At 35.5% G+C, this 72,089-nt stretch overlaps 4 protein-coding genes across 12 annotated transcripts; 3 read left to right on the forward strand and 1 right to left on the reverse strand.

Annotated features, from left to right (window-relative positions):
• Positions 1-870: 870 nt before the first annotated feature.
• On the forward strand, positions 871-2,874 carry LOC111985937 (F-box/FBD/LRR-repeat protein At4g26340). Of its 2 annotated transcripts, XM_065770163.1 has the most exons (4): positions 871-1,273; positions 1,814-1,979; positions 2,082-2,225; positions 2,311-2,874. In XM_065770163.1, exons 1-4 carry the CDS (start codon positions 993-995, stop codon positions 2,602-2,604), a joined length of 885 nt encoding a protein of 294 aa, XP_065626235.1. In that variant the 5' UTR covers positions 871-992; the 3' UTR covers positions 2,605-2,874. The 2 variants fall into 2 exon arrangements, with proteins under 2 accessions (XP_065626235.1, XP_023873350.1); XM_024017582.2 differs by having other exon boundaries at positions 871-1,979.
• A 6,170-nt stretch (positions 2,875-9,044) lies between these two features.
• LOC111985921 (F-box protein CPR1) lies at positions 9,045-21,434 on the forward strand. Its single transcript, XM_024017567.2, has 2 exons — positions 9,045-10,421; positions 21,204-21,434. Exon 1 carries the CDS (start codon positions 9,160-9,162, stop codon positions 10,393-10,395), a length of 1,236 nt encoding a protein of 411 aa, XP_023873335.2. The 5' UTR covers positions 9,045-9,159; the 3' UTR covers positions 10,396-10,421; positions 21,204-21,434.
• Positions 21,435-35,204: 13,770 nt separating this feature from the next.
• Positions 35,205-41,834, forward strand: LOC112040568 (F-box/FBD/LRR-repeat protein At2g04230-like). 8 transcript variants are annotated; one of them, XM_065770139.1, is made up of 6 exons: positions 35,205-35,389; positions 35,509-35,618; positions 36,565-36,662; positions 39,908-41,039; positions 41,136-41,278; positions 41,367-41,834. In XM_065770139.1, exon 4 carries the CDS (start codon positions 40,015-40,017, stop codon positions 40,762-40,764), a length of 750 nt encoding a protein of 249 aa, XP_065626211.1. In that variant the 5' UTR covers positions 35,205-35,389; positions 35,509-35,618; positions 36,565-36,662; positions 39,908-40,014; the 3' UTR covers positions 40,765-41,039; positions 41,136-41,278; positions 41,367-41,834. The 8 variants fall into 8 exon arrangements, with proteins under 8 accessions (XP_065626211.1, XP_065626207.1, XP_065626209.1 ...); XM_065770135.1 differs by having other exon boundaries at positions 35,205-35,618; XM_065770137.1 differs by lacking the exon at positions 35,509-35,618 and having other exon boundaries at positions 35,205-35,433.
• A 12,656-nt stretch (positions 41,835-54,490) lies between these two features.
• LOC112040570 (CBS domain-containing protein CBSX5) lies at positions 54,491-56,618 on the reverse strand. Its single transcript, XM_024073459.2, has 2 exons — positions 56,105-56,618; positions 54,491-55,535 (listed from the first exon to the last, which is right to left on the reverse strand). Exons 1-2 carry the CDS (start codon positions 56,470-56,472, stop codon positions 54,692-54,694), a joined length of 1,212 nt encoding a protein of 403 aa, XP_023929227.2. The 5' UTR covers positions 56,473-56,618; the 3' UTR covers positions 54,491-54,691.
• Positions 56,619-72,089: the final 15,471 nt, after the last annotated feature.

Below are 72,089 nucleotides of genomic sequence, written 5' to 3' on the forward strand. Positions count from 1 at the left end.
TTGGTTTTAGCCAACTCACACGAGTTAAAATCAGATGAGACGATAATGTTGGAGCTAGGTAGGTGTTATTGAAGGGTTGAAGGTAAATGTCATTATTTTTGGTTTGTGTGTATTTGAGATGAGATGGCATAAAGAATTCTGGGTGGTGTATATAAAGAAGTAGAAATGCAAGATGTGAAAATACAAGTCCTTATTTTTTTAATTGAAGAAGTCTTGAAACATTGAACCAAAAAACAAAATGTTCATATTTTTTAATTTTTTCTTATCTCTTATGTGGCTTAAAAGTATTTCAATTATCTGTTCAAAGAGTGAGTCACATGGCAAAATCTCATACTCATCCACATAAAGTCTTTACTTTTATGTATGGAAAAAACTTAGATACAATCCCTTATGAATGTTCCTTAGGTTTCCATTTTAGTTTTCAGCCACCCGTCTAATTGAAATACTTCAACAAACAACATTAAAAAAGACAAAAGCTTTTTCTTTTCTTTTCTTTTTTTCCCTAGCCCAAGATAAAACATCTGCTTCATATCTCTCTTACAGAGCATTGGAGAGCAAAAAAAATTTTTTGGAGAAAAAAACACACAAAAGTGAGATGGAATGAGGCTTTAACACAAAGACATAACACAAAATTCACTCAAAAGTTATGGAAAATTTTAGGGGTTTTTTTGCCCATTAAGCTATATCTACAAACGAATTAATTATGTGACAAATATTGAAACATTTATGTGAATTTCAGATATTTAAATTTTAAAAGTGACCACATAACTGTTTTAATTTTGATCAATCTAATATATTTGCGAAAATAACTTAACGGGCAAATAAAATACCCTAATATATATAAGGGAGGGTGGGGGGCATTAGCAAGATATTAGATATGCCCGTATTCTCTCTTTTGTGTGCGCGCATTTGTGCCGAGCATTTATAGTGGTTTTTGTTTTTCGCAGCTCACTTTCCATTCTAAACTTGTGCCTCGACAAAATCCTAAATGAATGGCTGAATCAACCTCAAAACGCTTGAAACCAACTGACCCAGAAGAAGCAACAGTGGTCGAAGACAGGATAAGCAATCTACCGGACTCTCTCCTCTGCCATATCCTCTCTTTTCTCACAACCAAAGAGGCTGTTGTCACAAGCATTTTGTCGAGCAGGTGGACGACACTCTGGACTCTTGTGCCAAAGCTCGACTTTGACAGCAACGAATTTGGAGAGATTTTTTCTTCAGATGAGGAGGAGCAAAGTCCTAATCATCAAGATCAGTGGAATACTAATAGGTACCATTTTACGTTTGCGCATATCGTGTCCAGGGTCTGGGCTCTTCGCGATCGCAGTCGCAACAATGCGAATCCCATCAAACACTTTCGCCTCTACTGGCGTTCTGATTCTGACCCAATCCATGTCGACACATGGGTTCGCACCGCGATTACGCCTGACTTGGAAGAGCTCGATCTCTTCATTTCTCATCCAAAACCTTTCAACTTCCCCTCTACCTTTTTTAATTACGCTAAATCATTACTAGTTTTGAAATTAAATGGCAAAATTGTTCTTAATCCTCCTTCTTCTTCTTTCGGCTTCCCGAGCCTCAAAACTGTTCATCTTGTCAATGTCCGATTTGCAAACGGCAACACTTTCTCTAAACTCCTCAGTTGCTGCCCGGTCCTCCAAAATTTGTATTTACAAATATATATCAGGGACCGTGATAACTATTTTAAAATCATTGTACCTACACTCAAAACATTACATTTAGTTTTTCTTCGTTTTTGGGACTGCAAACTTGAGATAAATGCCCCAGCTCTCGAGTACCTTTATTGCAGAGGTTGTAGTATTGAAGACATTTTGTTAGGAAATCTGTCTAACTTACTTGAAGCCGACGTTACCGTAGATCATGATGCAAGTAAAGATTATGGAAAAAAGATTAGGGACTTCATCGGAGCACTCTCTAATGTCAAATCCCTTCAGTTGGTCTCAAATTTAACAGAGGTAAAATTTTTATTTTTTTATTTATTTTATAGATGAATAGATAAACACTACTTTTTCTTGGACAATCAGTTATGTTGTTGTGATTATTATGTTGTTGTGCAGTGCCTCTGTTACGCCACTGAAACTGATCTTCCCATGTTTCATAATTTGACTTGCTTAAGCATTCATATTGGTTGTATTTTGTGGGATGTGCTCCTGAATTTGCTTCATCGGGCTCCTAATCTTGCAGTACTAGTCTTTAATACAGTATGTTATGCTCAAGTGATGAATTTTTTTTTTTTCTTTCTTCTCAAATAATCCTGAATTTATCTAAGTAATCTTCTGTTGTCAGGAAAACGTAGAATGGTATAATTTTGATGAGGAATATACTTCCATCATTGTAAGTATGTTCTATGGGGACGTTCCTATGTGTATATCATCGCACCTCCAGACATTTCATTTTAAAGGATTTAAAGGGTCAACGTATGAGCTGGAATTTGTTGAACATATCCTTAAGACTGCAAGATTCTTAAAGACGATGACAGTCTCGTCTGCTCGTATGAATTCAGAGGAGAAGGTTCGTGTTCTCAAGGAGTTATTGATGTTCCCAAGGGAATCCAGGACTTGTCAAGTTGCATTTCTCTGAAGTATATTTTGTTATGATTTCTCTCTCAGTTACTAAAGCACTGTATGTGGTTCATTTGAATCAAGTCAGGTAAAAGTAGGAAGGATAAATCCAACAAGTCTGATTTATTGTGCTTTTAAGTAGTCATGTTGCCTTGTTGTTTTAATTCATTCCCAACTCTTGGGAAAATGTTGTTAGTCTTTCTATTTTAGTAGGAACAATATGACAGAAGTGATGATGCTAAAATCAAAATATCTTGTGAGTGAATTATTGTGGCAGCTTTTCCTGGAAGTCCTCATGTTTATTTTTTATACACTCTCTTTGATTTTTCTTAAGAGTTTCCTTTTTCTTTTTTCTTTTTTGGTGGATAATATACAGAGCCTTTCTAAAGAAGAGTCATATAATTTGCTATTACATTGCCCTTTTGCAACGTAATAGCAAATTATATGGCTCTTCTTTAGAAATATAATTTTGGTTAGTTGGTGTTCTATGTGTAAGTAGGTTGGGGAGAAAGTGAGTAATTTGCTAATACATTGCCCTTTTGCAAGTGAGTAAAGGGATATGATTTTTGGGTTATTCAAAGATCATTGGGTGATGCCTAAGAATGTTGTAGATTTACTAGTTTGCTGGCAAGGTCTGTTGGGATGACATAGACAGTGTAATTTGGAAGGTGGCCATTCCTCATTGTGTGATGCGGTGCATTTAGTGTGAAAGAAATGCTAGAATTTTTTAGGGATGTGAATGGTCTACCTTACAAGTGAAGATGCAATTCTTCCAAACTTTGTTTGAGTGGATAATGGCTACAGGAGTATATCCCTTCCATACTTCATGTTTTAGTTTTCTTTTCAATAAAAATTATTAATTATCAAAAAAAAAAAACTCATTCAATTTATTTTTTAAAAACAATAGCTTTTCTCCCTCGTTCATCCTTTAACCCACTCAAGAAGCAACTAAGCTTGTGTTAGACAGTCATGTGATTTTGTTAGATAGAGCTTCAAATTGGCTTTTGTAAGTTGCCACATTAGAAGTTTGTTTGAGCCTAGATACCATTGGATCATCATATGTTGTTGGGCCAAATCAAATTTCCCAAGTGTTGACAAAAGCCTCCCAGCCAACAAACAATCCAGCATAATAAGCATCCTGAATAGTCACCAATGCTTCCTTATCCATGTGACATGATGGCATCAGGACCATTTGATGCTCAGTTGTATTACATTAAAAGAACTGATTAGCCTTGTATGTCCAGGAGGCTGGATCATCTCCTTGGAATCTGGGGAAGTCAAATTTCGAGGGCTTGATTTGGCATACCAATGCAGACTCTGAAGCTGTTGAATTGCTAGGAATGTGGTAGCCTTGTGACCCTGATTGCTACTTCGTTTCTTCTGATTCAGCAATTTTCTGCATAAACAAATTAGTAGACTATAACTGTTTTTGAATTTCTTGTAATGCCTGTTGTGGTGATCAATGATCTTGGTTAAGGCTGCAATCTTTTCATTGTTTTGAGAAGTTGATCTAGTTTCTGTCATCAGGAGGGTGATAGGATAGAACTGCTATGATACCAAATGTTAAGGTCTAGCTGGCCTCAACTGTTTAAAGGGAATTAGATTTTTCTTAGGGTAGAGTTTAGATGATATTTGGGGTAGGTTACTTCAAGGGAACCTGGCCTCCTAAAGAAAAGAGAGTTTAGAGAAGAGTTTAGAACTTGGAAAGAATCTTATTACTTCAAGGAATATCCCATACAATCTGACCTAGTCCTTTTAACAGGCTATTCAAATCAATCTTCTAACTACCTGATAGTTGGTAGTTAGTTAGTGTAACACTCCCCAACAGCTTAACTAACTCCTAATTTACAACATGCTGAATAGTTGTTTTTCACATTGTTGATTATAGAGCTAGTTAGCTGCATCAAAGCCTAGTACTTTACAAGTGTCCTCCAATTATAGCAAGAATAAGCAGAGTACAAGCAAGCTAACAAAGACTAGTGTAAACTAATTACAGGTAACTAAAAAGCTCAAGTACAGGTATCAATACAATGCAGCAACAACTACACTCATGCAGCGGTGATAAAGAAGCAGCCATGTAACTGGCACACAGTAACTCAACTATCTCAGCTGATGCAGACAGCAGGTGGCAGATTATGCAGTAATGAAACTAGCAAACAGGTTATGCAGCAATAGACAACAGGCATATCAGAAGCATAGTGGGCAGCTAGTTCAATCTTGAGGGTCATAGCATTTTTCTTTTTTGGGCTCAACCCTTAAATTGCCATCCTTCAGCAGTTAGAGTTCAATATCATAAATAGTTACTATCGTCCTTCATTTCTCTCATCTCAAGTCTAACTTTTAAAGCTTACCTAATTTTGGATTTTAATTTATCCATGAATATATTAGTTAGCTTTCGATATTTTGTCTATCAAAAATAATTTATCCATGAATATTTTTCTTTTCTTTTAAAATTCTTCGGTTGTCATCACTTGATTTAAAAACTCATCAATCTGATTTTTTAAACAGTTGCATTTCCTCCTTATTCCAAACCGTATGACATCTTCTTTCTCAATCTCTAATCTCTCTATGACAAATAGAACTAAGGCTTACTCAATACTGGGATCCTATGATTTGGAAACCTATACTTCATAGAGATATGGAGGTACTCTAAATGTCTGTTTCATTTTTGTTCCCTATAGTTTAAGAATTTTTCAACTACATTTTGTTTATTTTATTAAGGAGAGAGTTTTGAATTTGATGTGATTTTTTTTTTTTCATTTTGGATTTGAATTGTGTGTGTGTGTGTGTGTGTGTGTGTGTGTTTTTATTTTTATTTTTATTTTTTTTCAGTTTTGGACCTTAAAAGTGTGTTTTTTTTTTCTTCAATTATAAATATTTTTGAGGTATGCTTTCTTTGTTTTAGATATTAGAGAATGTTGTAGGATACACATACAAAATTACAACAAAGCACCACAATACACCAAAATTAACGAGATTTGGTTTACTCCAAACCTACATTCACAGGCAACGCTAACCAAAAATCACTATTAATAAATTGAATGACAACCGCATAAACTCTCACAAAAAACTCTCAAACATAAATTAACCCAAAACACTCAAATATGTGCTCAAACTAACACACTAAACACTAACAGAACTTAGTCTTTTAAATCTCCCTACACTAAACTTTTCTCATAACTTTCACACACATGCACACATAGTAAAGTCACACCACCATTCTATTTATAGAAATTAATGTATATAATTACTATGACATCTGCCGATCTAGGTACTACTTATCTTCTTTTAGTCATTCCTATCTGCCTATAATTTGTCTTTGTGCATCTCCCATGTACTAGTAGGTAACCGATCGCTTTATGGCTTTGGGTGGATGGGTATTGGTAGCCTTGGGTTCCTAGAATGGGGGAGTCTCTGATAAAGTCATGAGGCTTGGAATCCTTGAATGCTTAGGAGGTCACCATGTTTCTCAAATTAGTACTGGGTTGGACCACACAGTTGTCACTAATCATGGAAAAATCTTTGGGTTTGGAGACAATGAAAGAGCACAGCTTGGGCATGACACCTTGAGAACATGCCTTGAACCTACTCAAATTTTCTTCCATGAAATGAGAGATGACACAAATGTTGTTTCAGATAGCGAACGAAATTCAGGGAGTTACCATCTACTTTGTGTTGGTTATTTATTGTAACTCTATATCAAAAGTGAACACTAGAAGATTTTTATTTTTATTTTTTGAATTGCATTTATATATATATGTGTGTGTGTACCCCACAAAAGATGCTGCTTTTGATAAAGTTGATTTCTAATGATTATGGTTACTTTGTTACTTTTGGCACAAAATGCCAAAATGGTGAAAACTGGTTCTTTGAACTGAAGTTCCAGGCTCCTGCTATCTTGAGTTGAAAAGTGAAAAGTTACTGTTCACTTTTATTAATCACTGTTACTGTTCACTAGTACTGCTCTTGTTATTGTACACTTTTACTGTTCATTATGCTTTTTTTGCCTATATAAGGGGGTATGTCCCTTATGTTAAAACTCATAATTTTCCTCTAGAGTTTTCTTAAGAGAATTCCTTAGGGAGAGTTCCTTTTAGGCATATTTCTCCTCTTTAGGATTTTCCTCTAGAATTTCCTCTACTATTTTCCTACAAATCTTATAACTAGAACTAGTTTCAAGCCTTGTACCTATTGAGATCCTGTATCTACTACTGCTATAAGTACCGTTGTCTATTTTCAATAATAACTACTTTCTGCTTTGTGTTTATTATACTTGCTGCTACTACCTTCTTGACTTATTCTATTTTGATTATTTTAATTTTCAAATTGTTGCTACTGCCTTCTTTGTTGGTTTTACTTTGATTACATATTGTTTACTTTAATTACATATAATATTATTGTGCTTCTGCCTTCAGCGCTGTGTTCTGCCCCCTTTAAAATATAAAAGGAATTGTGAATACATGTTGAATTATTGTTGTATTTAAGATTAATTTTGTAGCACCCAAAACTTCCTTTCTTCTAGTAATTATTTGCTGTGAGATTTTTAATTGCATAGAAAGCTAAAAAGTTCTGCATGGTTATTTTAATAGGCAGAATATGAACCTGGGTTCTTTGAGAGGGATTGGAAGAGAATTCAACTCTCAAGAACAACCTCAGTAACAGTAAGCAGTAACCAAAACTCCTCTACAAGAAAATATGTCGCTTGGGTTTGCCTTGGGCTTCAACCCTCGAGAAGAAGTACCTCAGTAATCAAAACTCACCTAAGAGTTCATAAAAAAAAAAAAATAAAATAAAAACTCACCTAAGAGAAAATCTATCATATAGGCTATGATAAAGCACATGTAGAAAATCTCAGAGCTAGTTTTAGTTTCTGTTTATATGATTAGCATTAGCATTTGGCTTTTCAAAACCACATTTTGCCTAAATTTTCACAAAACTCACGCAAAAGCTTCATGAATCGATAAATTGTCGAAAATTTTGTAACAATGAACAGTGGGCCCAAAACATTTATTGAGCACTATTCACTCAATACATCAAAATATAATTCTTTTAGTTCATTTTCTCACATCTCTCTCTGTGTTTGACTATTTGAGTAGAATAGTGTTTGAAACTTTTGGAGCAAAATCAAATTATTCTAAATCTGATGGATTTAAATTGCAATTTAGTCTATTATTTGCTTTAATCATGTTCCATTATCTAAGACATAGCCTTGCCCTTGTGTGCTAGGGGTTCTGCCATCAACGGCTTATATAGGTAGGTGGATTCGTTAGCAAAATTTCATTTGGCTATGAATCACAACATGCAAAGTAGTCCAAATATTGTTAGGCAAAGTAGCTCACCTATTGGTTTATATCCTATATCTCTATTGAAAATGGTATTGTTCTTGGAATCAAGATTCTCTAGAGTTCTAGAACACTTGACTGTATAGAGTTTTTTTTTTTCATCTTAACCTTCTTTTTATACAGAGTAATAAATAGTCTATTCGCTAAAATAAAAAAAAAAAAAATTGACATGTCAAATTTTGAATTTATTAATTTATTTTGTTTTTTAAAAATTTAGAAACCTAGAAAACCTATAATTTGCAACCTTTGTTGTCCCTCTCCTTAATTACGTGGTTTTAGAGCCTTTGGAATGGTTGATTGACAATTTTGTTTTTGTTTGCACTAGTTGTTATATGCTAGAAATGTGAATAGGATGCGGAGGTGATGATTTGTATAAGATATTTTGAGAGAATAAATATTTAGAAAAAAAAAATGGAGGTTGATGATTCATATAAGATATTTTGAGAGAATAAATATTTACAAAAAAAAATATGGATGCTTCAAGGGAATTAAACCTCAAAATTTGATAAATTAGATTACTTCGAGAGAGTCGAAATCTCCACAACACAAGTGCTTTCATATTAAAAATATTTAGAAATAAAAAAATAATTTTGGTTGCTTTGAGGGAATTATACCTCAAAATTGGATAAATTAGACTACTTCTTGAGAGTTAATTAATCATCAGGAGTGAATGATTAATTAATACATTCTTGACCAACGTTCAAACATATAAATTAGGATCTTAATCCGTAAAGATACACTAAGAACTTTAGAAGATCTCAATCCAAGTTATTAATACTTCTTTTAATAATTTCATGGTGGCTTAATTAGATGTAAAATTAGATTAAAAAAATTTACTGTGTTGTTTTTTTTTTTTTAAATGTATTGAACATCTATCAAGCTCTTGTGCAATGAGTTAGGTATAAACCTCTTTCTTCTGTCAGCTCTCTCTCTCTCTCTCTCTCTCCACCCTTAGCATCTTCTTTGTCAAGGCTGATACTCAATCTTACATTGAAGATTATACTCTAGAAGTGATACAAAGCTGTTGCTTTCCCTATCACTAGAAGTGGGCCTTTGCGGATGGTGGGCTTTCGACTAAGTTTATACCCAATTATATAACTCGGGCTTAGGACTATTGCGTTATCACTATACCATTTCATCACACTCCCTACCCACTCTCTTCAATCTCTCGTTTCTGTAGTCTGAACTCTGAAATCTCTCTCTCTCTCTCTCTCTCTCTCTCTCAAGCAGCGATGTCAGACAAAGAGCCGATGTGGGACTCTCTTCCTTCTGAAATCCTAACCCGTGCTTTCCTACAACTACCTATCAAATCCATCATAACTTGTACCTCTGTCTCCAAAAAATGGAAATCGCTCATCCAAAACCCTTCTTTCATTTCCACCCATCTCCACCGCTCCTCCTCCGACTCCAACAACCACCTCCTTCTCTTCAGGCTTTGTCCAGATGAAGGTACGGTATGGGATAAATGTGAAAGAGAAGTCTACACGTTGTATTGGGACAACAACATCGAAGAAGAAGACTTCAACGAACACACCAGGTTTGACTCCCCTTTTCCTGCTCAAAGCTGTAGCGTGATATTCCGTGTGGTGGGTACTTGTAATGGCCTGGTTTGCCTTGCCAGAGATTTACTCTCTTACGATAACTCTTACATTCTCTGGAACCCTTGTGTTAGAAAGTTCACCAGAACTTCTAAACCCATTGTCAGCTACTCCACTCACGGTGGGTTTGAAGAGACTACTGGGTTTGGATTTGATTCCAGGACTAACGACTACAAGGTGGTGAGAGTTGTGAGGCTTATGGATAGAGAGGACGAAGATGGGTCTTCGCTCAAGGTTGAGGTTTACTCACTTGCCACTGATGAGTGGAGAATGGTTACTGCTGGTTTGCCTTCAGGATGTGTTGTTCGTGGTCGCGAGCCACTGGCTTTTGTGAATGGTGCTCTGCATTGGATTGCTTTCAGGAGAAATATAACCAACAATTGGCAATCCTTTGTTATGGTGTTCGACCTGGGGGACGAGGTCATTAGTGAGATTGCGCTGCCAGAATTTTTGAATGGTTTTGATGGAGATCAATATTGGGTGCGCATGTCTATTTCAGTTTATAGGAATTCCCTTGCCTTGTTTCATCAACAGGATTTTTGTAGTCCCTGTTTAAATACTTGGGTGATGAAAGAATATACTGATGAGTCATCCTGGACCAAACTTTTTACTTTGTCTGATGATCAAGGTTCCCGTGAGTACGTACCAAGGGCATTGGGTTTTAGAAGAAGTGGTGAGGTTATAATTGAAATGCATGATGGGCAGCTCATTTCACTACACTTTGAGAGCCAGAAGTTGAAAGTGCTTGGGATTACAGGATATGGGTATATTTCCGATCATAGTATCAATGGAAATGGGTATACTTTTTTTGATTCCTATCTTGAGAGTCTAGTTTTGCTGGATGAACCCAATCGTGCAGTTACTTACTAGGAAAGAAGAGAGAGGAACAACAACAGGCAAGATTCATTTTATTTTCATGCTTATATTTTTGGTCTTTTTCATTTTGTTCGTCGTATATACTTGGCAAGTTGGCATTGATTATGAGTTATATATGTGTAACACTGCTCTATAAATCCTTATTAAGTGGCTTTATACTTAGAATAGAGAGTTTATCAAGGTTGTGGCGGTTGTTGGTTATATTGAGGAGATAGTTGAGCAGATAGCATGTATTCTCAAAATTCTTTTAGCCTCATTTCAATTTTTCTTTGATAATCATATATTAAGTATTAAAAATCAAAGTGGATTTTGTTGGTTATCAACTTAGCAAGCTTATTTATCAAAAGGATGTGAATTTCATGTTTCTTGACATTTATTATTTAAAATGTATAGATAGATGTACTCAACATTTTATTTATTGATAATGTTATGGTGATATCTTTTAACTTCATGTTTTCACACTTGTACTAAATGTTCATGTATTATTAAAAAATTTCTTAATATGTCAACCAAAGATATTGATTGTACATTTTAAATCTTTTATTTTCTCGAATGCCTATCTTCTTGCTGAAAAAATTCCCATAGAGCCATGCTCATTAAGAAAGCAGCTCATCAGTGGTTATTGCTTGCTTTGGGTGGTTAAGAATGGAAAATGACTTGTTTGTAATCCTCTTCTTGACCTATTTTTGCTGTCTTTTGTTCCTTAGCATAATTTTTTAATTTTTTATATTACAACAAATAGTTATTCTTAGATGTATTGTTTTGTTGACTCCATTTCATTCCATTTTTTTTTTCTTTTCCCTCTCTTAATCTTTTGTGGATGTGTTAGTATTTTCTTTTACATAATTGTACAAAGCAGATGCAAAAGGCTGAACGCTAGTGGAAAAAAGAAAAAAGAAAAACTAGTGGAAGTAGAAGACATCAAATTAAAACTAATTTACATGCAAAGAAATAGAACTTGATCCAATTAAAGCCAAAGTGCAACCCCAATTCTTGCATTAGGGTCTATTCATTGTGGAATGAATGATCTTTGTTTAGGCAGTTACCCAAGGTCCAATGCAAGCCTTAATCTTTTTTTCTTTTTCTTTTTTGAAAGAGGTTGGAGGGGAGACCATTGATAATTTATTTCTTCATTGTCGGGTGGCTAGCGAGTTATGGGGTTTTCTGTGGTGTCTGATGGGAGTAAGTTAGTTGGGTGATGCCTCAAAGGGTCGGGGATCTGTTGTGTTGTTGGGCTGCTATTACAGTTAAAAATGGGCAGGCTGCCTGTGTGGAGTGCAGTTCCTTCCTGCCTTATGTGGATTTGTTGGTGGAAAGGAATTTGCGGGTGTTTGAAGACAAAGAATCCTCAGTTCTCCTTCTTAAGTCTCAGCTGCTGAGCACTATTTTATCGCAGCATAGGACTCATTCTTCTTCCCCTGAGTTTTCCTCAGATTTATTGTCGGTGTTGGATGGTTTCATATTATGCTGATTTTTATTTTCCTTTCATGTCTGCACTGTTCTGTAGTATACTTCCTGTATACTGCACCCCTTTTTTCATCTTTTAAAGAATTTTTATTTCTTACTGATTAAAAAAAGGAAAGAAAGAGAAAAAGCAGTGGGAGGGGGGGTGGGGGGCAATGGCTTCCTTTGTACACAAATAGTGTACCCATACACACCATTCCAGTAACTTTTTTACTAAACTCTTACCTTTGATTTTTTTTTCTTTAACGAATGTTGGGGGAATTCACTGGTCTAACTTCTAGAGAGGTTGCTGCAAGATCTAGATCTGGACAGGTTTCTATTGTTAGAGATTGGGAGGAGAAATTTCTCATCTGTTTGTCAACGCCGTCTTCCTAGAGTTGATGTCGGATCATTTTCCTATCCTTCTTGAGCGTGGAATTTACACAAAGGCAAAAACCTTTTACGTTTGAGAACATGTGGTTAAAGGATGAGGGCTTTTTGGAAGGTGAGTTCATGGTGGTAGTCCTATCATTCCAAGGAACTCTAGTTTTTCTTTGGCTAACAAGCTGAAGATGCTGAAATTGGATTTGAAGAGATGGAATGTGGAGAGTTCGTAATATAGGTCTCAGGTGCAAAACTTGTGGAAGGATTTTATGTGTTGGAAGTTATTGAGGATGTTCGTGTTCTTACAGCGGAGGAAAGGAGGGAAAAGTGATTGAATTGTGAGAGAGTTAGAAAAATCTACTTTGTTGAAAAAGATCTGCTGGAGGAAGAAATCTAGGGCTTTATTCTTAAAGGGAGATAGAACACAAAAATTCTTTCATCATATTGCAAATTCACATGGAAGATGCAACACTATCGATAGGCTTATGGTGAATGGAGAGTTATCTACGGATCAGGGGATCATTAGGGTGTATTACTCATTTCTATAGGCAATTATACTTGGAGAATGTGGTACACCGACCTCTTTGGATGAGGTTGTTTTTTCTAGAATTTTTGAGGAAGATGCCACTTGTCTGGATAGACCTTTTGATGAGGATGAAGTTTTTGGAGTGGTCCATGATATCAAAGATGATAAAGGCTAGGTTCAGGGTTTTACAATAGCATTTTTTTCAGTCTTGTTGGAGCACGGTGAAAATTGATATTATGAATGTGTTTCATGTTTTCCATGCCCACGCAATGTTTGAAAAGAGCCTTAATGCTACTTTTCTTGTCTCATTCCTAAGAAATTTGATGTTGTGGATGTCCAAGACTTTTGGCCTATTAGCTGGTGGGTGGGTTGTACAAGATTATCACTAAGTGTTAGCCAATCGAATGCGAAGGGTGGTTCACGGTCTTTATTCAAAATCTCAGAATGCCTTTGTGAAAGGTAATCAGATTTTAGATTCTGTCCTTATTGCTTCTGAGTGTTTAGACAGTCGATTGAAGGCGGGGTTCAAGGTGTTGTTTTTGTTACAGCAGTGTGGTTTTTCCAAAAAGTGGAGAAGGTGGATCAGGGTTGTATTTCAATTGTTAAATTCTCCATTTTGATCAATGGTTGTCCTTTTGACTTTTTTGGGAGTTCTAGAGGACTTCGGCAAGGTGATTCTTTATCCCCATTTCTCTTTGATATTGTCATGGAGGCCTTGAGCCATATGTTGGTTGGGCTACTGCAGTTGGTCAGTTTTTGGGTTTCACAGTTAGGAATGAAGCTGGTTCCTTGATGTCGGTGTCCCATTTATTGTTCGCGATGATACACTTGTTTTCTATGAGCCACAGCCCTCATATTACAGCTCTGCGTGGGATTCTCTCTAGATTCAAGGAGACGCAGGGCTAAGAATTAATTTAGGAAAGTCTAAATTGGTTCCAGTTGGGGATGTGCCTAATCTTCATGAGTTAGTGGAGATTTTGGGCTGTAGGGAGTTGCTCTTCCGTTGAAATATTTAGGTCTCCCGTTGGGTGCTTCTTTTAAAGATAAGACTATTTGGAATCCTATCTTGGAGAAGATGAGCGAAGGCTAGCTGGTTGGAAGAGGTTTATTTATCGAAGGGGTAAAGTTACCCTTATTAAGAGTACTCTTTCTAGCTTACCTACGTATTTCCTTTCTCTTCTCCCTATTCCAGTTAAGGTGGCTACGAGGATGGAGAAATTACAAAAGATTTTCTTTGGACTGGTATTGGGGATGATCGTAAATTCATTTAGTAAATTGGTCTAAGGTTTGTAGGCCAGTGAAGAATGGAGGGTTAGGCATTCGGTGCTTGAAAGGTTTAATTCTACCTTATTAGCCAAATAGTTGTGGCGTTATGGTTGGGAGAATGATGCCCTTTGGAGAAGGGTCATTGGGGCAAGTATGGGAATGAGTGGTGGTTGGTCACAAAATCTGTGTCGGGGGCTCATGGTGTTTGTTTGTGGAAGTTCATTAGAAGTGGCTGTTGAATTTTTCCAAGTTCCTTCGGTATGATGTGGGTGATGGTACTCGTGAAGTTTGGGATGATGTGTGGTGTAGGGATCATCCTCTTAAGGAGGAGTTTCCAGATTTATATAATATTAGTAGGACAAGGGAGGCTTCAGTCTCGGAGGTTATGTGCTACGCAAATGGGAGAGTTTCTTGGGACATTCAGTTTCGTCGCTTAGTGAACGATCAAGGGTCACTTTCTTTGGATTCGTTTTTGGTCTTGATCTATTCCACAAAGGTGGGGTGTTGGTGCTGACAAACTTTGTTGGAAGCCACCTGCAATCGAGGTTTCAAGGTGAGTGGGTATATCACTGTCATCCCTTCCCTTGGAAAATGGTGTGGCAATTGAAGGTTCCTCCTTGGGTTGCTTTTTTCTCTTGGACTGCGGCTTTAGGCAAGATTTTAACTACAGATAATCTTCGAAAGAGGCACTTTGTTCTTCTTGAGTGGTGTTTTATGTGCAAAAGGGTGGGAATCTGTAGATCATCTCCTCCTTCACTGTCCTATTGCATTTGAGATGTAAAGTATGATCTTCTGCTTGTTTGGTATTTGTTGGTGATGCCACAAAGGGTAGCGGATTTGTTGGATTGTTGGTCTTGCAATTTCAGGTGACATCGTAATATAGTTATTTGGAGGATTGTGCCATACTGTTTGATGTGGTGTATCTAGCGGAACAGAATTTGAGAAGCTTTGAGGATCGCGAATGGTCCATTCTTGAGTATAAGTCTTTTTTCTTTTCTACTGTTCTGAATGGTGTTTTGTTTTACTTTCTCTTTCTTGTATTTCCCAACCTAGGTTGCTTGATCATTGTACTTTGGTTTCTTGATGTTTTTGCCTCTTTCATACATTTCCTATGTACGGGGCTGTGTTCTTTCAATAAACTTTTAAGTTACTTATCAAAAAAAAAAAAAAAAAAGATAACTTTGACCTAAAGAATAAAATTAAGAACATTAACACATTATAAATCACAGAAAAAATTGCCAACTTAGTTTCTTGATATGTTTTGGGGAGTTGTGTTAGGATTTTGATTGATTTCTCAACTTTCATCAGTTGGCATGGGATGAAAGGACATACTAATTATAAAAGGCTTTTCCATACTCTATTAGGCGTACAGCCTACAATTACAACTGCCTTTATATACTCAGAAACTATAATTAAGCAATGTAGAAGACCCAAACTAATCACATTTTTTTTTTTGGGGTGGTGTGTGGGTGGTGGGGGGGGGGGGGGGGGATAGATAGATTAATGAAATAAGAGTTGCAGTTGTTTTTGGGGTTTATATCTCCAAGGATTTATGGAGCAAGGTTTCAAGTTGGAGTGCAAATGTCAGGCCTATAGTTAATATGAATGTGGTGCTAGATTCGTTAAAGAAAAAAAAATCAAAGGTAAGAGTTTAGTAAAAAAGTTACTGGAATGGTGTGTATGGGTACACTATTTGTGTACAAAGGAAGCCATTGCCCCCCACCCCCCCTCCCACTGCTTTTTCTCTTTCTTTCCTTTTTTTAATCAGTAAGAAATAAAAATTCTTTAAAAGATGAAAAAAGGGGTGCAGTATACAGGAAGTATACTACAGAACAGTGCAGACATGAAAGGAAAATAAAAATCAGCATAATATGAAACCATCCAACACCGACAATAAATCTGAGGAAAACTCAGGGGAAGAAGAATGAGTCCTATGCTGCGATAAAATAGTGCTCAGCAGCTGAGACTTAAGAAGGAGAACTGAGGATTCTTTGTCTTCAAACACNAAAAAAAAAAACTACAAATGACACCTCTATTAATTAGCTCCATCTTTGTTTCTTGCAGACAAACAATATTTGCTTTCCACTTTCGGATCAAATTTCTAACCCGAAGCCGCTTATCCTGCTCATTCAACCCTCTCACATTTCAAGAAACAATTCTCAAATTCATTGATGCACAACAACAGCTTGATCCCTACTATCACTCCTGTTCCTTTCTGACTCCTCCTCCTCACCCCACGAGCTCATTAAACTCTTCAACTCGCGATGCCCTTTGAGCCCAGCCTTACCCATCTTCCTCTTAGAGTCTACATCAATCATCTGATGTTTTCTTCGCTCTTCTAAAGCTAATAGCAAACCTGTAACTTGTTCTTCGAAACCCTCAAGCGATGTCCCAACAGATTTCTAGAAAGCTTTCATTTTATTAGTTACCCAAAGTGGCAACTTGGTGTTATCAACATTAACCTTAACCCCTATCTTCTGAGCTGTAGGAATCTCCTTACCCACAGAATTATACATCGCCAGAGGTGCCACTTCAAGTGGATCACCTAAATGTTCCCAATCCAATAAGCCCTCATTAGAGTCCCACGCCTCACTCTCTTACCCAAAATCAAAGACAACAGAGCCCCCAACACCCTCATACTCAAAAGCCCAACTAACAATATGTCCCTTGTTAACAAGAGATGCCAAACATGGATTAAGTACACCTTCCGGTGCAGGCTAATCCGACACAGAATCAAGGGAACGATATGTGAAAAGCGGAATAACTATTTTCCTCCCATCCCCAAGTTCGAGCATCCAATCCTTAGAATTACCCCAGGTTTTGCTCAAGTCCCCAACAAAATCATTGATTCTAGGACCAAGATCGTGAGGCGCTTTGGTGAACATCGGTTCTGAAATCTCCAAACCCTCTGCATGCTGAGCTAACAGTACCGAAATAGTCTCGAAGTTCCCCTCTTCTGACCCCATTCCAACCTCGTCCCTTATCGAGTTGCTAGAACCCACCTTAAGAGTGAAGGGTGGTGGCTGAACTTGTAGCTCCCTTGAGAGCAATTGAGGAAGCCCATAATCTAAGCCATAAGCAATGGAAGGAAGAGACTCCAAAGACCCAGACCCAGGAAGCACCTAATACGGCACCGAGAGAGAAGTGCTAGCTTCTGAATCGTTCTCACAAGCAAGAGGCGAAGACCCAAACCCCTACTCATGACAACCCGAGACACTTGGTTAAGAAGAAGCTACACACGATTGCACCGCGGTATTGCAAGCGAAGGAGGAGATCGCTTTCAAAGACGCAACCCCAGGCACCCGTATTGCTGTATCGGAAGAGACCGAAGCTCTTGTCTGATTTTCACCCGGAATGGGTTTAGAACAAATATGCTGAAACCTAGACTTGTAACCCAAAGCTTTGAGACCCAGCTTGGGCTTTGGGCTTCCAAGCAGCAAGTGGCCTTGGCCCACTTCCATTTAACAACACAGTTTTAAAACTATGTGTCTTTTTCACTCCATTGGGCTTAACAGCAATTGGGCCCACCTCCTTAATCTCTGAAGATATAACAACCCACTTCCCTTCATTCCCACGTTTCACACACAAGGAAATATCCAGGGACAGAGTTGTATTAACGCTAGGATTCTCAGCTCCGTTAAGGGCTGACGTGACCGACGTGACATCCGCCCCAACATGATGCTTGTTAGTCTAGGAAATACCTTCCCAAGAAATACACGATTTCAAATTTTGAAAACCCAAAGCAGACTCCTTTCCTTTGTTTCCACAACCTTAGGGTTCTACCGGACTTTCTCTGTCATCCTCACCAGTCTTATGGTGGCACTCCTGTGCTTAACACAGTTGTTCTGAATTTACGGAAGGATTGTCTTTCTCAACTGAACTCCAAAACTTCTCCAGCCACTCCCCAGTTTCCCTTCCGGTATGACAATGGAACCCCTTCGACGGCCTTTATCTAACTCAGAGACCAACAGAAAAGAGCCATGGCCATTGGACCCCAACTGAAGAATAAGAACGCTATTACCCTTGCTGACCGTTCTCGCAAATTGACCCGGATTTGGCTTAGATAACAACTCCCCAACGTGAAACAAAATTCTTTTAGCACACTCCTTACCCATACAGACAGAACATAAGGAACTCTTACCTCTCTCATGAATACGTAATAGGAAAAATGACCCCCCTTCCTCAATAGCAAACTCAAAGGTTTTTGCTTCAATGAAAACAAAAGTAGAACCTCCCATTGTAATACTCCTACCTCACAAGATTTTCAAGTCCTCTTTTGAATCTTACTTCTTGAATAATTCTCTTCTAAATATTCCTCACTAACAATAAACACAATATCAAATGTATTACCCATGTGGCTTCCTACAAATAAATAATAAGAAAAATATTTAAGTTATCTTTTAGAGGAGGGTTAAATATTTCTCTTAAGCAATTTAAGAAAGAATACACCAGTGATCAATTATTGTTAAGCAAGGGACTACAGCTTGCTCATCAGAAGCATTGAACACAGAAGGATTTTTTTTTATATATATATAATTCCTTAACTCAAGCCACGGATGTATTTTTGAGAGCGTCTTGTAGGATGATACAAACCTTGACTAATAATTGTGTTTTGTGGTTGTCTGGTTGGCTTTGGCTTTAGTTTGAAATGTTTTGTTTTGGTTTTAAAGAACAGTTGATGATGCCATTCTGTATTTGTGTTCTTTCTTTTACTATGAATTTTGCAATATTTCTATTTTCTTTTGGAACTTGGTGTCTTCTCATTACAGTTATCTTTTGTTAAAGAGTAAGATCTTATTATAATAATTTCTGGCATAGGAATCTGCTTAGATAATTTTCCCTGCCCCCACCGGTGCAGGCTAATCCGACACAGAATCAGGGGAACGATATGTGAAAAGCGGAATAACTATTTTCCTCCCATCCCCAAGTTCGAGCATCCAATCCTTAGAATTACCTCAGGTTTTGCTCAAGTCCCCAACAAAATCATTGATTCTAGGACCAAGATTGTGAGGCGCTTTGGTGAACATCGGTTCTGAAATCTCCGAACCCTCTGCATGCTGAGCTAACAGTACCGAAATAGTCTCGAAGTTTCCCTCTTCTGACCCCATTCCAACCTCGTCCCTCATCAGGTTGCTAGAACCCACCTTAAGAGTGAAGGGTGGCGGCTGAACTGGTAGCTCCCTTGAGAGCAACTGAGGAAGCCCATAATCTAAGCCATAAGCAATGGAAGGAAGACTCCAAAGACCCAGACCCAGGAAGCACCTAATATGGCACCGAGAGAGAAGTGCTAGCTTCTGAATCGTTCTCACAAGCAAGAGGCGAAGACCCAAACCCCGACTCATGACAACCCGAGACACTTGGTTAAGAAGAAGCCACACACGACTGCGCTGCGGTGTTGCAAGTGAAGAAGGAGATCGCTTTCAAAGACGCAACCCCAGGCACCTGTATCGCTGTATTGGAAGAGATCAAAGCTCTTGTCTGATTTCCACCCGGAATGGGTTTAGAACAAATATGCTGAAACCCAGACTTGTAACGCAAAGGTTTGAGACCCAGCTTGAGCTTTGGGCTTCCAAGCAGCAAGTGGCCTTGGCCCACTTCCATTTAACAGCACAGTTTTAAAACTATGTGTCTTTTTCACTCCATTGGGCTTAACAGCAACTGGGCCCACCTCCTTAATCTCTGAAGATATAACAATCCACTTCCCTTCATTCCCACGTTTCACACACAAGGAAATATCCAGGGACAGAGTTGTAGTAACGCTAGGATTCTCAGCTCTGTTAAGGGCCAACATGACCGACGTGACATCCGCCCCAACATGATGCTTGTTAGTCTAGGAAATACCTCCCCAAGAAATACACGATTTCAAATTTTGAAAACCCAAAGCAGACTCCTTTCCTTTGTTTCCAAAACCTCAGGGTTCTACTGGACTTTCTCCGTCATCCTCACCGGTCTTATGGTGGCACTCCTGTGCTTAACACTGTTGTTCTGAATTTGCGGAAGGATTGTCTTTCTCTACTGAACTCCAAAACTTCTCTAGCCATTCCCCAGTTTCCCTTCCAGTATGACAATGGAACCCCTCTGACGGCCTTTATCTAACTCAGAGACCGACAGAAAAGAGCCATGGCCATTGGACCCCAACTGAAGAATAAGAATGCTATTACCCTTGCTGACCGTTCTCGCAAATTGACCTGGATTTGGCTTAGATGACAACTCCTCAACGTGAAACAGAATTCTTTTAGCACACTCCTTACCCATACAGATAGAACGTAAGGAACTCCTACCTCTCTCATGAATACGTAATAGGAAAAACGACCCCCCTTCCTCAATAGCAAACTCAAAGGTTTTTGCTTCAATGAAAACAAAAGTAGAACCTCCCATTGTAATACTCCTACCTCACAAGATTTTCAAGTCCTCTTTTGAATCTTACTTCTTGAATAATTCTCTTCTAAATATTCCTCACTAACAATAAACACAATATCAAATGTATTACCCATGTGGCTTCCTACAAATAAATAATAAGAAAAATAATAAAGTTATCTTTTAGAGGAGGGTTAAATATTTCTCTTAAGCAATTTAAGAAAGAATACACCAGTGATCAATTATTGTTAAGCAAGGGACTACAGCTTGCTCATCAGAAGCATTGAACACAGAAGGATTTATATATATATATATATATATATATAATTCCTTAACTCAAGCCACGGATGTATTTTTGAGAGCGTCTTGTAGGATGATACAAACCTTGACTAATAATTGTGTTTTGTGGTTGTCTGGTTGGCTTTGGCTTTAGTTTGAAATGTTTTGTTTTGGTTTTAAAGAACAGTTGATGATGCCATTCTGTATTTGTGTTCTTTCTTGTACTATGAATTTTGCAATATTTCTATTTTCTTTTGGAACTTGGTGTCTTCTCATTACAGTTATCTTTTGTTAAAGAGTAAGATCTTATTATAATAATTTCTGGCATAGGAATCTGCTTAGATAATTTTCCCTGCCCCCACTCCCCCTTGGTGTACATGTTCATGTGGTATGGGCTTGGGTTTTTTCGTAATTTCCACACTCTGAAAACAACATATCTTGGTGTAGGCTTTTCCCATATAATTACAAAACTGATTAGTGTTATTATATTTTCATCTAGTATTAAATCTCAAACAAGAATGCACTTATAGTTTTTAAATTCTTGCAGGACCTCGTGCAATCATGGTTGGCGATGAGCTGTAAATAAGTTACAGATTTCAACTCAGCAAAGAAATGATTTAACAAAGCTTTTTGATGGTGTTTTGTTTCTCAATATTGTCATTAGAGTATTATGGTAAGAACTAAGATGGATTTTAGTTGTTATAATGTTACAGGAGTTTTTTATGTTAAACTCATTTGTGGCTATGCTATTTTTATGTTTAATTGCAATTTGGTTTTAGTGTGTTTATAGAAATTATTAATCACTTAATTGTGTTTGCTATGCTTGCATTGTGCATGTGTATTAAGTTTGTTGTTGCTCAGTCAACTAGTTGGCAGTTATACCTATCTAATCTATATCTATATATATTAATAGCTAAAGCTGAGAGAAAATCCAATTAGATTCTTAATTGGGTTCGCAATTTTGCGCCACATGTCTCATCTAAGGTTTTCAATTGTTGTGTCGAGTGAGTTATTTTATCAATTTAATTTCTTAATTTTGCTGCAGTATTTATTACTCATTGCAATAATCAGAGTCAAATTTTTGTTTTTAATAAATGCAATGAATTTGCCGCCTGTAATTTTGTATAAAGATGGAATGTTGAGGAATCACATTTGTGATTGCCAGAAATTATGCAACTTGAGTAGCAGCCATGGTTGAAGCCTGAAATCCAAGCATAAAGTCAATTCGATTCACACATAAGAGTCCTCCATGAACAAACGTATTAGTCCCCTCTATCTTGCTATCTAATTGCTAATATTTCTCTCTAACTTTTCTTTTTGATTTGTTAATCTTTGTTTGAAAAATTCCTTATATCTTTATAGCGCAAAGGCTACCTTGTCCGTTTAATTTGATAATATACCATCTAATATCTAATTTTTCTCCCTCCAACTGTTCTCATTGACTTGTTAATCTTTCTTTGAGGAATACCTTCTATCTTCGTGGCAAAGGCTACCTTTTTTCTTTTTTTTTTTTGGGGTCTAATTTAATAATATATAAGATAATATGATTTTGAGTGTTTTATGTTTCTTCTTATTGGTTGAACAACTTGGAAAGTGATATACTTAAGAGAGGGATTAGATAGCAATTGACATCAACACAAGGCTAGCCATGTACATGTTTGGTTAAGAGTGCTCTCTAATGTATGTTAGTCAATCTGCAGGTGAATTAACATTTAATATTGTTTTCCCCCAAAAAAGTGTTTGATATAGACATAGCATTGTTAGTTTATTGTGTGAATTAAAATTCTATATCAATTTTCTGTTTATTTATTTAGGTGAATTTATGTAATTTTTTAGCTTACCAAGTATTTGAAGTTTTATCTTCTCAAAAAATTAATAAACAAAGTATTTGAAGTTTTGATATCTAAGTGCAACTCTCATATGAACAACTTTTAGTTTGGTAAAGCCCATTATCATATTTTAAAGTTGAAGCAGAATCAAAATCTAAATAAAATCCATATTAGCTTTTAATTGTAATTTAATTTTATGTCAAGTGCCCAATTTTAATTTTCTTAATTTTGCTATCAAGTAACTCGTTCATAATATTCAACACAAAAGTCAAAATTACTATTTTATTGTCACTATTGTTAAAAGTTTTCGTGTATAAGCATGGGTTACAACCTAATGGGTATAAAATATATGTGGAAACTATTATAAATTTATCCTATAAAATTAGGATATTTAATCTTAGTTGATAGGATGTCAAAAGGAGGGGGAAAAAAAATCTATTTTACATTTTTCCATCAAGAGTTTACCCTTACAAAATTGTAAATTCAATTATGGTTGTAAATTGTAACTTTTTCTAACTGAGTTGACGTATTAATTAAAATTAGACAGCCTAGAGATATATTTATCAAAAAGAAAAAAAAAATGTCAAAGTCTAGAGATAGAACATAATGTTACAATAATTTTATTTTCAATTGTAGTGGGTTCCAATATATTATTTAATTTTAACTTATGATGGGCTAATACTTTAACTGGTGTAAAAATATTGTAATATTTTGTTGTGACTGTATAACAGCTCTAAAGTTATTGGTGTTATTGGACTTTCTTAGAAGCATCTTGTTTATCCAAGCATTGAGAGTGAGCAATTATAGGTAGTTTTTCCAGTCCACGGTCCATTGTGCGGTTCCCTATTTCGCAGCCAATTTGGTTTGGCATGGTATTGCAAAGTTTCTTTTAATTGGGAACTCCAAACCCCATCATTTCCCAGTTTGTGCTCAATAGCAAAAGCTTTGAATGGCTAACGATAAGTTTAGTTTAGCTTTTTAAAACTAGGCTTTTTGAAAAAGTAGAGTTTTTAAAAAGTGCAATATGAAATTGGGCATTTTTAAAAAGTTAAGTGTTTGGTAAAAACTATTAAAAAGTGCTTTTTGAAAAAGTTAAATGTTTGGCAAAAACTTATAAAAGAGACGATTTGAGTTATAAATTACCAAAAATGACAATGTATGTATAAGGGATTTTATTTCATATTTAATCAACTAAAAAAAAAACTACTTAACAATAATAATAATAATAATTTATTGTTAACTAAAATTTGTTGTAAAAATATTTTTACAATATTTTCATAACAAATCATACGTGGTAAGTTGTTAGTAATTTTAATTTGAATACACCACTTAAATTATTATTATTTTTTCATTAGTATTAACTAGTAACAACTCATCACTTAAAATTTATTGTAAAAATATTATGAAAATATTATAGTAGCATTTCTTAGTTTTAATTTTTTATTCTTTATTTTATTTTATTTTTCTCTTTATCTCTTTTTTTTTCGTCCACACGTTTATTTATATTTTTTTTCCTCTTTTTTTCTCCTCCACACACATATTATTTACTTCTCCCTACCTTCACTTTTGACTTTTCTTTATACTTTTCTTCTTCACCAGAACACACCAGAAGATCAAGCTTCTAGAATTCGTCCACTCTTATTCTGGAACATACCATTTCTTTTTTTCTCTTTCTCTACTTTCCTCCTCACATTCAGCCACACAGCCCACACCCACACACTTCTTTCATCTTGATCTTCACAGGTAATTTCTCTTAATTTCACCAAAAATCTTCCATACCTCTCTCAGCCCACACCCACACAAAGTGATTTTTGTGAGTCACAATTTCCTTCTCGCAATGATGCTTCGCCTCATGTTTCATCAAGAATCAAGACCCACTTTGGCACCACCATTTGAGGCAGCTTTTTCATCGTTGTGTTGATCAGTGACTCCATGATTCTCATCAAGAATCAAGACATAATTCATTTTGGCAATACCCACTGTAGCAGAGAGATGAGATCTAGTTCTAAAACTGAGGATTGCAAATAGCGTGATTTGCCTTTTGAAACACAATGGGCAATTTGGGAAATTCACAATAGCTTCCAACAACAATATTGATAACGTGTTGTGGCTTTTTGCAAAAGCTCGTGCCCAGCTGCCACACAAAAAAGTGCAAGTCTTTTGTATTTGGAAAACGGGCTTTTATAAAATGCGCGTTTGCATTTCGTTACCAAACACGCTTTTTGAATTTTCAGCTTCAAAACGCGCATTTTGGCTCCTGAAAGTGGAACCAAACGGGCACTAAATCAGCCTCAAAACGCCACAAACCAACAGTGGTCGAAGACAGGATCAACAATCTAACAGACTCCCTCTTATCTCACAACCAAAGAGACTATTGTCAAAGCATTTTGTCGAGCAGGTGGAAGACACTCTGGACTCTTGTGTCAAAGCTCGACTTTGACAGCATCAAATTTGGAGGGATATCTTCTTCAATTGAGGAGCAAGTCCTAATCAAGATCAAGTATCGTGTCCAGGGTCCACGCTGCGCTTACACCTAACTTGGAAGAGCTTGATCTCCTCATTTGTCCTCTCCAACCTTTCAACACTACTTCCCCTCTACCTTGTTTAATTATGCTAAATCATTAGTAATTTTGAAATTAAAGGGCAATGTTGTTCTTAATCCTTCTTCCCTCCCGGGCTTCCCACATCTCAAGACTCTGCTTCTTGAAGATGGCCGGGATGCGAACTGTGACTCTTTCTCGATACTCCTCAATTGCTGCTCGGTCCTCCAAAATTTGTCTTTAGAATTACAAGCATACATGTATATTATTTTGAAAATCATTGTGTACCTACTACACTCAAAGAACGTTTTATCATGTTCTATTATTAAATGGCTAAACACTTTTTCTTAGATAAGCAATTATATTGTTATGATTATTATCTTGTTGTGCAGTGCCTCCGTAATGCTACAGAATTTGATCTTCTTATGTTTCCTAATTTGGCTTTCTTTAAACTTTTGTGTTGCAGAGTGTTTGTGGCATGTGCTTCCGTTTTTCATGAGCTATGCCATGCTCAAATGATGAAATGCCATTTTTTTCTTAAAGAGTCCTATTAATGGGTACCTTTATAGCAATTGTTTATAAACTATTTTAGAAAAACTTTAAAAGAAATGATATGTCTACAACATTTTTACAACAAATCCTAAGTGATAGGTTGTTACTGGTTGTTTTTGTTGGGGCAAAAAAGTAATCTTAGTGTTAGTTTCAAATTTGAACCAATAACAACTAACCACCTATGATTTATTGTAAAAATATTATAAAATTGTTGTAGACGTAGCATCTCTCAAATTTTAATACTACTTCCATTTGAAATATAAAAAGCCGTCAAAAACATTAATTGTTTTTCTTCTTTTTTCCATAAAAAGTTTCTAAAAATATTTCCTAAACCAATACTCTTAGTAACTACCGTAACTTTTCCCTTTCTTTAAATGATCATGAATTGATCTAAGTAACTACTGTAACTTTTGTTCATAGGAAGAAACGGATTTTTATGTTTGTGATGAGGAAGATACTTCCATCATTGAAAGGATGTTATGTGAGGAAGGAAATAAATGAGCGGATTTGTGTAAAGAATAATGGATTCTACTTTTACAAGGGTCATAATGAAGTTAAAGAAGGTCAACTCAATTAAATTTGAGTCCAATTGGAGTAATGAATCAAAGGAAATTTTCACCAAATCTAAATCCAATTTGGATTATGATTCCAGCCTGCACTTAGTATTTTGGGCTGGAAAGCTAAATTAAAGAAAATTAAGGTTTTCTTAAAATTTATAGTTTTTAGGCTTTTATTTGGTATATGGCTTGCTGGAAGCCTTGCTAAGGTAAGGAGTGAAATTCAACTATTTATTGGTATGTTCTTAACAATTCTTTAACGATTTTAATGCTTATGTTTTTTTTTTTTTTTAATATATTAATTTACTCATCTAGAAAAGTGTTTAGTTTTGTATAATTATTTGATTTATCATAGACTCCGGGCACGTTAAATGCTTAGTATTCCCTGTGAACTAATTAACTATTTTTTTTTTTTTTGCCTAAAATCAATTAATTTCATGAAACTACCTTAGACAATTAATTCTTAAGTTCTGTTTGTTAAATCATCGACTAAGATCATCCTTCGTATGAATTTTAGTTGAGTTATAAAATCAATATTATTAAGACTACAAATAGATGTGCTGTGTGTGGATCTCTAAACCTTAATATATTGTTATTTTCTCTCAATCTAAATTACTTTTACCAAACCATCAAAATCACTTCAATTAAAATTTATTTATTTTTAGTTTTATTTTCTTGTGGTTTGCTAATCAATTCCCTTTTCCCTATAGATTCGACCTCTAACTCACTAAATTATTACTTTGTGACAATCCTATACTTGGGAGTATTATTTAAGTGGCAGCATAAATTATACTTATTAAAATATAAAGTTATGATATATATTCTAAATAAAGATTAAATTTATTTAAATTATTTGGAAGTATAAATTTTAATAAAGTATAGTTTTAAATTTATTAGAACATAGAAAATAAAGTTTTATTCATTGTAAATTATTATCAATAGAGTTTAATCTTCGATAACAACCTTAATAATAAATGAAAGTGTAAATTATATATTTTAATGACATTATCAAAATTATCTTAATGATTACTAAATCACTTAAAAGTTGAAAGTTTAATATAGTTTCACCTAGAGTAAATCAAATGGATATTATTTTAATACTCTTGTAATACAATGATATAACACTCTCTTCTCTATCATGAATGATAGATAATTCTATGTAACTCTCTTCTCTTGCATGAATGATAGATAATTCTATGTACTCTCTAAAACACCCTTTACATCTACCTAACATTATTCCAAATAAAAATTCAAAGGAGTGATTACCATGTCACCATGTCATGGTATGTCATGAGTATTGAATAATTACTCAAATTAACTATATTAAAAAAAAATTTGATTCCTATCATCAAAACACATTAATTTAAAACCAAAAAAATAAATGAAAAATAAATGGCCAATTCATAATTCTTCACCTTATATTATAAACATTTTTTATCTTCCACTTAGGGATGGCAATTTTTCTCCGCCTCGCTTAACCCGCCTCTCTCTGTTTTGCCCCGTGCGGGTTTTCCCTACCTTGCAAAGATGGTGGAGTAGGGATGGGCAAGACTTTAGCATTGCACCATGGGGCGGGGTGTGGATGGGTTTAAACTTTTTAAACCCACCACGCCCCACCCTGCCCTTCCTCATCCCCACCTCGCCTTGCGTTGCTAAGGGTTATAATTGTAAATTTTTCATACCCTAAAACTCTATTATTTAAACAAACATATCAATATTAGCATATTTTATTCTATCCAATATGGTTCTCTGTCTTTATTATGTTATGTGTTATACTATGAGATTTTAAATTTTTTTTTTTTTAATGATTGTCTTGTTAAACACTTTGATATATTATTTAATTTTTTTTCTAAAAATTGATTTGATTTTATGAGATAAATTTAGTTATAATTTCAAGTATATTTTTATTAATGAAATAAGTTTCATTAAAAAAAATTGTACAAGTTGTAGGGCAAATTAATAAAAAGTAGAGTTTTACGGGGTGGGGCGGGGCTTCCCGGGGCCCTAAGGGGCGGAGATGGGGTGAAAAAGTTTTCTCTGTCATGTGGGGCAAGGCGAGGATGGGGTAAGACAAAATCATGTGGGGCGGGGGCGAAGGCCCCATCCTTTAGCTCCGCCCCGCCCCATTGCCATCGCTACTTCCACTCTCTACAATCCTATTAACATTTGTAATTCTAAGAATTTATTGCCATGCCGAGTGGGTCTCAACAACATTTTTGACTCCTAAAAAGGCATGCGATATGACATACTCAATAAATAAAATACCTTGCATTTTATGCTTTGCATGTTTGGTTTCATAGAACCCTTTATAAATCTTCAACATTGAATATTTACGAATCTCAATAAATCAAATGATGAACAAAATGAATATATATATATATATACACTCCAAAATTTCAAATATTAGATTTTTTTTTTATTTTTTTTTTTATAACGAAACTTTTAGTTTTAGTTAAAATAGATTTTTTTTAATTAAAGTTAAAATAGACTTTAAGTTGAAATAGAATTTTATATCTTTTTAAAACTTAGCTAATAGAGTTTATTTTCAAGTAAATTATATTTCATATAAGAGTGTAATTTTGATTATATTTTCTTTCTTTAACGTACAACTATTCTTTTTATCTAAAAAAAATAAAAAAGAAAAAGAAAAGAAAAAGAAAAAATGTTCTCTTGGTCATGGGGCTATTGAAAAAAAAAAAAAAAAAAAATCTCTTGATAGGGAGTAAGTACATATCCTGCCATTAAAAAAGTAAAATCAATCCTAAAAGTTGATAAAGTGAAGGAGAATAAAAAGTTGATATCAACATTAAGCTTTTGTGTCTATCCAAAGATAAATAGAGCAAAAATTAAAAAGAAAAATTAAAATTTTATCTATCCAAAGAAATGTTTCTCTCACAAAAAGTACTTTAAAAAAAAAATGACATTTAGTTTTGCAGGACTTGAATTTCTTTTCTTTTTTTCTTTTTTTTGTTCTTTTTTTTTGTTCATGTTGATAAAAAAATCATGTATTAAAAAATGAAAAAAACGTAGATTATTCATAAAGTGAAGGAAAAAAATAAATGTTGATATCAACGTTAAGCTTTTGTGGCTATCCAAATTTTGTGTCTATCCAAAGATAAGTAGAGGAAAATTTGATAAGAAAAATTAAATTTTTTTGTCTTTGCAAATAGATTAGTAGAGGAAAAGTTGAAAAGAACAATCAAAAGTTTGTGTCTATCTAAAAAATTGTTGCAATTGGTACTACCATTTAGCGCAACAACGGCTTCTAAGACCAACTTTAAATTACTGCAATTTGGTATAACCACTTGGCACAACCATAACTTCTAAGCCTAATTTTTATTACATAATATATGATATGATATTATATGATTTTTGTAAAGTAAATGAAATTTTCTTGGTTTCTACTTTCTACTAATATTATGCCTGTGCAATGCACGGCTTAATTAAGAGTCATGTGTAGATTATTGAAAATAAAAAAAAAATAATTTTATATAAATTAAAATTAAATAGATAATAAAAATAAACTAATCCTTTACTCTATATATATATTTTTTCAAATGAAGTAACCTTTTACCCTTTTTTTTAGAATACTTTGTATTTTAATACACACACAAGGGGAGAGGGGATAGGTGTATATCAAATGAATGCATATTGTGTAAGATTAAGTTTTTATTTAAAAAATCATATATAAGTCCAAAATTAATTGAATGGAATATGGTAGTTAACTATGCAACTAATAAAAAAGGAGATGCTTGAAAAGTATAAAGGGAGTTTGCATAATTAAAACTCAATTGCATATTTAAATGAAAAACCTTGAATTCAATAATTAAAAATATATATATTTAAAGCATATTTAAGTGGCAACCTCAATGTAATAGTTAAGAAATGCGATCATAAATTTGTATGATCTCAAAAATATAATGAATATATATATTTAACTATTTTTTTTTTGTTTTATATTAAATTATATATGATATAAAAGTTGAGCAGTCATTGCTCTTCCATGTGTCATACCTGTCAATAACATTTCTAGCTTCTTGATTGTTTGTGAAAGTGACGTTTTGTTCATCTAGTAGATGAAATGACAATTGTTCAACTATTGGAGTTCGATAATGTATGTCAAATTGGTAAATTCTCGAACATGCTTCACACACAAAAATATATCGACAATCTAAGTAACTCTTGATTACATCTATGGGGGCATTTTTTTGCTTCAAGGCCAAGGGCTAGACCAATTGGAGCCTAGGCAATTTTTGCTCTTGTCCCACATGGAAAAGAAAGCCTCTCTCTTCATGCCGTATAAGGGATGAGCCAATGAGAAAGAGTACCACTAGCTTGGATAACCAAACTAGTGGTACTCTATCACCATTGGTCATCCCTTATATGGCATGAAGAGGAAGCAAATCTTTTCAATGTGGGATAAGAGCAAAAATTGCCTAGGCTTCAATTGGTCTAGCCCTTGGCCTTGAAGCAAAAAATGTCCCCACAACATCAACATCACCGATATGTTTCTTTCCGGATATTTCATTTCTTGTTATGTTTTCTTGTACCAACACTGTAGCTCTATTAGAGCCTTTTTTAATATACTTGAAGAGTTATTTAATTGCTTTAGATTGATTGCACCACTCAACATTTATATGAGCTCGATATTGTATCAATAGATTGATATTGCGAGGAACAACATAATTGTTGTCAAGCTTGACATCTCCTTTTTGTATAAATCTTCCATCATCTCTTCTTCTATAAATTGGATATCCATTATCATCAATTGTCGTCTCGTTGTAGTGAATGTGATGAATAGATCAGGATTACCTGCCCATCTACATATTGCCATGGCATCTTGATAATTTTGTATCATATATCTTGGTCCACCTATAAAAGTTGTAGGGAGAACTATTCTTTTACTAAGTGATTTACTACTTGTGTCACCTCTAACAACAACATCACGCACGTTCTTGTACAAATCTACTCTTAATTATGGCTGTTTTTTGCATATAAACCTTAGTCTTTCTTCTTTAATAGCTGTATATGCATCAACTATGAATTGTAGGAAGAGTCGACCACCACAAAGAATTGTTTGTCCAAATCCAAATCTTAAACGAATAGGAACAAAATCCAAATCTTGAAATCTGTCTCTTGCCATGCGAAAAACCTCTGTAAGCTTGTTGTGCTCATCAAACATTTTCCTTTGTCCTTCAATAATTCTTGGATCAATCTTCTCAAATTTTTTTACGCTTACAATATGATTTTTTTTTTTTTTTGGTTTATAGAGATACACTTACTTTATGATAACAATGAATTAAAGATAAGAATGAATTATAAATTATAGGATTCTTTTCAAATTTTTTTACGCTTACTATATGATTTTTTTTTTTTTTTTTTAGAGATACACTTACTTTATGATAAGAATGAATTAGAGTCCTGATTAATCTAATATCTATTTAGAAATTATAAGAGAAGTAAACTTTTATATATTTTTTCTTAAAATCTAAAAATTTAATAAAATTTTTGCAATTTGGTGAAGCCACATGGCGGAACCACAGCGTCTAAACCGAATTTTATTATATATAATAATATAATATGATTTCTTGATTTCTTTCTATTTAATTTTTTAATAAATTGTATGAAAATAATCTTAATTTTTCACGTGTTTGCTAAAATATATACATGTAAAGTGTAATTTCATAATGAAAGGTTTCTCTATTTTTGTGCATATAGATCAATGAAGAGAGTTTGAAGCTTCCAATGGCTGGTTGAAGGGATCATCCTTCTTCATCATTTATTAAAGGATACCTATTGTGTATATATATATATATATATATTTTTTTTTTTTTTTTTTTTTTTATCTAGGTTTTTTTTTTATTTATAAGAAAAATTCATAGAGCATATATGGTTAAAGGAAAGAAAGAATTATAAAGAATCACATAGAATTTGTAATTCATATGGAATTTGTTCTTCTCATAAGATTAGGTTAGGGAATTGAAAAGGTGTGAATAAATCACAGTTTAGAAAATTCAGTTTTACAAAGTATTGTCTATGAAACTATTATCGAGTTTCTTCAAATTGAATTTATGTTGGATATGAAAATAATGAATGTTTTTGAATTATTAGTTTTCAATTCATTTACTTCATATTTGATTATATTATATATAAATAGCCTCATCACACGTGCTTTGGGTGTGCGAAGATGCTCTTTGTTATTTTTTATTTGTTTATTTTGAGTTCAATGTCCGTACAAAACATTAGCCAAGGCATGAGGGAATGCTGACGTGGCTAGATCCGACTCTACACATGGAATGGCTGTGAGTAAGGGAAAAGGAACTTTGGCTAGGTGAAAGGATCTTTGGTCCGTGCCAATGATGTGACCATCTTGGGGAAGAGTGAGATATGCACATGACATGGACACTCAGCACTCACAGGGAGATAGTGACCCTCTTTGGTTAGAGGTTATGAAATCCTTCCCTTTCATTGGTTGTGCTTGTGCTAGACCACTATTGGGGACACGTGCGTCACTCTCAATGCCTCTGATGTCCCTTTCCTTGTCCAATGATTGCTCACCGCGTAGTGGCAGGGTCACTTTTCACGCCGCTATACTGACCTCAGCATGCTTACTTTCTCTCCTCCAGCCACTACATAGTGTAGCAGCTGTATTAGGGTTCAAATGGGGGAATCACAGCTTGACATCTGTCTTTTGTACCTAGCAACATTTGTCAGACTATGAGAGGAATATGTTGCTAGACTATTAGGGCAAGAACCAGGATAGAACATTAGAGAAAAGAGTAGAAAGTTTGCAAGGAAGTGAGGAAGAGAAAAGACCTCTCCATATAATAGAAAGCTTGACAGAGTAAGGGACATTCACCCTTACTCACTTGTGGTTTTTTATTCCTTTCAAAGGGTTTTCCACGTATATTCCATTGTTATCTTTACTTTCCTTGCACTACTATCTTTTTCTCTCAACGTTATGATGTTAAAGCTTTCATTTTCATTATTTTTGAGTTTTTTCATCAAAATGTATTGTTAGATATCTTATATGAATTTACAAGTCTATGTACTGTTAGATATCTTATATGAGTTTACAAATCTAACTTGCACGTATAGTGTTATAATGTTTAAAAATGAGATAGAGATAATGTCCTAATTTTTAGGATCTTTCTCTAGTGATTTTTTGTTTGTTTGTTTGTTTGTTTGTTTGTTTGTTTGCTGATATCAATGGAAGAAACTATTTGAAACTGAAATTCTTAATTTTTTTTTCCAACCCTCATGCATTGGAATTTAAATGGGAGAAGTCATTTGTCTAAATATATATATATATAATGACTGTGAGTTTTTTTTTTTAATTTAAAAAAGAGGTAAGGTAAGGTGTAATAATATTTAAAAGTGAGATAGAGATAGTGTCCTGGTTTTTAGAATCTTTCTTTATGTGAGAGTTGATAAAAGTTTGACAGATTGGAGAAGAGAAAGGAAAAAACCTAAAATCTAGGAACTTTTTAAAACATATAAAATTACTCTTTTAGCCAGATTTTTTTTAAGCAATGCCGATAGGTTTGTGTTTTTAAATTTGAAATTATTTAACTAAAAGATGGATATTTTAGAGAGTTTAAGAATTTGTGTGAGAATATTTTAGTACTCAAAATGATGAAATCCAAACTTGTTACTAGTAGTATAGATTAAGAAATATCAATTACATGTTGATGCTAAAAAAAAAATTATCAGTAACATTAACAATAAACATGTGATTATTCTCCATAAAAATAATTACAATTTTTTTTTTTTATAAATTTATGTTCTTATGAAAAAAATAAATAAAAAACTGTGCAAAGCATGGTCCAAAAACTAGTTTATATATAAGATAAATTACAACTTACCAACTTGTGGTTTGACTAAAATTTAAGTTGTATATACGTGATTTGAAATTTGACACTTTACCTACTTGAGGTTAGGTCAATTAGAGTTCCGTAACCCATGTTTTTTTAAAAATGAGACTAAATATGTAATTTTGCTCTCATTTTATGTCACTCTCCTTCCAAAACATAAAAAAAAAAAAAAAAAAAAAATATAATATGACTGTGAGTTTTTTTTTTTTTTTTTTATTTAAAAAAGAGGTAAGGTAAGGTGTAATAATATTTAAAAGTGAGATAGAGATAGTGTACTAGTTTTTAGAATCTTTCTTTATGTGAGAGTTGATAAAAGTTTGACAGATTGGAGAAGAGAAAGGAAAAAACCTAAAATTTAGGAACTTTTAAAAAAATATAAAATTACTCTTTTAGCCAGATTTTTTTTAAGCAATGCCGATAGGTTTGTGTTTTTAAATTTGAAATTATTTAACTAAAAGATAGGGGTATTTTAGAGAGTTTAAGAATTTGTGTGAGAATATTTTAGTACTCAAAATGATGAAATCCAAACTTGTTACTAGTAACATGTTGATGCTAAAAAAAAAATTATCAGTAACATTAACAATAAACATGTGATTATTCTCCATAAAAATAATTACAATTTTTTTTTTATAAATTTATGTTCTTATGAAAAAAATAAATAAAAAACTGTGCAAAGCATGGTCCAAAAATTATTTTTATATGTAAGACAAATTACAACTTACCAACTTGTGGTTTGACTAAAATTTAAATTGTATATACGTGATTTGAAATTTGACACTTTACCCACTTGAGGTTAGGTCAATTAGAGTTCCGTAACCCATGTTTTTTAAAAAATGAGACTAAATATGTAATTTTGCTCTCATTTTATGTCACTCTCCTCCCAAAACATAAAATAAAAAGGGGAAAACAAGATAAAAAAGTGAGGATTTTGTAAAAATTTAGATCAATAACCTCATTGATATAATGTATGTTCTTAATTTTTTTAAAAACCTCACTTTTTGATACTGTTTTCACTTGTTCTTATATAAATTTTTTAAATAAATATTTTAGGAGGAAAGAAATATAAAATGAGAGCACAATTAAATATTTAGCCTCATTTTTAATAAAAATAGATACGAACCTCTAATTAAAATAATCTCAAATAAATAAAGTATCCAATTTTAAATTACGAAAAAATAACTTAAATTTTGGCCTAGTGACAAATCTGATAAGTTGCCATGAACCCTTCTGTGAATCCTCTCGGTAACAAAAACTGAAAAACCCATCCCTTCCCCTAATCTCAGTCGGTAAAAAAGACACGCTACTATTCAGTATTCACAATTACAGTCAGTACAAGACAACCTTCTCTCTCTCTGTTCATGGTCAAAACTCAAAAGACAAGGTGCTCTCTTCCTCTCTCTCTCTCTGTTCAGTCTTCAAAGCTTGGTATTTTTTTTTCTTAATCAGCGTTTTCTAATTCTTCTGTTATTCCATTTGGTTTGGAGTTAAATGGTCAAATAGATGAAAGAGTTAATAGTACACAAGCACAAACTGCTGATAATGAATGCTCTGCATCAATAGAACGAGAAAATTAGGTGGTTAGAAAATCTGCAATCAACATTGGACAAAGGGTATATACTTCTGTTTTGCTTATGTATGAAAGGACAAATCTTTTTTGGTTTAAGAATCTTTTTGATATTGGGTTATGTCTAATATGCATGTTTGTTTTTCTTGAATACATTTGGTTTGCAATTGTGGATTACTTTTGGTAGATACATACATATTTTTAGAGAGAGATATAACAAAGCAATAAACTATAGTTTTGCTGTTATAATTTCTCTGAACTTACAAAAACGAAATATTAATTCTTGGGGTGTGCCGCTCTTTTTGTTTTTCATGACTATGATACTATGATCTCCCTCATTGTTGTGCCATTATCTGAGAAGATCATTTATTTTCTGTGTATTATTTATCTGTTCTTTAAACTGAACTCTACATGCTTAATGAAATGTCTGAGTTGAATTTTATTGAATTGTATGGATAATTTAGATAGGTAGGATAAAGATCTTGCATTGGGTTCAAATCCTATCTGCAGATGTCCATTTGTTTGATGGGAATATGAGGTGTTCCTCCTCTTTAAAGCCCATTTAGTAGGTGAGGAGGAAGTTTGCCTAGGATGGACTATTGTAAGAGTAGATGAATAACAGGTTGTGGATCACCATCAGGGTGCTAGAAAAGAAAGTGAAGCATATTTGTTGAGAAAAATGATAGGGTGAAGAATAGCAAAATTGTCTTTAACTTCATGGAATTCCTCTGTGGGATGTGATGAGAGTGATGGGTGTTGGGGGAAACACCACTTTTGGAACTTAAAAAGCTTTAAGCAATGGTTTCTTTTTTTCCCCCCAACTATTGGTGGTTATTATATCATCTTCAGTATAGATACGATTAAGCTTCAACTTGGGTTGGTGATTTATATGATAGTGTAGACACAATTGCATGTTCCTCTTCCATTTATCTCAAGTTCACTTTGTTTTGACCTTTACCTTTTTTGAACTTACAATTTTCTGTCTTAAATAGGGTACAGGTTTTCTTCTTTGGAATCAAACTAACAGTGTTGGATAAGAAATAAAATTTTAGAGAACCAAGTCCAACAGATGTAAAAACCGAAAATTAAGGTTCGCTCTAAAATTTTTTATGCAATTTCAAATTAAATATAGCCTCTTATTTCAAGATATCAGAGCTGAAACTTTCAAGCTATAAATTAGTTTCTCAAGTGCCACCACATTCATTTGCCATTCACCAATTATCATGATCTTAGTTTGCTTATTGCAGCATGTGGACATAATGTCATCTAGATTTACTCTGCTGGGCCTATATTCATTGACTGAATTGAAGAATTTTTTCGTCCATCTTCCATATTATTATAACTATATCCTTGCATGTCATGATGATGATTTAAACCTTTTTCACTATATCCTTGCATGTATAAATTTTGGAGTCACAATTGGTTAGGTAGATGTCATAGGCTTGGGAAAAAGTATATTGGTTGGGAAATAGTCAGTTGGTCTTAGTGACATGTCCATGGGGCTCCCCATATACTTTTTCTTTTTGGCTAATGAAACACTCTTCAAGTCTCATGTTGCTAGATTTTCCACCAATAGGCTCTCTCAAGAAACACATTAAAATGATAGTATTTTTAGACTTTTTATTAAAAACTGCAACTAAATTTTTTATGTTTATTGGACACGTATCGTAAATTTTTTTGTTTTTTGTTTGTTTGTTTTTTTTTTTTTTTTTGTTTTTGATGATTGATTAGATTTTATGCTACATTTTAGTCAAATACATTTGTACACAAATAGAATGAAGTATGGATTCAATTATACCATCTTCAACACTTTGATGAACAAATTCAATAAATATTGCTTGAAGATGTAAGAGCAAATTTTATATTTATCATGTGTCATAATTCTTTTTTCCTTCTAAAATTATGAGTACTTATCAAAACAAATGTAAGAGCAATTTTATAATAATGGGTTTAACTAAATATGAATTGCATTCATGTTAGCCCAAAATTTTGAAATATGATTACCATAATAAATTTCTTCATAATATTTGTGTGTTTCCATTTTAAAGGATCTTACATGTAAAATTTTGGTAATTTTCATCATAAGAAATATTCAAACTAAATATTTCAGCTTTTAAATAGTTTAAATTATAAATCTTCTAACATCAACATGTTAACATTTGAATAAAAGTTTTTTGTACATCGGTTTAGTGACTAGTTATTTATAATGTTAGTTGAACCCCCAGTTGACTATAAGCTACGAATGATTTTTTTCCTAGTTATTTATTTGAACTGGATTTTAAGGCTATGGTTTATATATATATACACACACGCGCGCGCGCGCACACACACACACTAGCCTCATCACACGCACTTTGCACATGTGATGAGGCTCTTTTCTTCTTTATTTTATTATTATTTTTTCTTTCTGTGTCCAGTGTATGTCAGATTAGGAATTAAGGAAATTGAAAATTGAAAAAAAAAAAAAAAAAAAAAAAGAGAAAAATTAAATAAAAGAAACTGGTGAGTCTTGATAAAGTTAAAAAAAAAAACTGTGAAGTTTTTATTTTATTTTTAATTTTAATATTTGGATAAGTTTGTTTTGAAGATATGGATTAATAGGAGAGTGTCGTATTTTGTAAGTATTTTACGTGGAGTTAGAGATATATTTTTATAGGTTATCCTCAAGTTTTGTACCTATTAAAACGTAGGGTTTATGGGGTATTTTTGAACCACATAAAAGTTAGTATAAAGAAAGGAATCCTGTTATAGATAGTGTGTGTGTGTATATATAAAGTAAATGACTAATTTTATGTAGTTGGAATTATATTGGTTTGTGTTTACTTCTTAGAAAAAATAAAATTCATTGCAACTTTTAGATTTTTTTTAATAGTACTTTATATAATCAACATGGAATAAGATTTCCAACATTTCATCAAATATTTAGTGGTTTGGATGTTTTTCTTAGTCCGATAATTTCAACAACAATGGAGGGAGATTTGAACCTTAATTTTTCTCATGAAGGATTTATCCAAAAAAAAAAATAATAATTCTCATAAAGGACAACGGGAAATGCTATTAATCGTCGTGACTCTGAGTTTGCTGTTTGATTTTATCTAATGCTTATACTAATTGCATAAAATTTTACTACTATGCCCATCATTTTGTATTGGTTGAATATAATTTCAAACATCTCATCAAATATTTTAGATTAGTTTGATTGTTTCTAATACTTATACTAATTGAACAAATTTTATTACTAGGCCCAAATTTTATTGGCTTGCATGGAATTTATTGGAAAATGTTTTCTTTCTCTTTCTCCATTGGCTAGTATGTTGTTAAATTTTTCTCTAATATTTGATTATTTGATTTTTTAACCATAATTTTTCAGTGAGATTTGAGGGTTAAGTTGAACTTGAGAACTAGTTTTTTTTTTAAGGTTAAAATATTACTATTGACCTTAAAGTTTGTATGAAGTTTGTTTTTCGTACATAAAATTATTGAAAGTGTTACACTTTCAGTCCTGCAACTCTTTTCTTTTTTTTAAAAATAATGTTTTTGAAAGATCATTTTCATCCTAAACTATTGAAAGATTGTTCTAATAGAAAAGGTCATAATCTACTGGGTTTGACATGTGAATACCTTTTGATTAAAAAACAAAAGGCTTTTCCAATAAAAACAAGTCTGTAACATTTTGTGTTTTAATAGTTGATACCATATGTAATTTTTGATAAGTATGACACAATTTGAACTAAATGGTGTCTGATGTTCTATGATAATTGCTTTTAATAGCAATTAACATCGTACGGTCATGATCAATTCCAACCTATTTCTCTAACAAAATTGAGAGTATAAAAATTTTAAACTTTTTATGAAGAAACATAAACCCAGAAAGAGAGAGGTTTGGGTGTAGAATAGATAACATAATAATTGCCGGGCTTTTAATTTCTTTACCCCTACCTCAAAGATCAAACTAGCACAAACCCAGAAATTTTACTACTTTGATGTTCGATTCTTTTAATTTTCTCTGGAAGTAATCTGAGAAAATACAAGAGTCTTTCTTTCCAAGTATCTTTTGCCATATGTCAATGAAGTTTCACACTTGTAATCCTTCTCTCTCTCTCTATCTTTCTCTCTTTGTGTTATTATGGATTGTTTGATTGCCTAGAGAAAAACATGAGAAGCAAAATTTTGGCATTTCTGATTGGATTCTAACATTCTATATTTTTACTTTCTCACACTTTTCTCAGCAACCAAACAGAGTCATTTACTCTGTTATTTTGTTTTGGGTTTTCTTATATATAAATTCTTTAGGATTTCATTGATGGGATATTTCTTTAATCTTTGAAAATGCAGGCTGATTTTGAATCTTTGAGACAGATTGCAGAGAACCCATTGGTGTCACCCTTTAGATCTTGAGGTCATTGACCACTTCTCCTTCACAGATTGCTAGAGCTACTGAGATGGACTTTGGGTTGCACTGGGGGAGAAGAAAGACGCTTAGAGTTGTGAAAGTCAAAGACCAATTGCAATCAACAGTGGGCAAGGACGACAGAATCAGCAATTTACCGGAGTCTCTCCTCTGCCATATTCTCTCATTTCTCACTACCAAAGAGGCTATTGTCACAAGCATTTTGTCAAGCAGATGGAAGCCTCTCTGGACTTTCCTCCCAAAGCTCAACTTTGACAGCATTGAATTTGAGGGGATATCTTCTTCAGCCAAGGAGCAAATTCCTAATCAACAACATCGTCATCATGATCAGTTGAATCGTTTTACATTTGCACATATCGTGTTCTGGGTCTTGGCTCTTCACAATCGCAATAATGTGAATCCACTCAAACACTCTCGCCTCTACTGGAGGAGTGATGGTTCTGACCCAATCCATGTCAAAACATGGCTCCACACTCTGCTCCACACTCTGCTTTCTCATGACTTGGAAGAGCTCAATCTCCACATTGGTTTTCCCCAATTTTACATCTTCCCCTCTACCTTGTTTAATCACGTTAAAACATTAGTAGTTATGAAATTAAAGGGTAATATTGTCCTTGATCCTCCTTCGTCTTCAGCCCTCCTCAGCTTCTCTAGTCTCAAGATTCTGCATCTTGAAAATGTCCATTATGCAAAGCACGACTCTTTCTCGAGACTCCTCAGTTGCTGCCCGTCCTCCAAAATTTATCTGTCGAAATATATGAGTTGGGCTATAGTAGTATGAATATAATTGTACCTACACTCAAAAGATTACATTTATGTTATAGTCTTACTCTTCCTAAGCACAACGAACTTGAGATAAATGCCCCAGCTCTTGAGTACCTTTATTTCAGTGGTAATTTAAGAATCAAAGTTTTGTTGGGAAACCTGTCTAACTTAGTTGAAGCCGACATTAGGGTTTGTCCTACTAATAGTGAAGATTATGGAAATAGGATTAGGGACTTCATGAAAGCACTCTCTAACGTCAAATCCCTTCATTTGGACTCATATTCAGCAAAGGTAAAGCACGTTTTTCCATGTTCTATTATTAATTGGCTAAACACTTTATCCTTGGACAGGCAGTTATATTGTTGTGATTATTATGTTGTTGTGCAGTGCCTCTGTAAAGCCACTGAATTGATCTTCCCATGTTTCATAATTTGGCTTTCTTATACTTTCATGGTGGTACTTGTTTGTGGAATGTGCTCCCGCACTTGCTCCATCGAGCTCCTAATCTTGCAGTACTAGTCTTTCACAAGGTATATTATGTTCAAATGATGAAATTTTTTTTTCCCCCCTTAAATGATCCTGAATCAATCTAAGTATTTACTGTATCTCTGTTGTCAGGAAAAAGAATTTTTCATTTGTGATAGGAAAGATCGTTCCATCATTGAAAGGATGATCTATGAGGATGTTCCTAAATGTATATCATTGCACCTTAAGACATTTCATTTTAAAGGATTTAAAGGGTTAACCTATCAGCTGGAATTTGTTAGACATATCCTTAAGACGGCAAGATTCTTAGAGACGATGACAGTCTCTTCTGCTCATATGAATTCAGAGGAGAAGGTTCGCGTTCTCAAGGAGTTATTGATGTTCCCAAGGGAATCCAGGACTTGTCAAATTGCATTTCTCTGAAGATTATTTTGTTATGGTTTCTCTCAGAGTTACTAAAGCACTGTATGTGGTTCATTTGAATCAAGTAAGGTAAAAGTAGGAAGGATAAATCCATATCTTTTGAGTGAATTATTGTGGCAGCTTTTTCCTGGACGTCTTCATGTTTATTTTATCTGCACTCTCCTTGGTTTTTCTTAAGAGTTACCTTTTCTTTTTTTAAATAATAATAATAACAACATGGAGAACTTTCGAAAGAAGAGTTTTTTGGGCTCACCTCTAACTAATAAAACCTACAGGTGTGTGGAATGCTTATAGAATCCGTAGGAGTTTACTTTTCATGTAGTTACACACATATTAATGGAATCAAGAATTTAGAGCATGGTCCTATCATATTTGGAGACTCATTAAATAACCAGATGCAAATTTCATCATGGAGTATCAAGAGTTTGGACTTAATTTTGAAATATACTTCATAGAATAAACTTCTAGCGAATACCATTACATATGGGAATAAGATTTCAAGCATAACTGGACTTAGACTTTCTGGTTAGTCATGACGTTGTTTTATATGAAAAAAAGGGTTTAGTATCGAAGACAACCCTTTTGTTCCAAATCCACAATTGTCACACCCCAATTTGGAATGGACCAACACGCTAATACGAAGCATGTGCCTGATGTTAACATGAACCGCAACCACTAGTGAATGTTAATCGTTGGAGCATGTGAAGACACTTTTCTTCTCTCATGACTTGCAGGATCTAGATGAAGAATGGTATGATACATCACGGATGGCAGAAAATAAGAATATAATCTATTCTATGGACTCCTATAAAAATGGAAGACTTAGCTTTAAATTTGACTTTTCTCCTATTGTGCCATGTAGGATACACATTCCCCCTTCCCCTCTTGGCTAACACTTGAAACTTCCCCATCTAGTTCACAGCCCATTAGTATTTTTTTTTTCTCGACCCTTTTATTGACAATCCTTTAAAATTTAAAATCTAAGTCGATTAAATATCCTCCATTTCTCTCTCATCACATTGATAACATATAAGGCCTCCCTAATTTTAGCTTTCCCATTTCATTTTAGCTTTCCCATTTCATTTATCCATAAATATTTTTGTCCTTAAACCCTTTACTTGACACCCCTTGAATTTAAAATTCATCCATTAAAAAAAAAAAAAAAACACTGCATTTCCTCCTTCGTCCTTCAACCCACTCAAGAAGTAACTAAGCTTGTGTAGTTCAGACAATCTTGTGATTCTGTTAGATAGAGCTTCAAAAGTCACCACATTAGAATTTTGTGAGCCTAGTTAGAGCCTTTGTTGGATCATCAGCCGCCTAGCCAACAAACAATCCGCCATTCTCAGCATCCTGAAACCACCACCAATGCTTCCCCATTCATGTGATACAGTGCCATCAAGACCCATTGATGCTCAAGCACATTAGAATAAGAGAAGAACTAATTGGCTATGTAAATCCAGCAAGCTGGATCATATCCTTGAAATTTGGGGCAGTCCATTTTCAAGGGCTTGATTTGCCTCAACAAAGAAAACTCTGTAGCTGTTGAATTGCTAGGAACGTGGTACCCTCATGACCCTGATTGCTTCCTCCTTCTAATTCAGCCATTTATTGCATGAACAAATTAATAGACTATATGTGTTTCCGAATTTCTTGTAACTCCTGATCATGGTGATCAGTGATCTTGGCTAAGGCTGCAATCTTTTCTTTGTTTTGATAAGTTGATCCAGTTTCTGTCATCGTGAGAGTGATATGTTAGAACCGCTCTAATACCTAATATTAAGGTTTTGCTGGCCTTAATTGTTTAAAGGGAATTAGAGTTGTCTTGGGGTAGTGTTTAGGTGATATTTGGGGTAGGTTACTTCAAGGGAATTTTGGCCACCTAAAAAAAAAGAGTTAAGAGAAGAGAGAAGAGTTTAGAACTTGGAAAGAATATTATTACTTCAATGAATATCCCACACAATCTCTCCTAGTCCTTTTAACAAGCTATACGAGCTTCTAACTACGTGAGAGTTGGTAGTTAGTCAGTCTAACACTCCCTAATAGCTCAAGTAACTCAATTTATTGCATGAACAAATTAATAGACTATATGTGTTTCCGAATTTCTTGTAACTCCTGATCATGGTGATCAGTGATCTTGGCTAAGGCTGCAATCTTTTCTTTGTTTTGATAAGTTGATCCAGTTTCTGTCATCGTGAGAGTGATATGTTAGAACCGCTCTAATACCTAATATTAAGGTTTTGCTGGCCTTAATTGTTTAAAGGGAATTAGAGTTGTCTTGGGGTAGTGTTTAGGTGATATTTGGGGTAGGTTACTTCAAGGGAATTTTGGCCACCTAAAAAAAAAGAGTTAAGAGAAGAGAGAAGAGTTTAGAACTTGGAAAGAATATTATTACTTCAATGAATATCCCACACAATCTCTCCTAGTCCTTTTAACAAGCTATACGAGCTTCTAACTACGTGAGAGTTGGTAGTTAGTCAGTCTAACACTCCCTAATAGCTCAAGTAACTCCTAATTGACCACATCTATATCTATATATATCTAAAAGCTGAAGCATAGCAATTATTGTTGTTACGTTCTAGTTGAGCCACATCATCGATCATGTCACCTTTTTTTTTTCTTCATTTTTTAAACAATATTAATATATAAATAAATAATGCAACTTTACAGATTCTTTAACTCATTAAATCCAACTCATCATGAACAACCTTACACATTCTTTAACTCATTAAATCCAACTCACCATTAATTTATCCTTCTTCTAATTCTCAATTCTTCATTTTCCCCTTCAAAACCGTTTCGTTCTTTTGAAATTCAAACCCTTCAATTGCTACTCTTGTGATTAACTATGTTATTTTTAGCACTATAAATTTACAGTTGCTCTCTCTACCTCTGCAAAAGTTGTCAAAGTGGCATCAGATTTGGAAAATCCCTTTGAGGTTTGTTCTTTCCCTTCTTATTTTTTCTTTTTCCCCAACTTTGTTTTTTCCATTGGATTTCTAAAGTTTGTGGATGATATGCTTCTTGGTGGGTTGCTGAAAATGTGATCACTTTGGGGCTATGGGTGGCTAGGATTGGTTTGTCGGTTATGAGAAGGGTTTTCAAGAATTAGAAATCTCTACAACTTCTTACTTCATATTTATGCTGTACAATTTTTATTTTATATTTGTATTTTACCCGTTCAATTTGTTTATCTTTGACATTTTATTTTTCTTATATTTGACATTTGTTTAACTCTATGTAAAAAAAGGAAGAAAAGAAAACCAAATTTTAATGTATTTACCTATGAATGTTTTGAAATAACAATAGAGTATACGTTGTAATTATACTCCAATTACTGCTTTCATATTTTTTGACTCAATGGTTCTTTCTTTGTTGTGGAACTTTTCTCCATTTCTGTTTGGCTTCGACAAATATTATGTTTAGCACACTTTTTCTTATTATGTGTAGCACATAATAATTTAATCTTGCAGTCCAATAGACAATAAAAAAAAAAAATCTAGCTCAAAAGTTTGGTCATGAGGAAATAGAAAATCTCAAAACATGATTAATTGGGGGTTTAATTTTTATCTGATTTTGATAATGTTAAATGTGGAATTTGGTTCTTGTAAGGTTTAGGATAATTGACCTAAATACGTGAGAGTTTGACAATAAAGGTTTCTTAAGTGACCAAAGACATTTCTAAGGAACTTTAAGATAAGAAAGAATTTTTTTTTTTTTTCCAAAACTTCCATTATCATATATAGTATAGATATGTATAGACATTGTTTTTTTGTTTTTTATTCTTCATTGATTTCATGATTTAATTATTAAGAAAAACCCAAAATAATAGAAGGGAAATGGATAATACTTTTAAAAATAGTTCAATTTTAAGGAGAACAAATTATTTTCAATAATTTTTAGAGAATAAATTATACATTATAGTATATTACAAAATAATTATATAGTGGGTTTGCGACTAGTGATGAATAATAGTTAGTCGCATGGTTAATTAGAGTTAGCTGCATTACAGTCTGGTACTTTACTGCAGTGATACAGCAGCAGCTATGTAACAGCAACACTGCAACTCATTAACTCAACTAGCTAACCTGATGCAACCAGCAAACGGGTTATGCAGCAACAGAAAACAGGCATAGCAGAAGCATAGCAGGTAGGTAGTCCAGTCTTGAGGGTCTTAACAGTAGTTGTTGTTGATGTTGGAGTTAGAAGCAGAGTTCAAAATCTTACATGTCCTCCTCCTTTTGTCTCTTATCACAATTCACAAGGCTAACATTTATTGGTTCTAAGAACACAAATTATTCCACAACTTTTTTATTACAACGTTGACATAGCAGACTGTGAATGGCTAACCATTATTTACACATGAACCCACTATTTTTCTTCACCAATCACACTCCGCCAGCGTAACAGCAACACTACAACTCATTAACTCAACTAGCTAAGCTGATGCTGACAGCAGGTAGCAGATTCTGCTGCAATGCAACCAGCAAACGGGTTATGCAGCAGCAGAACAAGCATAGCAGAAGCATAGCAGGTAGGTAGTCCAGTCTTGAGGGTCTTAACAGTAGTTGTTGTTGATGTTGGAGTTAGAAGTAGAGTTCAAAATCATAAATAGTTACATATCCTCCTCCTTTTGTCTCTTATCACAATTCACAAGGCTAATATTTATTGGTTCTAAAAACACAAATTATTCCACAATTTTTTTGTCACAACTTTGACGTGGTAGATTGTGAATGATTAACCATTACTTACACATGAACCCATTATTTTTCTTCACTAATCACACTCTGCCAGCGTAACAGCAACACTGCAACTCATTAACTCAACTAGCTAAGCTGATGCTGACAGCAGGTAGCAGATTCTGCTGCAATGCAACCAGCAAACGGGTTATGCAGCAACAGACAACAGGCATAACAGAAGCATAGCGGGCAGGTAGTCCAGTCTGGAGGGTCTTAACAGTAGTTGTTGTTGTTGTGTTGATGTTAGAGTTAGAAGTAGAGTTCAAAATCATAAACTGTTACATATCCTCCTCCATTTGTCTCTTATCACTAGGCTAACATTTAGTGGTTCTAGAAACACAAATTATTCCACAACTTTTTTTGTCACAACTCTGACGTGGCAGATTGTGAGTGGCTAACCATTATTTACACCTGGACCCACTATTTTTTTTTAACCAATCGCACTCCGTCATGTTACAGTTGTGACAAGAAGTTGTGAAAAATGTTGTGATTCTAGACTTTTTCAACATTTAAGCTTCCCTAATTTTGACTTTCAATTTCTCCATGAACATTTTCCCCCTTTTAAAACCCTTAGGTTGTCACCACTTGATTTAAAAACTTATCCATCTAATTTTTTTAAAACGGTTGCATTTCCTCTTCCTTTGTCCAAACCCTAAGACATCTTTTCTCTCTCAATCTCAATTTTCTCTATGATAAATAGAACTATGACCTACTCAATGCTAGGGCCCCCATGATTCGGAAACCTTTACTTCCTAAGAGATATGGAGGTGCTCTATTAAGTGATTTTTTTTCCCCCTATATTTTATGAAATTTTTAGATAAATTTTGTTAATTTTGATATTAAGGAGAGTTTGGAATCTGATGTGGTCTAAAAATAAATAAATAATTGAGTTGAGGTTTTGTTAGGCTTTGGACACTGAAAGTGCTTGTTTCAATTTTTTTTTTCTATGATTATAAATTTTGAGACACATTTTCTTCGTTTTGAATGTTAGAGAATGTTGTAGAATACACACAAAACAATAAAATAACAAGCACGACAACAAAATATACAGGAGTATTCTTTTATTTTTTTTTTTAAAAAAAACAAGCACATCGTAACTCTCTCAAATACACCAAAAAGTGCCCTCAAATAAACATACTAGACACAAAACTAAGCTTTGCCCATAAGTCATAACTCTCTCACACACCCATCGTAAAGCTGCACCACCATTCTATTTATAGGAGTTAGTGTATATAATTACTCACGACATCTACCGATCTACGTACTACTTATCTTCTTTTAGTCATTCCTACCAACATGTATTGTAAGTTTGTAACTTGTTTTCATGCATCTCCCTTGTTCTATATAAAAGATGTCATTCAATTCATTTGGAACAGACCAACAAATAAAACTATAGCTTTCTTTTTCCATATAATCTTCCTTTCAGATATTCTGTTCTTGTTTGTGTGACTTATATCAGGAGTACTTTATCAAAATAATTAGGTGTTTCTAATGCTGTTTTCCTTTTAGGCACGTTCGATTTCTTATAAATCTCTTGCTCTTGTTGGTACTCAAATATCAAGGTGCATTGACAATATATAATCAATATATAAACCTAACAGTATGTTGGTACTCAAATTTAAAGAGAAGGTTTTCTTATTGTTTTACTTTTCAAGGGAGAAAAAAAAAAGTATAAAATAAAATAAGTTGGTAAATCGGGTACCAATCTTTGTTCCAGAGATTATATTATTATTATTATATCACAAGAAAATTTCCACATGCTGGCCTAAATAAACCTAATGAAACCAATTTTCACCGGCCATGTCCTACAGCTTTTGGCATTTTCCTTTCGTTTAGGTCGTTTGGATAGAATTTATTTTGCTGAAACTGAAAACTGAAAACACGGTAACAAAATAATTGTTAAATGTGTGAATAGTATTGTGGAACCCATTTTTAATAAAAAAGTTAATGAAAAATGATATTTGTAGGTCCATGAATAGTGCACGAGTGCACTGTTCATGATTAAAAAGTCAACCTTTACGGCTTAAAAGAAAAAAAGACTGAAAACACAAACGCTAAGAGCAAAACACGGATCCGAACCCACACTTAAGATCTTTTTTTGATGTGGATGTTAAATTTTAAAAATAAGCCGTCTTTGCCAATGCCAAACTGTCAGCACCACATCAGCGAAAGTTGAAACTAAAACAATGGTAATCCCTTTTATATGCTATATGAATATGATTTTAGCATAATTTATTCCTACAATATACAATTTTTTTTTTCCATCATATAATATTAAAGAGATTTATATGTTTGACAGATTAGGATAGGCGTGGGATTTTACTTTGACTAATGTTAGAGACATCTTTTTCACAAAGGTGATAGAGGTAATTCGGTCGTTGTAGTATGCTTTAAAAAAATTATTATAAAAATGGAAGAAATTATAATTAGAGTAAAATCACAACAAATCACATCCGCATTGCAAAAAATAATTGTGTAGACGATTGTTTAACTTTCCTTTAAGAGAAACAGGATTTTGGTTCATCTCTAAAGCAGAGGTGGAATAGAATAATGGTTTGATCATTGATGTAACAGATAGGGCATGAAAATGGATCCATTAATTATTCCATTCCCCAAGCCTACCCCTTTCCCATTCGTTACTCTTAATTAGTCTTAACTAATAAATTTTTTATTACAACAAGTCTTAATTAAGAAATTAGAATGTGATGGAAGTAGTATTGATTTAATTACAAGAAGTACTTGAATTTGGGGAAGTTTTTCATTGGAAGAGTAATATTATTTATAGCTAACCCCAATACCTATATGATTTCTTCTTTCTGCTTTTTGGGATATTTTTTAGACATTGCCGTCTCCAATTATTTTTTCTTTTCTTATTCTTTGTTTCAAATATTGTTTAACCTCCTTTATATCTATTCTTTTACGTTATATTATATTTTTGTCAGTAGTCAAAAGAGATGTCTTGCTAAATTCAAATTTTGCCCACCAAAAAGGCTAATGAGTTGCAATTAGTGGTAGAAACAGAGTCAATCCCCCCACCCAAAATAGAAAAAGAAAAAAGATTCCGTTCAATTGATTCCTCCAATTCTCTTTTATTTTTAGCTGGATATGCAGCATAATACATATGCTATCTATTTGTTTTTTAAATACCACATATTTTACATTTAATTAAAAATTTGAGAAAATTGGAGGATTCAATTGAAGGTTATCTTATCTCATGAATTAGTAAGTTGTTGGTCTATAGGATATGAGAATCATTGTGATGGAGATACTTTCTAAAAAAAATTCTCACATGCTCGCACATCTTTGTTGGAAAGAAAATTATGCTTAAAATATTGCAAATTTTAGCTGATTAGACGGGAAAGCTGAATCTTACCGTACAAATTAATATCTTAATAACAAGGGATCTACCATGCATGATAATGACAGTTGATTGGTTTTTCAACACGTTTTTTTTTTTTAATCATCTACGAGAGGAATGGAACTGTAAACCTAAATGAATGATCATGCTACAGATCTTTAGCTGGCAAACTAGTTTTTAGCTAAAAAAAAACGAAGGATAAAAGATAGATAGGGTCCGTTTGGATAACACTTATTGTTGCTGAAAGTTGATAAAAACTGATTGTTGCTGAAAACACTGTAGTAAAATAATTTTTAAATGTGTGAATAGTGTTGTGGGACCCACTTTTAATATTAAATATTGCGTGAACAGTACGTAAACAGTGCACGCACAGTATACGCACAGTAAATTTTGTCCCCCAAAGTCAACAAGTGCGGCGAAAAAAAAAAAAAAAACGATCTACGTACTACTTATCTTCTTTTAGTCATTCCTACCAACATGTATTGTAAGTTTGTAACTTGTTTTCATGCATCTCCCTTGTTCTATATAAAAGATGTCATTCAATTCATTTGGAACAGACCAACAAATAAAACTATAGCTTTCTTTTTCCATATAATCTTCCTTTCAGATATTCTGTTCTTGTTTGTGTGACTTATATCAGGAGTACTTTATCAAAATAATTAGGTGTTTCTAATGCTGTTTTCCTTTTAGGCACGTTCGATTTCTTATAAATCTCTTGCTCTTGTTGGTACTCAAATATCAAGGTGCATTGACAATATATAATCAATATATAAACCTAACAGTATGTTGGTACTCAAATTTAAAGAGAAGGTTTTCTTATTGTTTTACTTTTCAAGGGAGAAAAAAAAAAGTATAAAATAAAATAAGTTGGTAAATCGGGTACCAATCTTTGTTCCAGAGATTATATTATTATTATTATATCACAAGAAAATTTCCACATGCTGGCCTAAATAAACCTAATGAAACCAATTTTCACCGGCCATGTCCTACAGCTTTTGGCATTTTCCTTTCGTTTAGGTCGTTTGGATAGAATTTATTTTGCTGAAACTGAAAACTGAAAACACGGTAACAAAATAATTGTTAAATGTGTGAATAGTATTGTGGAACCCATTTTTAATAAAAAAGTTAATGAAAAATGATATTTGTAGGTCCATGAATAGTGCACGAGTGCACTGTTCATGATTAAAAAGTCAACCTTTACGGCTTAAAAGAAAAAAAGACTGAAAACACAAACGCTAAGAGCAAAACACGGATCCGAACCCACACTTAAGATCTTTTTTTGATGTGGATGTTAAATTTTAAAAATAAGCCGTCTTTGCCAATGCCAAACTGTCAGCACCACATCAGCGAAAGTTGAAACTAAAACAATGGTAATCCCTTTTATATGCTATATGAATATGATTTTAGCATAATTTATTCCTACAATATACAATTTTTTTTTTCCATCATATAATATTAAAGAGATTTATATGCTTGACAGATTAGGATAGGCGTGGGATTTTACTTTGACTAATGTTAGAGAAATCTTTTTCACAAAGGTGATAGAGGTAATTCGGTCGTTGTAGTATGCTTTAAAAAAATTATTATAAAAATGGAAGAAATTATAATTATAGTAAAATCACAACAAATCACATCCGCATTGCAAAAAATAATTGTGTAGACGATTGTTTAACTTTCCTTTAAGAGAAACAGGATTTTGGTTCATCTCTAAAGCAGAGGTGGAATAGAATATTGGTTTGATCATTGATGTAACAGATAGGGCATGAAAATGGATCCATTAATTCCATTCCCCAAGCCTACCCCTTTCCCATTCGTTACTCTTAATTAGTCTTAACTAATAAATTTTTTATTACAAGTCTTAATTAAGAAATTAGAATGTGATGGAAGTAGTATTGATTTAATTACAACAAGTACTTGAATTTGGGAAGTTTTTCATTGGAAGAGTAATATTATTTATAGCTAACCCCAATACCTATATGATTTCTTCTTTCTGCCTTTTGGGATATTTTTTAGACATTGCCGTCTCCAATTATTTTTTCTTTTCTTATTCTTTGTTTCAAATATTGTTTAACCTCCTTTATATCTATTCTTTTACGTTATATTATATTTTTGTCAGTAGTCAAAAGAGATGTCTTGCTAAATTCAAATTTTGCCCACCAAAAAGGCTAATGAGTTGCAATTAGTGGTAGAAACAGAGTCAATCCCCCACCCAAAATAGAAAAAGAAAAAAGATTCCGTTCAATTGATTCCTCCAATTCTCTTTTATTTTTAGCTGGATATGCAGCATAATACATATGCTATCTATTTGTTTTTTAAATACCACATATTTTACATTTAATTAAAAATTTGAGAAAATTGGAGGATTCAATTGAAGGTTATCTTATCTCATGAATTAATAAGTTGTTGGTCTATAGGATATGAGAATCATTGTGATGGAGATACTTTCTAAAAAAAATTCTCACATGCTCGCACATCTTTGTTGGAAAGAAAATTATGCTTAAAATTTTGCAAATTTTAGCTGATTAGACGGGAAAGCTGAATCTTACCGTACAAATTAATATCTTATGGTCAATAACAAGGGATCTACCATGCATGATAATGACAGTTGATTGGTTTTTCAACACGTTTTTTTTTTTAATCATCTACGAGAGGAATGGAACTGTAAACCTAAATGAATGATCATGCTACAGATCTTTAGCTGGCAAACTAGTTTTTGGCTAAAAAAAAAAACGAAGGATAAAAGATAGATAGTAAAGAAACCTTCTCAATTAAGGTTTTATTATTATTATTTTATGTATAATTCCAGATTTTCTTATTCAAGCATTACTAATAATAGGAATGGCAAATTGCTGCAATCTATTCTATTATATTCTGAGATTTTATTCTCAAAATTTAACAATATTCCAAAAGGAAACCATTGTGAAATTGTGATAAATCTCTCATTATGTGGGATTTTTTTTTTTGGGAGGCTTGCTTTAGTTTTCTTTGTTGCAAGTCTACTATAGTGTTCATGTTTTTAAATGGAAGGGTCTTTCAACTTTAAAGTACTCACCTCCAAAGTGGAAGAACAGAATGAGAATCATGTTTTTTGATACTGCTTATTGTTGAAAATTAAAAATACTATAGCAAAATAATTTTTAAATGTGTGAATAGTATCGTGGAAACCAGTTTTAATGAAAATTTTGCTGAAAATAGTATTTGTGGGTCCCGTGAACAGTGCACGGGATCCACTAAAAAGGCCAAACACAGGCACTGAAATAATTTCAGTGCAATCCAAACGTAGGCAAACTGTAATTGATTATCATTACCTAACTTCCATTAGGACCACATAAATAATAATAAAAAATTTAAAAAAAAAAAAGTAAGAAAAAAAAAAAAAAAAAAACTGACTCTTTACAAGGAGATTTACGAATCCTAATGATGTNTAAGAAAAAAAAAAAAAAAAAAACTGACTCTTTACAAGGAGATTTACGAATCCTAATGATGTTAGGTTAGATTTCATAAGTTAAGGATTTATCCAACAACGGTTAAGCATTTGGCTTTTCTAAACTGAGGAGTGATGAGTGTATTTGCTTTTCCTTTAGTTGCTCCAATGCTTAATAGGGATGCCAACTTAGTAGTAAGAAATGGGCTCCAGTGCTGATTAAAATGCCATTGCAATTTGGTAAAAAGTGTTTGCTGGAGCTTTCAAAAGATATCAACTTTTCTACACAGATACTAGAACTTGTGGTTTGCTCTTTTTCCAATTTTCGCTTCAATACTAATTTTCCAGTTGCTTTCAATGCAGATAGGGATGTGCCAGCTTACTCAGACAGGAATCCAAGAACAATAAGCCAATAACATCGGGCTCCTTACGTATATGTAAAAATTTTCCAGTAAAGTTTTTAAGCCAGTAGATTCATTATTGTTTGATTCTCTCTCAGAGATGAGAACTATGGAATCCCCCTCCCACTTTATTAAAAGGAAGTACATGCTCAACTGATGAGATGAGACTTGAGAGACATTACATTCTTAAGCTCTTCAGGTAGTTGAATTGAATTCATTTAAATGAGATTACCGAATTCTATTAAATTTTGTTCAATATTTAATATTGGACTTCAAATAACTGTTTCCAACTAAATTTTATGAAACTAAAAGGATGCAATTGATTAGTCCTCGCGGAACTGGACAAGAAGATTAATGGAGTAACCATATAAATCCAAAAAGAGAGGCAAGCATCATTAGGAGGGTGTTAATGATGGTGTACAATATAAATAGTAGTATTTGCATGATATGAGGTCAATAGCAACCCAACTAGTTTTCACATCTGAATTCCAGTTGATACAATCTCAATGCAAATTCCAATACCACCTGATATCATTTGTGCCTTGCCTTCAGTTGCCAAAGATGTTGGTTAAAATTGGATCATTAAGCTATGTACATAAATACAAACGATTGTTCTAGAGTTCTTCGGTCCACTCATGAGCTGTCATCATGAAGAATTGGACCAACTCCTCTAATCCTTGAAACCCAGTTGTGTCCACATGCTTGTGGATCATATGGTAGACCCAGAAGAACCCCTTTTGATTTATGTATTGAATTAAAGCCAACAAGTCTCAGAACATGACATATAATCATCCAAACAGAATCATGAACTAAAGGCAAATACCTTTAAATGAAAACAAGGAGACAAAAGATCTCAAATCTCTGCCTGTGCTTAATTTTCTGTTCATGTAACCAAAAAAATCACACCAACAAAAGCAAATTAAAATATGTAATTTAGGGAAAAAGACAGTGACACAAAATTAATCATACAAACAAAGACCCACTTCAATAATATTAAAAACAAAAAAGTCTCATATTCACAACACTTTCTTGCTTTTTATCCTTTTCCCCCACCATTATCTTATAGCCCGCCACCAGATAATGAGGATGAGCCCAAAACTTTACTAAACATTCTAACCCATTGACCCTAAATGTTCCCTGAAAACCTTTAACATTTCACAAAATGTGACAATTCCAACCAAGCTACAATCATCCTCAATAACCCAAACATAATTCACACGATGAGCAATTGCTTGAATCATCACTGCCACCAAAGAACTCTTGGGGTGACATACTATTGCCTCTGCCCTCCTCACCATCCTGGCTGAGTAACTCATAGACCTGCTATACTTTCCTGACCTTGGAGAAGAAAATGAAGACTCATCATCAGATGAAGATGATGTGCTACTTGAATAAGCTGATTGAATATAAGCTTCCAACATGCCATCTAGATTCTTTTCCTTCAACCTTGCTTTAACCAACCTGACTAAATCTTCTGGAGGCCCTCCACAATCAATGTAAGCCATTAGGTCCCCAGAGGACAAGGTTGTGATGGCTGCAGCAACCGTTTCGTCGCAGCAAGCGAGCGTGAAGGGCGAGATCTCCCCTATCAAAGTTCCCTCACTGTCAACAACAGCAACAGAAGTTTGTTCAGCTAGTGAACGTGATATAGATTTTACTGCTGATGAGGCTGGGGAGTGATAGTCAATGGCTAAGATGTCAGTGTTGATAATGCCAAGAGTGTCAATAGAGAGTGCTGGAATTGGAGAGAATAGGCCAATGGAGCTGAGGATGAATCGGATTATGTCCTCTTGAGTTAGCCAGCAGTATTCAAAGCCGTTGTGGATGGTAGTTGCAAACCCTGTGGTTGATGGCTTTTGAAGCTGTTTTCTTCTTGAATAGTTGCTTATTCTGGTTTGTATTGGTACCACTAGGTTCTGGGTTCCTTCAAGGATGAGATCAATGGCTTCTAATAAACTGAAAAGAACAAAAATCACAGATCCATGTTATGCAAGAAACAGAGGAGGCTAGGATAAATTGGGTCAGATTATACATTAAAACTAGAAATGTTACATAGAAATGATTTTTAATTCATGAAATTAAACAAACAAAGAAGAGAATTATCTTAACGGGTCCGGGAAAAATTTGAACTTCAATTAGAATTTGCTATAACTGAAGAAATGAAAATGAAAAACTGTAAATTAAGCCGTTTACTTCTATGAAATATTTAATGAATTTACTACTCTACTTGATCAACAAATTACCATCAAATATATTAGTAAAAAAATAACCACCAAACTAGTGTGAACACCCCTTAAATTTCAGCAAAAGAACTAAATCACACAACGCATGAACTTCAATAAAGCATTTAAAATCATAGAAAAACTCCTATAGGGACATTGAAACCGAAATTTAAGGAAAACCCAGATGAGTCCTTGCATTGAAAAAGGTAAAAAAATAAAAATAAAAATAAAAATTTTGTTAACATCAAGAACATAAAATAGACAAAAGATCCAAAATTTGTGACCAGTGTCAATAAATAGTACCTTGAAGATGGTTCCAAATGCATCACGAGTCCTGGAATCTTTGGCAAGATTGCAGAGATGGGTGCCTTAAGAGCTGTAGAAGGAGACAACAAGCTGTCATCTTTGCAAAGATAGCATATCACATCTACCATGCACACCTTGCCAACACATGTACATGTACAGCTCCGGTGATCACCACCAACATTAACTGAGACTGAGTGAGCAGCGTGGTGATCAGCACAGTCCCATATGCTGATGAAGTTGTCTTCAGAGTTTCTCAAAGCAGCCAAGGCGTCAGCAATGGTGGCTGAGACGGGTAAGGACCTCAAGGCTGGCTTGCCAAGGCAGAGGTCTGATATTACCACGTGTGCCAACAAACTCACTGCCATGCAAAAACTAGCTAAGTGATATATCTGTTTTTGTTTTGTGAAAACAAAAACTTCAGCTAGGAGAAACTGAGAAGTGGGTTGCTTGTGCTAGCTTTTAGAGCTTGTGGTGGTGGTGCTGAGTTTTTGTGTTTGTAATGAGAGGCAGAGGGGGTATTTAAATAAGAGAGCGGGTGAGAGACACTTGGGTGCAATATGTGAGTACGGCAAAAGTACCAAAATTTGTGGGGTACTTCATTTCTTTTGGCCTCATTTTATTTTCTTTTTGATTTAGATAACTCATGACAGCTAAGATGACTACTTTTATCTTATTCAGCGAAAAAAAAATATATAAAAAAGACAACTTTTTATCTTACCAAAAATTTGAAAAAAAGAAAAAGAAAAGTGTAGGATTACCCCCAAAAAAAAAAATTTCACAATTTTTTTTTTTTGAGAACCCGGACCATGAAGATTTCACAATTTTCTTGACTAGGCAAAATGTGATTTGTGAAAAAAAAAAAGATTTATATATAAATAATTGCTAACTACTTATAATCTGTTACGTTAAAATTGTGATTAAAACTATATAAAATTAAAACAAATTTATATTAGTACTTTGAGTTAGTGCACGTGGGGTGTTGGTTGAGTGCTGGAATTGTCTGGTCTGTATATGCAGTGTGGAAAGTGTAGGGTTCTTTTTTTATTTTATTTTTTATATTAGAGATCATATAAAGGCTTAAAGTGTAGTAGGTTTCTTAGTAGGTTTCTTTTTGTGTAGTAGGTTTCTAATTTAAAATTTTTTGGGATCACATCAAAAATAAATAAAAATTTGGATGATAATTAGGATAAAGTCTTTACAGACCACACTACAATTGCCACCAGATTAGTCGAGTGTAAACCATAAGGAAAAATTTATTCTTGCTTATCAGACTTACAATATTCAAACTGACCTAGAATTAGGACACCAGGAAGTTGTTCACAAAAATTTTTGGCTTGATTGTAACGTCAAGCTTCAATCCATATTTAAGACACTTAATAAATCAACTCAAACTTAAACATAATAATACCAGTTTTTTTTTACAATAATTTGATAGTTTTGCAATAATAAGGAAAATGTAAATCAACTCTAATTCTCTTTCTAAAGGAGAACAAGTTACACTACTAAATACTTCTAAAAAAAATTATACCACTAAATTATAAAATTTTAAGACTCTTGACCCAAAAAATGCTTATTAACTCTCCCTATACATTTAAATATCGATTTTTTTTTTTTTTTGTGAAAAACTAGACATTCATCTTTGGACTTTATAAAAAAAAAAAAAGAAACAATGTTAAGGAACATCAAAACCAACTAGCTGGGAGATATCTTCAGGTAGGCCACCATACCAATCCTGAGACCCCACTAAGTTTTTTGCCTTCTTAGCTAATGCGTCGGCAACAACGTTACAAGTACGATGGACATGAATATAATGAAAAAACTGAAGGACAAAGACTAAAGCGCGAAGATCATTTTCAGCAATATACATCACAGCGCGACGGCAGGCTAGAGCTTCCAAGTCGGCAACTGTCGAGGATAGAAGGAGACAACAACCCCTATACCTGCCGAGTTGAGAGTCTTGAAAACAGCAGCATCATAGTTCACTTTGAAGGAGTCCTCTTCTGGGGGCTGCCACTGGTGTTGGGTTGGGGGTAGAGGCATGAGCAGATCGTCTTCTTCCTGAGCAGCTAGGAATTCTTGCAGCAGGTTGCTCGTCATTGAGCTGATGTTCGCAATGGGTTGCACCGTTCGCCCAAAGTGAAGAGCGTTCCTTCGATTCCACAAGTACCACGCCGATACAGTAAAGATTTCCTTCTGAAAATCGTCCGCCTCCTGCAGAAAACAATCAACTAAATCGCAAAAATATTAGGAGAGGGGGATTTAAGGCATGCTGGGACCAACTGTGACTACTCCACATGGCTTCCACCACTTTACACTTCCACAAGGCGTGTAAGACATCCTCAGAACCTTCATTGCAGAGCTCACACATCTCCGAGGAGATTATTTTTCGCCGAGGCAAATTGCACTTCGTAGGGAGTGCATTGTTGTATGCTCTCCAAACAAAATATTTAATTTTGTTGGGCACACGCAGGTGCCAAATCGCCTTCCAGAATCTCTTTTGTGGCTGTTGATTGGAACTCCCAGCCGTGGTAGTCGCAGTCAGCAGCCTGTAAGCGCTACTTGTAGAGAACACACCCATTGGAGTATAAGCCCAAAGCACCCGATCAATTGTGTTTCTAATGCTCAGCAGGATTCCCATGATAACAGAGGCCTCATTAGGCAAAAATAGCTCCTAAATTAGTTCAGTTTTCCACTCTTTCCAATCAGCATCAATTAAGGAGCTAACTCTTGCCTTGGGCAAGAAAGAAGGTATAGGAGAAATGATGGAGCTGCTAACTTTCATAGGCAGCCACTTATCTTCTTTAATTCGCACTGATTGCCCATTCCCGATTCGCCAGCTCATACTGATGATGCCAAAAATCGTTAGTAAGCCGCACAATACTCGTGCTCGAAATAAGGCCTGTGAAACAACAACAAAGAAAATCCTAGGAGAGTACCGGTGTAGTACTGGCCAAAGACCCTTCGAAGGTTAAGTTAGAGAACTTTTCACAACTCTAGAGTGCCAAAGATGGGGAGAATTATGCGTACCTTGGTTTGTAAGGGTCTTGGGATTTTCATAGTAGTGTAGGGTTGACATCCTTGCCTTGGTTAAGAAGATGTTTCCTTGTAGGAGAGATCTTCTCTAATTTGCGTATTTTGCGGAGTCATTTCCTTATAGGACTCCTTTTAATTAGGGACAATCGTGGGGTACAAGATATTTTCTTACATACTTATGCATAGAGGCCAAGTAAGGCCATGTCGAACTTGTCAAAGGCACTATCAGCTTCCTTCCGCCAACTACTTGTCCCTGTTTACATATTTCAATCGTCACCTTTAGGTGCTTGATACCCTAAAGGTGCAGTCGTCAACTTTAAGATGGGACCGTCGACCTTATCTTGTTGTTGCTTGAGCTATGGACATATTGGTGAGACTAACAAGTTCATTAGGGCCGTTGCCCTTGCCAAATATGGACGAGTTTATCACTGCTACAAAACTTCCCTTATTAGCTGCCCTCTACTTCATGGCCTCGTCGGCTTCAACCAATGGGTTATGGAGTTCAAATAGTAGCCTTTTCTTTTATTATTTATTATTATTTTGTTTATCGAAAAAGAGAGGGCATTTATGGGTGATTCCTCAAGCAGCCTTTATTAATTGCTTGAACACATGGCTTAAGTAGATTGGCTTCGTTTCTGGACGAGGGTGTCACTTCGTCTTCCGTGCACTTTTCATCCTATATATATCTCAATTCCTTCCCCCATTTTCTCCTATTTCATCATTGTTGATCCTCAGAGAGAGAGCTCGTCACTTCGCTTGCATCATCCTGCTAATATCGTGCCTTTGTTACCGTCCTTTTGCTAAGATCGTCACCTCTCAAGAAATCGTCTGCTTTACTTGGTAAGTCACCCGATCCTTTATTTCCTCTTATCTTTCTTTTTTCATTTTTTCTAGTTGATCGTTTACCTCTTAAAGAGGTTGTCAACTTAGGTACGTAGAATACCTCTGTTGCTTGTAAGTAAATAGATGTTTAGAGAAGCAATACGTGAGCAGTCGTCAGTTCGTGAAGGAACGGACTACGACGAGGTCTTCCAGATAGGACATGAGCCCGAAGAGGGCCTTTCCTGGTCATTAGATAGGGAAATGTCAGCTCATTCTCTTGATGAGGAAGTGGAGAGTTGTATTAGAGAGGGTGAGGAAGAGGAGGTAGTTAAAGGTGATGAGGGAGAGGTTGAAGGCGATAAGGAAGAGGAGGATGACAGGGATGAGGGTGACGAGGATGAGAGAACCCTGGAAGTTTGGAGTTCAGGAAGCCCTGGGAGTAGGCATGCTTGTCTGTTCATCCTTCCTCAAATGTGGACCGTCGACGATTTCTTGCCAAAGATGATGGTCAATATATTTAAGAATTTGAGGGATTGTTACCAAATCCCTGACCATGTCCCAATCCATCCTCTTGGGAAATTCGAGAAATGCTACTTAGGGAAGACTGCTAACATCGGTATGTATGACGTGACGTTTGCAGTGGGGCTAAGGTTGCCACTTATGGCTTTACACCATAAATTGGCTAACTTTCTTGGATTATCTGTTAGCCAAATTGCTCCAAATATCTGGAGGATCTTTATAAGGGCTGAGATTTTGTGGGGTTGTCTTAGTGGTGGGAACCGTCAACTTTCGCTGGACAAGTTCTTTTGGTGCTATAGACCCTAGTACATTGTCTCGTTCCAAGGGATATACCATTTTGCTACACGGGAAAAGGCGCTAAGTCTCATGTCGGACATGCCCTACTTCAACAGGAATTGGAAGGGTGGATACTTTTTTGGCAAGGGGACGAATTGGGTATGCCATCCAGAAGAGTGGGATAAAATGCCCCATGGTTTTGACAATATTTGAGGTATTGTCAAAGATTCAGGTTTCGCACCGTCAACCTTTGCTTTTACTTTTTCATTTATTCTTCAAGTGTTTTAATGTCATCATTTTCTCTTTTTCAGCCAGTGTTCGTCCAATCATAACTAACGAGCAAGAGGCTTTTATTCGTCGGTTTCTTGAAATCCCATTCAAGCAACGGAAATGCAGGGTTTTGATCACCCTTGATACGTTACACGCGTATTGCGATAGTTTAGAGTCGACGCTTGCAGCTTGTAGGTTAAACACTTATTCCTGCTGGCATAAGTAACATATTTCTTCCATCGTTTTTTTCATTACTTGTTCTAATGCTCGTCATTTGTCCTTCGCAGAAATGGAGGAATCTAGGCAAAGGGCGTAGGTGAGGGTAGCCGTTGCGCGTAAGAAAGAAGAGGTAAAGGGGATGGAGGGGGCGTCCTCGTTAGCCCCCAAGGCCGTTGGTAAGGGGGCACCTAAGAGGAAGGATGACGGGAAGGACAACCGCCCGTCCAAAAAGGTGTCTGTCACCCCTAGGGAGAAGCTTCCCAAAAAACCGTCACCTCCCAAGCCGAAACATGGGGCAGGCAGGCGACTAATGATGACATTAGGCCCCATCACTCAAGATCCTAACCATCGTCTTCTTACTCACAAGGATAACACCGTTGAGATGATTGAGTCCATCATAAGGGATAAGGATGTGGACCCTTATGTTGAAGAGATGACCAAGGAGTTGGGGGTGTTGAGCATTTTTTTACCTTGCTCAAGTACGTTTCCTCCTTTCTATCTTTCTTCAATTATTTATTATTCAATGGCTGACGGTTATTCTACCTTACAAGGACTGGTCTGTATGAAGGTGCTGCAAGATAGGAGCGTCGCCCAAGAAAGGGTAATTGCTCGTCTTTGCAAGCACAATAGGACCTTGACTGACGAACAAGAGTAATACAAAGGGGCCATTCATACTCTTAATGCGAAGGTGAAGGAGCTAAGAGAGAAGTTGGAAGAGGAGGGTCGTCAAAAGAAGAAGGAGCAAAAAGTGGAGGCAGCAATAGAGAAGGAGCTGACAACCCTTCTTAAGCAGGTAGAGACAGCTAGGGTCGACGCCGTGAATGAATACAAGGCTTCACAGCCTTTTATAGATTTCTGCGCCGATTACTTTGGTGATGAGTTTGAGGATTGCCTTAAACAGGTCAAGTCCATCTACCCTCATTTGGATTTCTCCAAGGTCACCATGAAGGACCCCTTGCTGTTAACTCCTGATGGCGACACTATTTAGGAGGAAACCGACAACTCCACAGAGTCTAATCCAAAAAATGATAGCGTTGTCCTTGCCCAACCAATTGCGGATCCTTCTGTCACTCCCTTGGTCTCGTCCACTGATCCTTTGGATGTTGAGAACCCTGTAGCTCAGGACATTCAAGAAAAAGACGCTGAGAACCCTTTGAACACTTTGGCCTCTTAGTTTTATATACATATATTTTTTTTGAATTATTGTATATTTAGTCTATCTTTCAGACAGTGTTTTAATGCCCTTTTTTTTTGGGTTCTGCTTGTAAAAACATTACTTTATTTATGGTATTTTATATCTGTCGCTTTCAATATGTGTGTTGCTTATTGGTATATGTATGTTCATTCTTTGCCCTTATGAACTCGTCTACTCTTTGACTTAATAATTTTGATTCATCCATTTCGAACTCATCCATTTGTGGACTTATAAACTTGATAATGAATTTGTCCACTTTGTGGGCTAAGAAACTTGTTCCTTTGTGGATTTTAATGTCTCCTCACGTGATGAACTCGTCCATTTGTGAACCTTTACCCTCATGGGATAAACTCGTCCACTTATGGGCTTAATCATGGATCCGTCCACTTGTGGACTAAATCATGAATCCATCCATTTGTGGACTTAATAGTATTAACTCATCCTTATGGAATGAACTCGTCCATTTATGGACTAAGTCATAAATCCGTCCACTTGTGGACTTAATAATATTAACTCATCCTTATAGGATGAGCTCGTCCACTTTATGGACTTAATCATAAATCCATCCATTTTGTAGACTTAATAATATTAACTCATCCTTATAAGATGAACTCGTCCACTTTATGGACTTAATCATAAATTCATCCATTTTGTAGACTTAATAATTTTAACTCATCCTTATGGGATGAACTCGTCCACTTATGGACTTAATTGTGGACCTGTCCACTTAATTATGGATTCATCCACTGTAGATTTGATAAACACGTAAAGTAAACATGTAGAAACAGATGAATATGCTAGTTATATCTGGATAAACTCCTCTTATTATGATAAATGCATGTAGAAAAATTGTTCTTTAAAGAAAAAGACCTGCCCTTTGGGCTTAAAAAGTATTGTAGCAAAAATGAACTAAAATAAAATGAAAAAATGAGGAGTGTCGCTCTTCATGTTATCATCTATTGGTAGTACTTCTAGAGATGCTCGGTGTTCCACGACTGGTGCAACTGTTGTCTGTCTAGCGTCTTTAGGTGATAGGTGCCTTTCCTCTGCAATGACGTGATTCTATAGGATCCCTCCTAGTTAGGGCCGAGCTTTCCTTGGGTGGGGTCTCTGGTAGCGCCCATTACCTTTCTTAGGAAGAGGTCTCCAACCTTGAAGTCTTTGTGTTTGACTCGGGAGTTGTAGTGCTTAGCCATGAGTTCCTAGTATCGTGCAAGTCTTTGCTCAGTTGTCAACCTGACTTCGTCTAATAGATCAAGCTATAAACGCATAGCCTTATCATTCTTTCCTTCATCATGATAACCCACTCTATAGCTCGTGAGTCCAACATCGGCTGGGATGACTGCCTCGCTTCCATAAGCTAATTGAAACGGTGTTTTCCCAATAGATGTCCTTGCTGTCATCCTATTTGCCCATAGTATGCTTGGCAATTTCTCTAACCATACACCATTTTCCCCCTCGAGCTGAGTCTTGATGATTTTAAGCAAGGATCGGTTTGTGACCTCGACTTGCCCATTGGCTTGTAGGTGGGTGGGAGAGGAGTAGTAGTTCTTGATTTCCAACTGTGAGCAAAAATTTCTGAAGGAGTCGTTGTCAAACTTTTTCCCGTTATCTGAGACCAAGACTCTAAGGATCCTATACCTGCAGATAATGTTTCTCCAGACGAAGCTTCTTACATTCTCCTCCGTAATGGTAGCCAAGGCCTTTGCTTCTACCCATTTGGTGAAGTAGTCTATACCGACTACAAGGAACTTCAGCTGTCGTATTATTATAGGGAATGAGCCCATGATGTCAAGTCCCCATTGAGCGAATGGCCATGGGGCTATCATCGAGGTCAGTTTTTTCGTCGGTTGTCTGATGATGTTGCTGAACCTTTGGTACTTGTCGCAGGTTTTGACATAAGTCTGGGCATCCTTCTGCAAAGTAGGCTAGTAATATCCAACCCAAATCAGTTTATGTACCAATGGTCGCGACCCTGAATGGTTGCCACAGATCCCTTCGTATATTTCTCTTATAACATAATTCGCTTCTTCGGGGCTTAAACATCTTAGGTATGGTCAAGAGAAGCCCCTTTTGTATAGTACGTCCTTTATCAATTTGAACCATGCTGCTTGAACCTTCAGCTTTCTAGCGGCCTCCTTATAGTCGGGTAATGTACCGTCTTTCAAGTAGGAGACTAAAGGGGTGGTCCAATTGCTTTCTAAACCTATTTCCTGCACAATGATGACATCTATCAATGGTGAAAGCTGAATAAAGGAGAGTAACTTGTCAGGAATGACCGTGTGTTCTGCTGATGCGGCCTTGGCAAGATGGTTGGCTTGCTCGTTCTCTCTCCTAGGGATTTGAACAATCTTGGCCTATAGGTTGTCCACCCATTTCTTTGTTTGCTCCCAATATTTTTTCGTCCTCTCGCATTTACATTCGTAATTACCATTTACTTGGTTTGTGATGACCTGGGAGTCGCAATGAATAATCACACTCGCAGCTCCTGCTGCTTTGGCCAAATCTAGTCCCACTACTAGAGTTTTGTACTCTGCCTCATTATTGGTCATAGGGAAGTCGAGATGAACCATGCATTCAATCTCATCCCCTTCAGGAAAATGAAGTTCAATGCTTGCTCCGCTAGCCTGTCTGTTGGACGATTTGTCCGTGTGTATACTCCACTGAGGATAATCTTCTCCCCCCTGGCATTCTACGTTAGCGAATTCCACAATGAAGTCAACAACCACATGTCCCTTAATGGCGGTATGCGGGCAATACTATATGTTGAATTCACTTAACTCTACTGCCCATAATGCATTCATCCGGTAGCTTCAGGATTGCTCATCACTCACCGTAAGGGTTTGCTAGTCAGGACGATCATCGTGTGGGCTTAAAAGTGTGGCTTGCGCTTATGGGTTGCTGTAACTAAAGCGAAGATGAGCTTCTCCATTGGTGGGTATCTTTCTTCTGCACCTCGGAGTGCTCAACTTATGTAGTACATAGGCTTCTGTACCCTGTCTTCTTCCCTGACTAAAGCCGCACCGACGGCCGCCGACGATATTGCTAAGTAGAAGAACAGTTTTTCCCCAGGTTGAGAAGGACTTAGCAACGGAGGGGACGAGAGGTAGGTCTTCAGGTCCTCGAATGCCTACTGACGCTCGATCGTCCATTCAAAAGATTTCTTCAGTGTGTGGAAAAAAGGTAGACACTTATCTGTCGCCCTTGACATGAACTTATTTAGTGCGGCTACTTTGTTGTTGAAGCTTTATACTTCTTTCACGTTCCTTAGGGATGCCATCTCTATTATGACTCAGATCATGTCTGGGTTGGCCTCGATACCCCTTTGAGACACCATGAATCTTAGGAACTTTTCCGCCGTCACCCCGAATACGCACTTGCTTGGGTTGAGCTTCATGTTATAAGAGCGAAGAATGTCAAAGGTTTCTCTAAGATCATCCAAATTATCCTCTTCCCTTCGGCTTTTTACCAACATGTTGTCGACGTAGACTTGAACATTTTTCCCAATCTGCTATGCGAACATCTTGTTTATGAACCTCTAATATGTTGTACCAACGTTTTTGAGGCCGAATAGCATTACTTTGTAACAAAAAAGGCCCTGGCTAGTTATGAACGAAGTCTTCTCCTGATCTGCTTCATCCATTTGGATCTAGTTATAACCTAAAAACACGTCCATGAAGCTCAGCAATTGGTGTTGAGCTGTAGAGTTTACTAAGAGGTCAACCTGTGGGAGGGGATAGCTATCTTTGGGGCATACTTTGTTTAAGTTTGTGAAGTCCACACACATCCTCTATTTCCCATTGGCTTTCTTAACCATCACAACATTTGCCAGCTAGTCGGGGTAGTAACTTCCCTAATGAAGCCTACTTCTTGTAACTTGTGGACTTCTTGTGCTATAGCTTATTCTCGCTCTTAAGCAAACACTCGCTTCTTCTGATGGATGGGTGGAAATGAGGGCAACACATTCAACCTATGCACTATGACCAACAGGTCGATTCCTGGCATGTTTTCATAACTCCAGGCAAATACGTCTTGGTTCTCTTTAAGAAAAGTTGTGTGTGCTTGGCAGACCGTCGGGCTAATGAAGGTGCCAATTCTGATTGTTCGTTTTGGTCAGGAATTGTTAAGAAGTATCTCTTCAAGTCTTTCAACAAGCTCTGCCACTATTCGATATTCTTCTATGTTCATGGCCTAGAGATGGTCATCCATTTCTATCGTAGCTATGTAGCATTTGCGTGCAGCCACTTGATCTCCTCGTAGTTCTCCTACTCCATAATTAGTAAGGAATTTGATCATTAAATGGTAGGTCAAGGTTACAGCCTTCCATGAGTTGAAAGTAGGTCGTCCTATGATGGCATTGTAAGGGAATGAGTAGTCAACCACAAGGAATGTTACATTCTTAGTAATCTGCTGGAGGTAGTCGCTAATCATTACAAACAATATGACTGCACTAAAGGGGAATACCCTTGTTCCTCCAAAACCAACGAGCGAGGCATTCATCGAAACCAGCCACTCTCTGTCAATCCTCATCTACTAGAACGCTGGGTACTAAAGGATGTTAGCTAAGCTGCCATTGTCAACTAGGACTCGGTGTGTGTTGTAGTCCCCTACCCAGATGCTAACGACGAGTGCATCACCGTGCGGGTGGTAGAGACATCGTGCCTCTTCTTTTGAGAATTTGATGACGGGATTGTCGATTCGTGTCATCTTGGGGATAAAGCCTGTTAGCTGGACGTTCTGAACCATCCTGAGGTAAGTCTTTCAGGGCCTTTTTAGACGACCCAGTAGTCGTTGTGCCCTATACAATCATTATTATATCTCCTATGGGTGGCCTAGAACGCTCGTTCTCTCGTCAGAGAGCTTGCTCTTAAGGCGGATCCGTTCTCTCCTTGCTTACGAACCTCTGCATATTTCCTTACCTGATAAGAGTTTCAATTTGTTGCTTCAAGTCATAGCAGTCAGCTGTGTCATGGCCATGATCATGGTGGAAACAGTAGTACTTGTCTCTAGACCTCTTATTAGGATCTCCCTTCAGCTTGTAGGGAAAAGTCAGGGCTCCTTCGTCTTTAATTTGCATCAAGACTTGGTTGATTAGGGCCGTCAGTAGGATGAAGCTTGTGAACTTCCTTGCGGAGGGCTTAGAGCATCTGTCCTCCCGTCATTCTTTGGTCCTGGCCATCTTCCACCCCCTGTCCGGCCGTATGTCTTCCTGTCCTTTCCCTTTTCTCGGGCCAGTAATGCGTCTTCCGCATTCATGTATTTGGTCACACTGTAAAGCACATCTGACATAACTTTAGGTTGTTCTTATACAGAGAAAATAGGAACTTACCCTTCTGTAGCCCATTAGTGAATGCCGCCATGAGTATCTTGTCATCCTCTTCGTCGATCGAGAGGGCCTCCTTGTTAAAATAGGTTATCTAAGATCTCAGCGTCTCATCCTCTTGCTGCTTAATATTCATCAGGCATGCAGTGGACTTCTTATACCTATGCCCCACGGTGAAGTGTGAGGCGAACTAGGTGCTTATCTCTTTAAAGGTACCAATGGAGTTGGGCGTTAGCTTGCTGAACCAGATCCTTGCAGATCCCCTTAGTGTGGTGGAGAAGGCTCACATGATCTCATTTGGCACCCCTTGAAGGTGCATCAGGGTCTTGAAAGACTTCAAGTGGTCTAAGGGGTCTTTAGATCCGTCATAATTTTTCACTTGCGGCATACGAAACTTTGGTGGAATGGGGAATAAAGTGACAGATGATGTGAATGGCGAATCAGTTCGATAGACCAAGTTATCGAGGTTGCTAGACACCCGTCCTCTAAGGGCATTCATCATAAAGTCCATTCGTTCCTTCATTATTTGCATCTCGGCGACTATGTGAGGTGGAACTGCATCAATGACGGATGGTCGGCTCGTGTCCTGTCGTTCTGGTCTACTTGGGGCGTTGCTACCTTCTGACCCTTCTTAGTTCCTTTTCTTAGTGCTGATGCCTTCTTGGTCTTCCTCCTGAGTGTTAAGGTCTACATTATTTTGGCGCAATTGTTCTTCGAGGTTATGGTTTTATTTAGTGAGGCACTCCATGACAGTGGCAAAAGTTTGAACCTGTCTCTCAAGGCCAGTCGCGCGTGGTTCGTCTCCTTAAGTGTCATTAGTGGTCACCATCGAGCGAGTAAGCACCATGCAACTTTTTTTCTGAGAAGCGATAGTATGGCTTACAAGTCGATACCCATTTCCCATAGAAGGTGACAACTGATGTTGCCGAATATCGTCAGTAAGCCACACAATACTCACGTGCTCGAAACAAGGCCTGCGAAATAACAACAAAGAAAATCCTAGAAGAGTACTGGTGTGGTACTGGCCAAAGACCCTTCGAAGGTTAAGTTAGAGAATTTTTCACAACTCTAGAGTGCTAGAGTTTGGGGGAATCATGCGTACCTTGGTTTGTGAAGGTCTTAGGGTTTTTATAGTAGCGTAGGGTTGACATCCTTGCCTTGGTTAAGACAATGTTTCCTTATAGGAGAGATCTTCTCTAATTTGTATATTTTGTGGAGTCCTTTCCTTATAGGACTCCTTTTAATTAAATTCAATCATGGGACACAAGATATTTCCTTATATACTTATGTCGTGGAGGCCAATTAAAGCCATGTCGGACTCATCAGAGGCGATATCATTCCCTTCAGCTTCCTTCCGTTAGCTACTTATCCCTGTTTACATATTCCAATCATCACCTTTAGGTGTTTGATACCCTAAAGGTGCAGTCGATAACTTTAAGGTGGGACTGTCGACCTATCTCATCGTTGCTCAGGCTATGGACATGTGGGTGAGATTAACGAGTTCATTAACGTCGTCGCCCTTGCCTAATATGGACAAGTTTATTACTACTACAAAACTTCCCTTATCACATACCTTTCCGGATCATGTCTTTAGCACTAAGAATACTTTCCAAGCATAAGAGCCAACTACAGAGTCCTTAGCTTCTAAGATGGAACAATTTGGCAAAACCCTGGCTTTGAAGACTTGAAAGCATAGAGAATCTGGATTGTTTATCATCCTCCAAACCTATTTTGCTAAGAGAGCATCATTTTTCAATTTCTTTGAACCCTATACCACCCACTTCTTTTACTTCACAATGGTCCTAGTGCACCTTCCTTGAATCGCCACTATAACCCCACCAAAATTTTTGAATAAGGATTTCTGGTTCCTTGGTCAACCCCTTGGGGAGTTTGAAACAACTCATGGTATAAATCGGGATAGCTTGAATAACAGACTTGATGAGGATTTCCCTACTAGCTTGTGACAGCAGTTTCTCTTTCCACCATTGTAATTTCTTCCATATTCTCTCCATCAAATACATAAAGTTTTGTTTTTTTAGCTCGGCCAACTAATACTGGCAGACCCAAATATTTTTCATATTGGTGAATTACCGTTACACCTAATAGATGCTAAATCTATGCCTACAAAGGGAATAGGGTATTTGAACTAAAGAAAATATTCATCTTCTCCCTGTTTATTTTTTGACCAGACCTCTCTCATATACCTCCATAATGTCCACAATATTTTTGCATTCAGTCTCTGTTGCTCTACAAAACAAAACACTATCATCTACAAAGAATAAATGGGAAACTTGAGGTCCATTTCTACATATAGCAACACCCTGAATATGGCCATCTACTTCAGCTTGTTGAATTAAACTCTGTAACCCCATAGCACACAATAGGAATAGGTAAAGGGATAAAGGATCTCCCTGACAAATCCCCCTTATTGGTTTGATGTTACCCACAGGCTGCCCATTAAGAATGATTGCGTAAAAGACAGATTGTAGGCAAGACATAATAATTTTAATCATCCTTTCCTTAATACCCAGATAGTGCATTAACCTCTCCAGAAATTCTCATTCCACCCAGTCATACGCTTTGCTCATATCCAGCTTAAGTGCCATATATCCCAACCTCCCTTTTGTCTTCCTTTTAAGGAAATGAAGGTTTTCAAAAGTCACAAGAATATTATCTGTAATCAACTTACCTAACAAAAAAGAACTTTGAGAATCTGGACTAGATTTAGCCAAAAACTTCTTCAAATGGTTAGCCAACACTTTAGCAATTAATTTATAAATGACATTGCACAAGCTAATAGGCCTAAAATCCAAAACTTTCTTTGGATTTTTAATTTTGGGTATCAGAGAGATAAAAGTGGTATTAAGAGATTCTGGAACAATACCTAAATTCAAAGCTCAGAGAGCAACTGCTGTTACATCCTCACCCACAATATGCCAAAAAGACTTGCAAAAAATAGGGGACATACCATCAAGGCCAGGGGCAGTGTTTGGAACCATTTGGTTGAGAGCTTGCTTCACCTCAAAGGCTTGAAACTCACCACCCAAACTTGGGTCCAAATCAACATCAATAGAACACTGAATTCCATTTAAGTTACTATCAAATCCAGATGGGTTAGAGCGAGAAAAAAAGTCCTTAAAATACCTATCCACCACTCCTCCCATTTTGGCTTCATCTTCCACCCACACACTATTTTCATCTTCCAATCCCAAGACCAGGTTTCTCTAATTAGCTCTGCAATGGAAATATGTTGTATTTCTATCTCCTTCTTTAAGCCATGTATTACGAGAACTTTGTTTCCACATACATTATTCCCTTGATTAGAGGATGCAGATTTCATTCCTATGCTCTTGAATTTGGTCTGGGTTAGTTCTGAAACAATCCTCTTCCTCAGCTTCCTTAAAATCTGCCATTTTTCTTCTAAGGGTAGTCCAGACATGGCCAAACATGTTCTGATTCCAAACCTTAAGATTTTCCTTACAAGACATTATTTTTTTATTAAACCCCCAAGCCAAACTAGTTTGCTGCCCTATATCCCAAGAATCCCGAATCAGCTCTTCATTAGATCTATCCTTCAACTACATAGCTTCAAAGCGAAAAGGCCAGCCCTTTTTGTAAAACCTTTGAAATTCAGAGTACGGACATAGCAACAAGGGTTTGTGATCAAAGTGAAAAGCATCAAAGTGATGTATGCAAGAGGAAGGAAACTTCAAATCCACTCAACCGAAGCCACACCTCTATACAAGTGAATCCATACATTCTGATTACTCGGCCTTCTATTACACCACATAAATGGATAACCAAAGAACCCTATATCCCTCAATCTACAATAATCAAGTGCATCCCTAAACCCTTGCATTTGTCTTTCTGGTCTACATAACCAACCATGTTTCTCATCAGCAAGCAAAATTTCATTGAAATCACCAATAAAAATCCATGATAAATTAAACCGGTGGCTTAAATGACTAAGTAACGACCAAGAGATTTCCCGATTAGCGGTATCAGGGTTTCCAAAGAAACCTATGAATCGCCAAGAGTCATTCGCTCCTTGGTCAATAATAGCATCGATGTGGCGAGTAGAGAAAGTCTGAACATCAACACTCATATCCGCTGGCCAAAACAAAGCCAAACCTTTCCTTGTGTTATTTTGAGGAACCACAAATAGATTATTAAACTGAATCTTACGGCCAATTCTTTCTAGAACCACTTTTTCAAACCTTTATTTACATCAAGAACACCAATTTAGGATCTTTATTGCAAACTAACGCAACCAGCTCATCGTCCGTCTGTGGGTTCCCAAGCCCACGACACTTCCAACTCAGGCA

The sequence above is a fragment of the Quercus suber genome, unplaced genomic scaffold (assembly GCF_002906115.3).
Source record: "Quercus suber isolate HL8 unplaced genomic scaffold, Cork oak 2.0 scaffold_3B, whole genome shotgun sequence".
Taxonomy (NCBI): Eukaryota; Viridiplantae; Streptophyta; class Magnoliopsida; order Fagales; family Fagaceae; genus Quercus; species Quercus suber.

Coding starts and splice junctions, on each gene's coding strand:
- LOC111985937 (XM_024017582.2), top strand. CDS start 993: ATGGCTGAATCAACCTCAAAACGCTTGAAACCAACTGACCCAGAAGAA. Junction 1,980..2,081: donor TGGTCTCAAATTTAACAGAG/GTAAAATTTTTA, acceptor GTTGTTGTGCAG/TGCCTCTGTTACGCCACTGA. Junction 2,226..2,310: donor CAGTACTAGTCTTTAATACA/GTATGTTATGCT, acceptor TTCTGTTGTCAG/GAAAACGTAGAATGGTATAA.
- LOC111985921 (XM_024017567.2), top strand. CDS start 9,160: ATGTCAGACAAAGAGCCGATGTGGGACTCTCTTCCTTCTGAAATCCTA.
- LOC112040568 (XM_065770135.1), top strand. CDS start 40,015: ATGGACTTTGGGTTGCACTGGGGGAGAAGAAAGACGCTTAGAGTTGTG.
- LOC112040570 (XM_024073459.2), bottom strand. CDS start 56,472: ATGGCAGTGAGTTTGTTGGCACACGTGGTAATATCAGACCTCTGCCTT. Junction 55,536..56,104: donor CATTTGGAACCATCTTCAAG/GTACTATTTATT, acceptor TGTTCTTTTCAG/TTTATTAGAAGCCATTGATC.